At 46.7% G+C, this 71192-nt stretch overlaps 2 protein-coding genes across 2 annotated transcripts; both read left to right on the top strand.

Annotated features, from left to right (window-relative positions):
• Window positions 1-28536: 28536 nt before the first annotated feature.
• On the top strand, window positions 28537-41011 carry SPACA6 (sperm acrosome associated 6). Its single transcript, XM_060275267.1, has 6 exons — window positions 28537-28747; window positions 31226-31276; window positions 33287-33364; window positions 34472-34575; window positions 37638-37794; window positions 40697-41011. The coding sequence occupies exons 1-6, from the start codon at window positions 28537-28539 to the stop codon at window positions 40945-40947; spliced, it is 852 nt and encodes a 283-aa protein (XP_060131250.1). The 3' UTR covers window positions 40948-41011.
• Window positions 41012-51014: 10003 nt separating this feature from the next.
• Window positions 51015-70761, top strand: LOC118087767 (protein BTG3). Its single transcript, XM_035120729.2, has 5 exons — window positions 51015-51103; window positions 61005-61201; window positions 64208-64345; window positions 65018-65258; window positions 65697-70761. The coding sequence occupies exons 2-5, from the start codon at window positions 61029-61031 to the stop codon at window positions 65865-65867; spliced, it is 723 nt and encodes a 240-aa protein (XP_034976620.1). The 5' UTR covers window positions 51015-51103; window positions 61005-61028; the 3' UTR covers window positions 65868-70761.
• The last annotated feature ends 431 nt before the right edge of the window (window positions 70762-71192 follow it).

Here is a 71192-nt window from a genome sequence, read left to right as displayed (position 1 = left end):
CACTCAGCTTTGCTTTATTCGGTTTGTACAGTCTCCTTAAACAAAGAGAAAAACTTTTCCCTCTTTTTTTCTAGACTAAGAACCAGAGAACCCATTTCTGAGCCCCACTGAAGAGAAATGGGGGAAGACAGCCCCTAGAGGTAAGACTGTTAAATGAACATTATTTCCCCTCATCAGTAAACATCATTTCACATTTAAAACAACAACAAAAAGAATTGTTCTGCTGTTCTGATCTTGTTCGGTCTCACCTCAACTTTGCTGCTGATGTTCCCATTTTGCAGATTGGGAGCTATAACTTCCCTGAGACGGCCCAGTGAGTTCATTGCTGCCAGAGATATGAACTTAGATTTTTCAGATCCTGTGCATTGTTAGTCGTTTGCCCTGGCTTTCTTCTCTGCCACCAGACAGTTGCCTCTATACATCTTCCTTATCTTGACTCTCCTGGAAGGCCCCAGCCTTTAGCATCTTTATCAGGGCTGCTTCAGTAATTGCAAGGAAGCATCAAGAGCGAAGCACTTCCTCTCCCCACCAGTGGTGTCAAGAGAGGAATGATGTGCATGTCCCCTGTGTCAGGGGGTGAGGAACCCTTTTTCAGCCAGAGGGCCAAATTTCCTCCTGGACAGCCTTCCAAGAGCCACATTGGGCAGGGTCAGAGGCAAAAACAAGCAGAGAAACATAGGCAAATTTTACCTTTCTGCTGCAGGCTAGTTCCTACACAAACTTGCACACCCCATCCAGACAAGAAAGAGGCCTTGTCAGTCAGTCAGAAGTGTTTAGGGTGTGAAGCAGGCTTGGTGTTGGAGTATAGCCTGTTGAGAGGGTGAGGCACCAGGGGAGATTTCCAACAGTCAGGCAGATGTTGAGTGCCTGGGCCTTAGGTTCCCCATCTCTGCCCTTACATGAGTGTTCTCCCCTCTACTTTGGGCAGATGTACTTTGTCCTGCGTGAGGAATAAACGCCACCTCCTTTATTTATGGGGAGAGGAGGCATATGTGACTCGTGCTTCCTGTCTCTTACCACCCATTCGAAGAATCTAAACTAGCTGATGATCATACTCGTGGCCCTCGCAGACCCCCAAGCATGGTGATCCCTAGTGAGAGGCTGTCATTGCACCCTACCCTTCTTGCCTAACCCTCCCATTCCTTTTCCCACCTTTCACCCTACATTTTATTGTATTTTAATCTTTGCTGGAAGCCGCCCAGAGTGGCTGGGGAGACCCAGCCGGATGGGTGGGGTACAAATAAATTATTATTATTGTTGTTATTATTATTATTATTTTATTACAAAGGGCAGGATGGGTGTAAGGTTTAGTGCTGCTGGGGCACAGGAAGGAGGGGTGCTTAACATCAAAGGATTGGCCGCCCACCCCTCCCCAGGGTTCTTGCCTCTCTGAGCAGGAGAAACGCCCATTCATTTCAGCAAACCATGCACAGGAGAATTTCCTAGAGGACATTCTAATCAGGAGGAGGGATTTGCCTTTTGAATGTTCAGCCTCAGGCACCCAAATAACTTAGACCGACTCTTCCTTTTGTGAGCCACCCACTTCAGCACCTCTGTGACATGACTGGCACCGTCATTGTGAAGAGTCTTTGTACAGCAAAGCATGGCGATGAGCATAATCAGCCTTTCCTTCTGCTCTCCGAGGCCCTCCCTGCAAATCTGGGTTGAGTTACTTTCATATTTTGAGTTGATTCACGGTTTCCTCTTACACTCTGCAGTGAGTCAGCGCTCTTATTTCGAAAAATCGTTATTTTGTTCTGAAAAGAACCGGGTGAGGCTTCTATTCACAATTCCGCTGCAGAAAATTTATGTTTGGAGCAGCTGGAAGCAGCTTTGGCTGGAGAGAGGGGACCAGAATCCATAAAGTGGCTAAGAGGCTAGGGTACCCCACCCGTGTGCTAAGCACCTGTCTGTGCAGAGAGCGGCCGATTCAAAGTGTTTGATGCCCTCACCCAAGCTGCATGGGAGAGTCCGGTTTGCAGATCTATGCCATACATTTAAAGCACATGGCTTTACCCAAAGAATCCTGGGAACTGTAGTTTGTCAAGGGTGCTGGGATTTGTAAGTCTGCGGGGAGGGATACTACGCTTCCCATGATTATTTGGGGGAAGCCATGTGCTTTAAATCTATGGTGGGGATGTGACCTCAAAGCACATTTAAAGAACAGGATTCTTTTGGTGGGCGGGTGCTTTAAACTTATGGTGTGTACACACCCTCACTCCCTAGTCACCTTCCCCCTTCATTCTGCATATTCAGCAGTGCTGCATAGCAGTGCAGAAGGAGGACAATTTCCATTTGGAAGCCCTGTTGAGTCATTGTGGTGTCCACCAAGACCAGTAGATCCTATTCACATGTATTGATTGCTGGTAAGCCAGATGACCCCCCCCCCCAATCTTATATGTGTGCATCTGGTTCTTCCTGCCTAAGTGCAGAACCTTACATTTGTCCCTGTTGAAATTAGTTTTCTTAGCTTGGGCCCAGTTCTCCAATCAGTTAGGGTCGTTTTGAATTCTGATTCTGTCTTCTGCGGCTACCCCTCCCAGTTTGGTGTCATCAGCCGTTTTCATGAGCAATTCCTTCATCCAAGTCATCTACAAAGCTGTTGAACAATGGGCTCAGGACAGGACCCTGCGGCACCCCACTTGTCACTTCCCCCCCCAGAATGATAAGGAACCATTAGAGAGCGCTCTTTGGGTTGGTTCAGTCAACCATCTTGCAAATCTACCTAGCAGTTACCAGATTCTCCACAGGAATACCACGGGGGACTTTGTCAAAAGAACTCAAGATACACTATGGTACAGGGTACGTTCCTGTTTCCGTAACCTAACTTCCTGGTGCAAGTGAGCCACTGCGAGGAAGCCTCAAGCGATGCTGTTAAAGCTCCCAGTGCCAGTTTCTTCCTACCAGCCTGCAGTGTGAACCCTCTGGATTGTCCAGGCCAGGTTTCAATGGAATGGATGACTTGTACAGGGATGAACTAAGTTTAAATCCCCTTGCCCAGCCATGAATGTGCTGGGCACTTTGGGCAGGCCATGGTTTATTGAGCTCAGCTTCCTGTCTCTAGAATTGCATCCTACCTTTAGCACTCAAATGATCAAGGCCTGCTGTGTGTACTCCAGGCTGCGCACAGCTCAAGCTGTCACTCCAGCTCAGATTCATGGCTCTTCTGCCAGCAACAGGTAATCTGGTTTGGGGAGGGGCAGGGAAACCCAAACCAGCAGAGTCCTAGGTCCTTAAAGGATTCAGGATCCCAGGACCAGGACACATATTTTATCTTATTTTTGCAAAAATAAATAAATAAATGCTGATTTGGGAAATCCTGTTCTCAACTAGATATTCACATGCAAGCATGCAAGATGGAACTGAGCGCAACAGCCCTCTCCCCTCCTATAGTTTCCAGAAACCACTAATCAGGAATATACCACCTCTGACCAAGGAGGTAGGGAAATCCATTCTGTAAGCAAAGTGTCTGTGTGCAGGTTTTTTTAATGTTTAAAAGGGGGCAGTCGGAAGGTACAAAAGCCTCAGGCCCCCTTGGCCCACCCCCTAACAACACCCTTGTTGCCCATCTTGGGCTCACTTAACACTGATGAGTAAAATAAGTAAATAAAATTCCAGGAACTGCATTCCTTGTCCCGTCCCGTCCCCCCCAAAAAACCCCCAAGGTGATTGAAATGAAGTTTGTACAGATCAGCTTAATGTGTCTACTGCCAGAAGGTAGGCATTTTTTAGCTCAGACTGTGTGTGTGTGTGTGTGTGTGTGTGTGTGAAATGACATTCCGTTTGGGTTACACACATAAATATTAAGCCTAAACACTGCTCAACAACTACCTTTAGCATTACATTAGATTATTATTTTTTGATATATATCTTTTGGAAGCACAGTAAAGTGTCTGAGATAAAACATGTTACGTTATCATCTGGTTAAATTTACAATACCATAGCAGAATGCTGGTGGCGAAAGAGCTCCCCCTTGTGCATTTTCTCTGAAATTCCTCTCTTTAACCCACTGCTGCCATACTCTCGCATTTTGTCCTGTGACAGCCATCCTTTCTCTTTGTTGACAGCTTCTGCAGGACGGTCCATAGAACAGGCTCACCTGCCAGAAATAAACTAGCAGAAGCGGGGGGACACATACCCTCTTTGTTCAAAAGACAGTGTGGGCCGTTTGAAAAAGAATAAGGGAGAGAGAGAGACTGCTGTGCCCCTGGGAGACCTAAGAGCACAACCCAAGTCAGTTGTGCTTTCTCTTTGGTGGTCACTCATAGCCAAGGGTCTTCCATGAACACAGTCTTAACGGTGTGTCCGTAAGTGACTGGGGAGGCCAATTCTGGATCCACATGTCCTTCCACAGTGGGCACATAGGTCTTCAGGCGGGAGATGATCACAGTGAGGATTTGCCAAACGTGCCTTCCTCTTAGCTCATTTCTCCCTTTCATCCTGAATTTTTGCTTCTTCAAAGTCCACAACATCTTCAGTAGAGGCTATTCTCCAGTTTGTGCGCTTGCAGGCCAGTGTTTCTGAATTAACATTTTTTAGATTTGCCCTGAGAGCGTCTTTAAACCTCTCTTGTTGTCCACCAGCATTTTGCTTTCCATTCTTAAGTTGGGAATAGAGTACAGTCAAACTTCGGATCCTGAATGGCTCCGTTTTGGAACGTTTCGGCTCCCAAACGCCAAAAAACCCAAAGTAAATGCTCTGGTTTTCAAACCTTTTTCAGAAGCCAAACGTCCGACGCGGCTTCCGATTGAGTACTGGAAGCTCCTGCAGCCAATCGGAAGCCGCACCTTGGTTTTTGAACCGTTTCGGGAGTCTAATGGACTCCCGGAATGGATTAAGTTCAAGAACCAAGGTACCACTGTAGTTGCTTTGAAAGATGATAATCAGGCATCCGAACAACATGTCCATAGTTGTGCATCCACCACTATGAGAGCCAGTTCCAAGACTGCATGGTGGTGAATTCACAGCTGGCCTGGGATATGCTCTTAGTTCTCCCATGGGGATGGCAGGCAGGGGTGTAGCAAGGGGGTTGCGTTTGGGGTGGGGTGCCCCAGGTGCCACCCTGGAGGGGGGTGACACTTGGTGCCCCCCCCTGCGACGAGCCCCACTGCCCAGTAAAAAGCCTCGCTCGGCTGGCTTGCTCGCTCACCTGCTTGGCTGGTGTGCGCTATGCTTTGAGGGTGCGGCGTCCGTACAGGCTACCGCTCTCTCACGCGGCCTGTATGGAATGTCGCCCGTGCGGCAGCCGTGCAAGGCACAGCCTGTACGGCCATCGCACACAACCAGCAGCCCATATGGCCGCCGCGCAAGAGCGGCAGCCCATACAGACTGTGCATGCGCGGCACCCCGTACGGAGTGTGCACGCGCGGGATGCCACACATGCACAGTCTGTACAGGGTGCCGCCATGCACAAGCAGCAGCCTATACGGCCGCCGTGCATGAACGGCATCCCGTACAGAGTGCGCACGTGCGGGATGCTGCACATGCACAGTCCATATGGGGTGCTGCACAGGCGCCGCACCGGGTACCATCTGGGCATGCTACGCCACTGATTGCAGGTTCTTAGCAAAGTGTTGCCTGGTGGCCTGCCCTTTCAAACACTCTTAATGGTGATCAGCCCTGGTGGCCTTATCTGGCAGTGGCAGACAATACCGGTAGCTATTGTACAGATGCTCTGATCAGCACCTTGGCAGTGGGACTTTTCCAGTGGATCATCTTATTACAATAGCCAGCCTTCCTTTCACGGAACTCATGGCAACAGACATGAGGTTCCCAGTCGGAGCCTCCTGCCAGGTACAGACCAGACCCACACCTGCTTAGCTTCAGTACTGTTGCTGTGTTCTACAGGTATGCCTTCAGATAGGCTTACAAGAAACTAATTTAATTCTTCTTCTTTTTAAATCAGTTTTGTTAAAGGTTTCAACCTAATATACCATCAAATTCAAACTAAAGAGAATAATAAAAAAACAACTGGAAAAAACTGAAGGAAAAAAGAACATTAATAATAATCCTCATGATCTTCATAAAACACAAAATTATAAATAAATCTATGTAGTGCTCAGTCACCGTTTTATCTTAATCTTCACACATACAGAGAGTTGACTCTTCCCACCTCCCACCTGAGAGAGCTCCCCCTTCCTTAGTCTCCCCCCCCCCCGAGAAAAGCCACTCTGACCTGCCTCTCTTCCAGCCCCCTTCCTCTTCTGTCAGCCCCCTACGTGTCTTCATTCATCACAAATATAATTTTTTAGACGTTAAGACATACATCCAGTGATTACTACTAAGAGAGCCACCAGAAATCAAAGATCACACAAGAAACCCAATCCAAGAGAAAAGAAAAAAAGAGAAAGGGAAGAGAGAGAAGAGAAAAAGAAAGAGAAAGTAGAGAAAGGTTTATAAAAAAGAGAAATACTACCATTTCCCTATTTGCCAATTGTGAATATAACTGTTATTCATAGTATTTAACACATATACTCCAGAGCAATTCTAGCTATAAATAACATCTGGTTATTGTGTTGAAGAAACTCACTTTATTCTTCCTTCTCTCCTCTTTCCCTCTCTCCCACAAATCCCAGTGTTTTTCTTTTTCTCCCATAGCCTTGCAGGTTTTTCTGCCCTGCGCTGCAGGCCTCTTCAGCTCCTCCAGGCAATGGTCCACCCAGCTCCTGCCGTGGTTTTGCCGGTTGCCATAAACCCGTAGATCCGAACTTGCGGTACCTCTGCCTCACACAAGCTCGAGTCTGTGGGTATGTGTCGACCTTGGCCAGGACTTCCAGACATGCTGTTGCACCCGGACCTTCTCTCTAGTGTTGGGGCTTAGATACAGACTCCCCTGAAAGTTGACGAGAGCTGATATCCCTGAAGCGAAAGCAAGCAGTGTGACAACTTCCAGCTCCCCGTTCTCTGGAATCATTCAGCTGAAAGGGCAGAGGAGAGCACAGAATGTGGGAATTTAGCTTCCCAAGAACCTCAGCTTTTGTTTTTGTTTTGTTTTTTGTTTTAAAAAACCCAGCAAGATCCTAGTCCATATGCCTCTTTAAAAAACATGCCTGGAAGTCAAAACAAAAATTAAAAAATTCATTCTAGTAGAACCTTAGAGGCCAGCTAAGTTTGTTATTGGTATGAGCTTTCTTGTGCATGCACAGTTCTTCAGATACACAAGTGTGTGACAATGCCTGCTGAAATTTCAGAAGCCAGAGAGGTGGTTGTGTAAGATTTTAGTGAATGGGGGCAGACAGGCCTCCAAGTGCCCTACATAGCTCCATGCTGCTCCCTATGCTGAGCAAATCCAGATTCAGTGGTGCAAAATTTAATAACAATTATGATGATACTTTATAAATAGAATAAATTAAGCAGAAGAGAAACAGTGAACATTTGCCCTCCTGGCTAGTTTAAACAGGTTGCACCATTTGGACTGCCTGGGAGGATCTTTTTCTTTTTCTTTTCAGCAAGCAGTTGGCACAGCCCTGCCAGCCAGCCCCATGACCAGCACCAGCAGTTGGCAGGGCTGCCACTTGCCAAGCCCCAGAAGCTGCTGCAGACCCCCTCGCCAATCCTCCCTGCTAGGGAATTTGCGGTCTCCCAGGCATGCAAGTTGCTAGATCTTTGTTCTGATTTATAGGCACAGATTTTGTAAATGCTGCCTAGAAGCAACATCCTTTGCCCCGGAAGCCTCTTCCCCCTATCTCATATGATGCTTTGAGGCTACCTGTGATGATGCAGGGATAAGGGAAAGCCTGATTTTGGACCAGAAGGATCCCTAAGGGCCTCTTACCCCAAAGCCCATGAAAACCTGAAGCCAGGTCTTCTCTCTTTTGCATATGGCTGGCTGGAAGCCAAACGTATCTGAGAAGAAAAGCCATTCTATTTCCTCGAGGCAGTAGGTTTCCATGATCTTAGAGGGGGCGAAATTGGCCTCTTTCTCTTGAGTGGTAGAGCTGTGTGAAAACCTCTGTCTCCTGCAGCTGGACTTCTTTCCTAGCCAACAAATGACTGGTGTCTTCAATCTGCAGTGCAGCGTGTCTCCTCCTGCTGGGGGTCCTGCCACATTTCCAGATGAAACCTGGTTGGGAAGCTTTCTCTCCTCTTCCTCCAACTCCTGCTGCGTGGCCTCGTGTTGAGGTAGTAGGTTGTATGGTTTAGAATAACACCATCAGGAGATAACTGTACAGCCTCCTAGCTTTCCCTGGGGCAACGCCACCATCCGAGTTGGTCCACTTGGCAGCGGGTCGGCAGCCGCCATAAGGGTGAGTAGCAAGCAATGTGACTCCCTGTTGCTGGAAGCGATTTGGCTTAACCTCAGAACCTCCCTGCTGTAGTTTACGCACCTAAAGCTGTAGACGGGCTTCACAAGACCCGGAAATTGTTTGAGAGAGGTTCCTCTTTGTGTGGGGCGCAACACACGCACACACATTTATTTTGTCTACGCACCTATTTGGTCGGATGAGAAAGTTGCACACCAGCAGCGATCCCTCTTCGAAATGTCCTTCTTCTAAGGGGGCGGCTGTTTGTGCATTGCCGAAAAGGAGGGGACGGGTTTGCATAAAATGTGCACCTGCTAATTTATATGGATAGATGCAAATGTAGAAGTAAGCACTCCAATTTAAATGGAAGTTAAATGCATTTGACCCTACTGTGGCAGAGGGGGAGGAAGTGACCCGTGTGTCTTCTCAGTCCGCTTTCTGGGTGCTGTTACCTTGCTGGGGAACTGGAAGGGACCCTCCTGCCCGCCCTTAACTATGGTTTTTTGTCTCTAAACTATACTGGGTCCAAGCAGCCTTTCAAGCAGAGAACTGTTAGCTGTAAATTATTGTCATTGTTACTGTAATCAGCAAACAGATATACAGTTTAAAAACAAAAACCAAGCAAAAGACATTCAGAAGCATATTAAAATATTCTAAAATCAATTGCAATTAAAAACATACCTCCATCCAGTGATCTCGAGGTTTGCAGGTACAGCATTCTTCAGCCACCAAATCGCTGGATGGGTGAATGGGGATGTTTTAACACTCCTCCTGAAAGTTAATAATGAGGGAGGCAGGCACTCCTCACTAGGATACATGGCAAATCTTGGGGCCGGAGGCAGACATCTTTCTCCAGGTTCAGAAGCTGGAGAGGTTGCTGAATACAATTATCAGTGGTCAGGAACGAAGATTCAGTGCCTAGCAGAAACCGCACGATTAAAAAACTCAAGATTGCCGATTCTGCATAATGCGTTATGTAGAACAAATCTGCAGGTTTGCATGGCAGTTGCCTTTCTTTTGGTGCAGGCCATTGTTCGTGTAAATTACACAACCGTCCGAAACATGCTCAGTTGTCTTCTGGTGTGAGAGTGTGTTGCGTTCGTATGTATATAGTTTGGGTTTTTTTCCAATTGTGTTAAAATGTGTATTGTGCAGGAGGCTTAAAGACAAAGATTCCACAGGTGCTGACTGCAAGGCATGCCAGGCTTCTGGGGGTAAAAGGGTTGGAGAAATGGAGCTGACCTTGGAGAGGAAGTGGGGAAAGGTAGGCAAGGTGGATGTCTGGAGCAGCTGTAAGAAATGATGTTGAGCCTAGGAGAAAGACAGGGGAAGGCATGCAAGGGCTGGAGATATACTTGTTGCGTTTTTATCTTGCCCTTCGCCCAAGGTTGGCATGCAAGGCCTTTCCAGATGGGAAAGGATGGCAGACATCTCAAATGCCATGCACTGCACAAGCAACACAGATAGCTTTGTGAGTCACATTAGGGGAAATCAGAGGGCACCAAAGAAGCCCAGGATCACCTACGAGGAGGCAAGTTCATGCCTGGACTTAAGGGCATGTGAAGATGTCAGCTGCGCACATGCCCCTTATGCTAAGTTGTGGTGAGGCATGTCACCGTGTGATATGCAGGGTCTCTCCACGACCTTTCCGCTGCCCCTTGTGTTCACCTCTTGTGTTCACTCAACTGGGCAGAGAAGGATTTGAGTTAACGTTCCCTTGGCAGTGGAGAAGCAAAGTGGAAGAGATTCTGCATGCAGGACTTTGGTGTGTGTGTGTGTGTGTGTGTGTGTGTGTGTGTGTGTGTGTGAAGGGGATACTTACTGCAGATAAATTATTCTGGAATCTTATTTTTTTAAAAAAGCACGATCCTATGGGAGTGACCTTTTTGGTTCTGCACACATGGAGGGCAATACGCATTTACAAAACTGCAGGAATACGCAGATTGGGTTGTGTTTTGTAACCTTTGGGAAATAGTGTGTGGTCTGAAGCAGCTCTTTGTTTTACTGCGTGAATTGTCCTTGTTTGTGCTGTGAGCGACTGTCTGGCGTGGTGTGGAAGCTATATTGTGAGATGTAGCCTTTGTTAGCAACACAAAGCCCTTGCAAAAGCAATGCATGGAGTTGGGAAGACCTATTTTTTTAAGGGTTGTACCTGTGGACACAGGGCATGCACTTTTTGGGGCGGGGGCAGCTGCCTGCATGGGAGGGGCTGTTTCATTCGCAGACGGGCCATTTGCCTTGCTCCTCACGTGCTATTGTCTAGGTACATACACGCGTGTGGTGTATCTGTGCTTCATGCATACACTTAATGTGGAGAGCATGTGTATTTCAAACATGAACATGGGGGGCACGTCTCTCTGGGGCAGACCAAAGGTCCCTTGGCTCCAGCGTTTGGTGCTCAGCAATGATCAGGCATGATAGTGCGGGCCATGCCCATTTGCCCCATGTACTTTAAGATAGGCTGCCTCTGAAAATGGAGGCTCCATTCAGCTGGCATGGACGGTTCCCGCTTGTGCCTTGCGGCACTTTTTTGTCATTTTCACGGGAGGCAGCCATGGGTGGCTGGCATGCTCTTGACCTGTGGCGGGCCATGCAACATGGCATGCCTAGTTCTCGGTCCATGTGGTGTGGCTTGCATCTTTTGCCTTTCATTTGCTAGCCGCGTTGTCCCACACTTGCCGTGCTGCATGCTCTCGTCCGATGGGCGCAGAATGTGGCGTGGGTCTGTTTGGGCTCAGCCCCACCTGCCTAGCTCACCTGCCGCTTATTGTCTCGGTTTGCTGCCATTTGAATTTTTCCCAGCCAGCTCCCTCCCTCCTTCTCCGCCGCTCCCTCTTCTCCCCTCCTTCCCTCTCTCTCTCTCTCCCTCTCTCCCCGCCCTCCCTGCCGTCTGGATCCAGGCAAGTCTGATAAAGTTCCATTCCAGACAACAGCCGCATTGCGTTGCTACAGCATAGACAGCGGCCCAGGGAGAGAGAGAGAGACATACAGCCAGAGCTAAGCGATGATGGAGAAAGAGAGGAGAGCATCTGTCAATAGGCACAACCACCCGTGAACCAGAGCCAAAGCCAAGGATGGAGGATGGCAAGCAAGGAGGGCAGAAGGAGAAGAGGACCAGAACAGGTTAACCTTCCCTGCATGGGGAGTTCACCAGCCCTGACCTGTGGGGTGGGGGGGGTGGGAGGGAGAGGGAGGGAGGGAATTGGCAGGGGAATAAGGAGGACCAGGAAGGAGACTGGAGGAAAGGGGCTGGGTGGGTGAGTGCAAGAAACAGGCGATAAAGAATAAGGGGAGGGGAAGGGGCTGACACAGAGCAACAAGGAGGAGAGAGCCGATAAGGCAGAGGTGCTGGAGAGGGTGGGGGTGGGGACAGGTGGCATGTCAGGGGCAAGAGGGAGAAAGGGAGATGGATCAGCCTCTGCGCACAAAGCTTGGGTGGTGAAGGGGATTGGCAGGTAGGTTAATGACCTTAAGTTTGATGGTGAGGAAGGGGGAATGTGTGGGGTTTTTGTGTGGGAGGAGGCTACTCACCTTCCTTAGAAAGATGAGAAGCCCGATAGCTGTGGAATGCTAAATTTCCATCCTGCCTGCCCCCTCCAGGGGCAAGTGGAGGCAAAGATGAGAACAGAGAGAAGCACTCTTTCTCTGGGGTTCAACAGTTGCCACCTGGGGCATCTCTCTCTCTCTCTCTCTCTCTCTCTCTCTCTCTCTCTCTCTCTCTCACACACACACACACACACACACACACACACACACATGCCATGTGTGTGTTTCTCTCTCCAAGGAAGGCGAAATGCATGCGCAGTGTCCCCATCCCCCCCCCAGCCAAACCACCAGGGGTTTCTTAGAGAGGTCCCAGCTGTTACCACCCCTGTGGGCACTTCCTGACATAACGCACCCGTGGACCAGTGACCTCATTGAGGGATCCAATGCATGACCTCCCTCCCCCAAAAAAATCTTGCCTCCCCCCCCCACTCCAAAATACAAGATGGACACGCTGTATGTGCATTGGAACGATTCATGTGCGTGCACACACACCTCAGGGGCCACACCCACCCAAGGGATTCCCATCTTCAGACATGCACAAACCTCTTTCGAAAACACTATTGGGTTCTTTTCTTCTCTCAGGGGAAAAAAATCTCTCTCACACACAAACACACAGGAAGAGTCCTCCAGGACTGGCCAAGGAGGAAAAAAATCTGCATGTGAAGGAGCTGGGTGTGGGTGTGTGGGAACAGAAAGACTGAGAAAGCGGTTCTTAAGGTTATTTGTCACGGATTGCCTTCTGTTGTGTGCATGGATAACTACTGTGTGTGTGTGGTAGGGTGAACCACATTTGGCATGTTGAAAGCTATGGGAATTATGTGGCATAAGTTCCGTGTAACAGGGAGAGAGGGGTGTGTGTGCCATGCCACAGGCATGTGCCATGAATCAATCCATTGTGCACCACAGAGGCAGCGTGCTTGAAAGAGGGGCAGTTTGGCCGAGGTCTGTGAGTGCACGGAGAGAGGGTATTGTTTGCGAAGAGGATGGCGTGGTTTGTGGGCAGTGGTATCGATGTCAAGGTGAATGCATAAAAGAGATCTTTGGGGGGGGGGACATGTGTGAGCCTGTGTGAGCCCGGGGTGTGAGTGCGAAGGAGCGGGCAGGCGTGTTTGCTGTGCATGTTCAAATCCTTGGTATTCCTCTGGACAGAACATGCTCGCATAACACAGACCCCGAGCAAAAGTATCTCTTGGGGAGTTGGCCCCTGTCTCTGCCTGGAGCGTCTGTATCATAGCATGTTTGGAAGATGGCTTGTATCCAGCACAGTCTTGGGCTGCAGGAAGTTTGGTATGCCTGTGTGTGTGTGTGTGTGTGTGTGTGTGTGTGTGTGTGTGTACGTGGTTGCTGGCTTTGGGGGGGCTGGTGGAGATGTACTTTTTGGAAAATGCAAATGTGCCGGGGCAGGTGTCTCTCCTATTATATCACAGAGCCCTTCATGATGTGGCTTTTGGCTCACCTCACCCAGCGACAGCAACGAGAAACGCACCCTGACCAGGTGAGTTGGTGGGTGGGGAGAAACACCCTTTGTGTTTGAGGACTGGGCTCCAGCCCCTCCAGATCTCCCTCAGACTTGGCTGGTTATGCTTTCCCATGCAGCCCTGATCAGTGTCCTTCGCCTAACTCAGTGAGTCTCCGTGGCACTGATCCCCGTGGACTTCTCAAAGGCCACCGAGGACTGTTTCACGCGATGGCTGCAGTCAGGTGCCCACCGCTTCTTTCAGCTTGTGGGTCACCCGACATGCTCGCCCCGAGCAGACGCTGCCACTTTGTCACGTTGCCTCAGATCAACGCCTGTTGGCAGCAGACGAGGCAAACAGCTTGCCACAATCAGGGGCCTGCCATGGGCTGAAGCAGCAGCCACGAGAACCACAGTTGTGGAGACTCATCCCTGAGCGAGCTGCTGGTTTTCCGTGAGGAGAGCAGTCCGTGCCTTGGTGGGCGGGGGGGGGGGGACGGTCCTCTCACACAAGGACTGAGTTCAACAGGGCCCCAGAGCCTCTCTTGAACTTCCTGGGCCAGCACATTTCCCTGACTTGAAGCCTACCCAGAGATTGAGCCGGCCAGAGGAGTCAGCCCCCTGACTGCATTGAAATCCACTTCACCATTCGAAGCAGCAGGGGGACAGGCGCAGTTCCGTGTCCTCTGGCATTTGCTGGAACATTCCAGAAATGTAGGCCCATCCCTTATCTGGAGTGAAAGGGAGTCTCTCTGGAATCTTAGCAGGGACTAAGGTCCAAAATGCAGAAATGCCAAGAGCACAGCGGGTACAGGCTGAAGCTGCCCCACCTATAATATGCTCCCCAATATTGAGGTTGAAACATCCCCGTGGCTTCTCCTTGCCAACCCACTTTCCGCAAACTTCTCAACTGGCACTTATCGAAATGGAGGTCAGGCCCAGGCCTTTCTCCAAATGGGAAGCATCCTTTAGAAAACTTTCCAAAAATGTCTCCCTTCAGAACTTCCGAAATTCCCACAATCGTTCTTTTAATTAAATGTGTCTTGCCTATCCTGGTTTTGTTTTCATATTTGCTCAATGCTTTTAAAAAAAGAAACAGCTTATATCCTCCCAAACATCCTTCCCTCTTTTTTTTTTTAAAAAAACCCTTTTTTAAGATTCCACGTCTTATTTAGCCACTGGCTTTGATGCTCCCTTTCGCCATGACCTTCTTGAGTTCACATTACCTGTTCTCAGTGTGGTTCCCCCCACCACCACATTCTCTGCCCTTTTGTGATTGTATTTTCTTCGGGGCACACCCTTTTGGTTGCATGGTGAGGCTCAAGGCAACTACAATTTTTTGTAGTAAAACTGCCACCTTTTGGGGTTTTTTTTTTGCATTTTCCTAGGTCCATTTTCAGCAACTCTTGGCTGTAACACATTACAAGTAGGATGGGAAACCTGTGTCCCCCAGACATTGCCAGACTCCACCTACCACCAGTCCCCCAGCAGCCTGGCCAGAGATCAGGGGTGACAGGAGCTGTAGTCCAGTAGCATCTGGGAAACTACACATTCCCCCCCCCCACCATCCCTAGTACTCTAGCGATGCTCTGCCCTGGGTCCTCAAATGCTTGTTTGAGTTACAAGCGTGTCCTGGGTCTGAAAAGGTGGGAAGCTACTGCTGCAGAATATTAGGACAGGTGGGTGGCAGGAGGGAGGGAGGGGAGGCAGCGGGACATGCCTTCGCTGCATTTTGATCCTGATTGCTTGCATACCATCGGGGCAGGTAGCAGTGCTGCAAAGTGACAGTGGGCTCTAGCCAACGCTCATTCTTCTCAGAGCAGACCCACTGAAATTAATGGGCACGACTGATTTAGGTACATTAATTTCAGTGTTGTCCAAGTAGAAATCAGATGGACCCAGAAGGGTTGGCAGTTAAATAGATCTAGTTGTGGTGGGAGCTGGCAGAATAAAAAGCTTGGCTTCCACTGGACTGAGGGCTAAGTGGGAAGCTTGAGGAGGTGCCAGGCTTCAAGCTTCCCAGGATATTGTATTCTGGGCCTAGAAACTTTTTTTCCAGCTCTCAGATACTATGTGTCTGGGAGGACACTGTGCGTGTTCAGGATAATTTCTTGTTCATCTCACTTTCCATGTCCTAATATTTGGCATTGAGAATAATGATCCAGCCCTGGCAAAATTGGAATTGGGTAATGATGATGATGATTTACGCAGCCACCGAGAACTCCCTGGATGGCTTACAGCAATGATTAAAAAGTGCAATATACAATAATAATTACAAACCCACAATTAATAATAATATAAACCTTACTTGCACAAAGCAGCCTGAATTTAAAACAATTCAAAAGCCTGAGTGAATAAAAAGGTATTTTACCTGGCACTGAAAAGGCTACTAAGAAGATGCAAGGTGAGACAAATGGCATCAAAAAGACCCTGCTCTGAGTGCCAAGTGAGGTGAGCCGAGTGGCTCCAAAGGAGAGAGCCTTTTTGATAGTGGCACCATAGCCTGCCTTCAGTGGCGGTCAAATGCCTTCTTTATGGTATTTCTGGTGCCTTTTGATTCACTCAGATGTTTTAACTGTGTTTTAAACCCGACCCACAAACCGCCAGATAATTAGATAAAAGTTATGTCAGAAAAGCAACAGGGCATTTTGTTTTGTATTTTAATTTTCAGGGGAAGCTAAAAAAGAGAATCACGTTGAAAGAATTGACCCAGTTCTGCTTAACTTAAAGGGTGTCATTAAGGCTTCCTTGTATTTCCAAAGCGACTGCCATCCTTCTGCTTTGCTTCCTGACTTGGCGAAGTTTGGGGATAAGAACGAAACTAGAGAACGAGAGTCATCCAAGAGACTTTGAGGACCTGCCACAATTTGTGTCTAGCAGCAGTTGAGGAACGGAAGTTTGCTTGCTCTTTTTATTCCTGTCTTGCTAAACTTATGGTGCCTTGTCTCTCACCTGTTTTTCCCCCTTCCCAGGTTAAGGAGTCACATGGGGGAACGACCTCCTCCCCACCCCTGCCCGCCCCTTCCTGTTATAGTCCCATTACCCTTTCTCTGCCTTCCTGCTTCCTCGTTTCCCGGCACCCTCTCTGTCCCTGAGACCCTTAACCTGTGAGGAAGCCCAGAGGTCACAGGTGAGGTTCTTGGGAACTGAGCGGGTAGCCCACCCCCTGCGACCCCCAAACGTCAAGGTTCTTGCCTCGTTCCCCCAGGATGGAGCAAAGGGGCTCAGTAGCACAAACTGTGCATTGGGAAATACTGTGGCTGTCTAGGTCATCCAGAATGGTGAAGAGAACAACTGCTTGAGTGGATTATATCTTACACTGCGGGGGACACCCAAACTCACAGAAAAGCTAATAAGATGAATGGTTTGCACAGCATTGGCCTGATAGGGAGTGTGATCTTTGCGCTATATACCTCTGGTCTCACAGCTAGAACCCATACTGCTCCCGTCTAAAATGTCCCATGTCCAGCACGACCTCCTATCCTGAGTACCAGAACCACAAAGGCTTCGCCTGTGTCAGCAGTTTCACTAGTGAAGAACTGAACTTCCTCCAAACGGAAGTTGCCCTGCTTGAGCTGTTCTTGCCCAGTCTTTGGGGGGTTATTGGAGACAGCAGAATGTGGTGTTGTAAAATTTAAGCTGGTTCCTATGAACCCAGAGAAATGGATCCTGACCCAGGGAGAGCCCAAGGATCCAGGCAAGCAGACGAATTTAAGCGTCTCCTGCCCACCAAATAACAGAGACCAAACCAGGACGTACGAAGCAAGGCACTTTTATTTTTGCTGTTGCAACAGGGTCCTTCCTCTCACGCAGGAGAACAAGGAAGGAACCCCAAACAAAGGTGTCTTGCCCTTAAAAAGAAATTTGAAATTGGTTTCAGCCCACCCCCCAGAAGCATCATCCATATGTCACAGAAGGGGTGTAGCCCAAGACCGCCCTTCTAGGTACATCATGAAAGGGGAGGTCTGGTGGCAGTAATCTGAGCATCCTGGACCCTGCCCCCAAAACCTAATCAACAAAAAAGAGATATTTACATTTCCCTGTTTCCCAGCCAAGTTAATCACACCCTTTTGTCTGGCACCCAGGTATCAGGATGCCAGGGATTATCACTTTAATTCCTGAGACAATGAGAAGGTTCCCCCCCCCCCGCCTTCTTCCTTGCAGAGGAACGCCAGGTCTGAGAGAGTCAAAATGGTGTCAGTCAGTCCTGTCTTCCTGTGCTGCTTCAGACATGTTTCTGTACATTCATGTACATGTTTTATGAACAATATATATATATATATATATATATATATATATATATATATATATATATATGACCTCAAAATTCTTATAACAGTGGAAACAAATTGGCCTGAGCCAGCTTGGGAATGTGCATCCTCATTCTAGTTAGGGCTCGCTTTCGCAAAGAACCCCCGGGAACTGTAGTTTTGTGAAGGCACCCCCAAGTCTCTCTCTAAGGGTCCCTGGGTTTCTTGTTCCCTGCTGCAGCTCCTACAGTTCCCAGGATCCCTTGGGGGAAGAGACAGCAACATTTACACTACTAAACATCAGTAAAGTAAGAGATGCTCCCCTTGTGAATTGGCAGTGGCAGTGGTGCATGTGGTACTTCCTCCCTTGAGTCGATGAGTTTTCAGTACTTTAACCGACGTTGGGAGAGCCTTTCTCATTGCTGGGTTTGCATGAGCCACAGATATCACTCAGCTGCTCCTGTGCAGACCAATAAAGGCCTCCACAGAGGCACAGCCGTGAAGCTTGAAAGGTGCTGTTGACCCACAGCCCAAAGTTATCTCTGGCTGCTTGGAAGTGCCATCCATCCCCCACCAACCCAGCATGAACTGTGGCTGATTTCTAGTTACTGCATCAAAACCTATTCTAAGCAAGCTGGTAATTTCTGGATTTTCCTGATTGGACCATTTTGCATAAATCAAGGGAGCCGTAACTCTGCCTGACCTGCAGTAGAATTTTTTAAAGCACCACTGAGAAGCATCTAAAGATAACTGGATGTGCTCAAAGATGTTCCTTTATTACATGTGGTATAATACCAAGAAGGACAAAGTACTCGTGGTTGGGTACATGGACTAATCCTTTGACACATATGTGGGCAACCCAAAGGCAGTCATCAGAGGCCCCAAGTGTGACCCACTCAGGTGTTCAAGTTGCCCCCAGCTGCCAAACCTGTGCATGCAAAAGGCCTCCCTGCCCTTCTCAGTACCGCTCCATCCCTGTTTTACTCAGATCTCTGCCGTTGTTTAAAACCACCATTTTGCTCTCAGTGTTGCCCTACTACCACTTTCCACAAACTTCTACCATTATTTAAAACAGCTACATTTTCTTCTTTCCAGTGTAGCTCCCTATCACTGTACTCCCAACTTTTCCCTGTTCCGTTCCATAGCTGCCTCTTGTGGGATAGACCAAGCATGTGTAGCCCTCAAATATTCCATAGTACTTACTCAAACCTCTGCTCCTGTTCCTGTTCGAAAGTGCCACTTCCTCTCATTTTTCTCCATCCCAGCTTTAGTCAAACTTAACCCTGTTGTTTTAAAGCACCACTTTCCCCTGCTCAGTGTCCTCCCAACCTTGCCATGGCTAGCTACTGCTCTTGTGCAACCTGCCTTCAATATTGCTCCGCGATCCTGCCCCCGACTTCATGCAAATCCAAGATTGTGATGAGGTACAACATCCTTACATTTTTATTATAGAGGGAGATATGACTCTTTACTTCAAGCTAAACTGCAGGAGGCTGGTTTCTTTTTACACCTTCCCCACCCAAGGGAACAGGTTTGACAGGTGTCTCTGTGCCTTTAAGGCTCCTCAGAGGGAGACACCATCAAATGACTGATCCCCTCTATCTCAGCAACATCGGGGTTCTGCCATCCCACCTCAAGAAGAAACTGAACAGGACGACAGTAGGGTCACTTTAGCAAAACCTGATGTTGTGTGTTTTTCTGTGACATTAAAGAACATGCTACCCAGCGCTCTGTTTTTCATATAGCCTGCCACATCCCAAGGACTCTGTGTAAGTAACAGGGGTAAGTTTGAAAAGAAATGGGAATATGCAACCAACAGTGCTAGTGAGCTCTTGTCATGCTCCATTTTAATGTTACATGGCAAAGGTGAATGATTTGCCAGTGGTATGGAGTCCTTCACTCAAGTATGAGGTCTGTTAATCGCATAGACAAGACGTGGTCTGCTTTCAGAGAGTGCAGCACAGCCTACAGCTAGCTGGCTGCACGTTCTGCTGTTGCAATTCAGGTAACATATCAAAGCCATGAACGGTCATTTTTCCTAAACAGGAGGATGGATGGTAAAGCTCATACCTGCTGCCTGTCTTCTGCAGGTTGCCCTTCTCGGTTATCCTGGAGAAGTGGTATAGGTGAGGCAGCACAGGTAGGGCAACCCTATTTCCAGTGGGTGGTTCTAGGTGATTGCCTAGGGCAGCACTTTTGCTACAGCAGCAGCAGGCTGGAAGACCCTTTCCCACTGGTAAAAAAGTAAAGGGACTCCTGACCGTTAGGTCCAGTCGTGGACGACTCTGGGGTTGCAGTGCTCATCTCGCTTTACTGGCTGAGGGAGCCGATGTACAGCTTCCGGGTCATGTGGCCAGCATGACTAAGCCGCTTCTGGCGAAATCAGAGCAGCACACGGAAATGCCATTTATCTTCCCGCCGGAGCGGTACCTATTTATCTACTTGCACTTTGATGTGCTTTCTGACTGCTAGGTTGGCAGAAGCAGACACACACACACACACACACCCCATTGCGGGGATTCGAACCGCTGACCTTCTGATCAACAAGCCCTAGGCTCTGGTTTAGACCACAGCGCCACCTGTGTCCCTTTCCCACTGGTACCTCTCTACATATGCTTTTACAGTCTGAGACCAGCAGAGGGCAACATCCGAATGGAGTAGCATCCAAGGAAATATCATCCAAGCAATATCTCAAAGAGCTGTAATGTTAAGTGAGGAATCCTTGGGACCCAAAGTCTGGTCTGATGCTGTTGTTTTTAAGCAGCGTTCAAGCAGTCCTTTGCTATATTTCTATCCCAGCTTTTAATGCAAATCTTCCCGAGATGAACAGCTCGAAAGCAAAGCAGTAATGAAAGTGGGCTTTCAGGACGAGGAGCAGCATATAGAAAGAGGAGATCAACATGTCCCAGGGGATATAATGGACACTATTCATAAGGTGCTACGCGGGCAGCCACAAATTGTACAGCGCACTCTATTGAAATGAGCTGGGGTTTTCCTGCTACACAATGTGGGAGCTCATTGATGGGGTGAGTGCCATTTGCCCACACGAGAGAAGTGCCAATTTCAGGTGTGGGGCATTGAAGACATGTTTCTGCAACTATTAAGGGGGGGCACATTATGCTTGTGGGAAGTATTGGCCCATCAGGGCTACCATTCATTCTCCAGCTTTCTTCAGCCTGGAGCCCTCCAGAATGTTTGGACTTTCTGGGTGGGGTTGATGGGGGCTGTATACCAAAACAGCTGGGGGGGCACCAGGTTGTGAATGCTTTTTCCCTGACACTGAGTGAAGGCGAATGGAAGATAACCACACTTGAAAAGGTGCTTGATTTCTGCTGATAAGAATCAAGTTCAATTTCAGAATTGAATAATTATACACTCCCTAAAAATGGCCTCTTTAAATCTTGGTTTATTGCCTCTAGTGCCCCCAAAAATAAAACAACTTTTCAGAAACATTTCTATGCAAGTTGCCTCTGGGCATGTTTGAAGCACCTTTGTAAAAATGGTGCTTCCTTGCCTGTCTTGAGTAAGGTGTGGAATCTGGTTTTTATGCTAAAGCCTACCTGCCCAAGCATGGGAGTGCCCTCCCCCCCAACTCTCTTATCTGAAAGAGCATTTTGTATACAGTCACTGCATGCTGGGGTTTTTTTTGGGGGGGGGGCACTAATCCTTTGTGATTACTAGTTGCACAGGTGCACACAGCGACAGCAAACACATGCACTGACAACTACCAACCTTTCTCTTCTGCCTTTGCAGCCTCTTAATTCAGACAGCTGACCAAAACTGATATAATTCTGGCTTGGACCCCCCCCCCCAATTTTCCACGGGTTGCAAAACCAGCCCCTAGAATTACTTTTATCCATCCCTAGGCTCAACTCGATGCTCTCCAGCTGTTGGATTACAACTCCCTGCAGAACCAATGACCAGAAATGATGGGAGTTGTAGTCCAGCAACATCTGGAAGGCACCACATTGGGAAAGACTACATTAGGGTAGCACTGAGCTGGCACTATAAGGGGGGAAACCTTTCCTCCTATAGCAGCAGCGAGGAACCTGTCATTCCCAAGGGCAACATATCCCTTCTGAGCAACCTTTCAGAGTCTGAGGACAGATTTTAGCTAGGCAAAAACACTCTGTGTGAGGAGGAGTGGGCGTAGGGAGAGGGGGGCTGGCATTGGGCCTCTAGTGGAGGAGCCCCGACCCTCCTGAGGGGTCCAAGCAGCCCTTGCTGAAGCAGACCCGAAAGACCCAGTTGCAGAAACATACCACCACCAAGTTTAAGAAATGGGCCATTAAAGCATCTTGCAAAAAGCAAATTGCCACTGGATTTTTATGGCTGGGTTTTTAACACACATAGAAAGGAAGTTAAAAATGTCTCTGATGAGGGTGCGTTGAAGGAGCTGGCATTTAGACCAAGTGCAAAACCAGCTGCAGAAATGGAGGCAGGGCGGAAGGTCATGCAGATTGGGAACTGAGTCTTGAGGGTCCAAGGCTGAGCTTGCCTTGCAGATCAGTGTTCTCATTCGTTCTCTTATTGATTTAGCTGTCATGGGCAAGAGCACCTTCTGCCATCTCCGCTTCTCCCTCCCTCTCTCTCCTCCCTGTTTAAAGGACATATTCTCAGCTTCAAGCTGAGCTGTCTGGTTTCCATGGAGACAGAGGTCTGAGGCCTACAGGTCCCTCCTCTCTCCCATTACGGCTTTCCACTCTTCCACATTCTCCCTCTCTGCCTCCCCCCTTTTCCACCTGTCACGATGCCAAGAAAAGCAATAACTGTATAGACGGAAGGTGCCAACAATGCAGCACCTTCCGTCTTGCCAGGGAGAGTCGTCGTTATTCTTTGTTTCAGCAAATCGTGCTGGTGCTTTTACCAGCGTGCTTAAGACAGGGGGTCCTGTCCTTCTGTTGGCCACAATGAACAGGTACCTGTGGGGAACAGGTGTGTGGACAATAAAACCATTGTCCAGCCCATCCCATCCAATTCTGGGTCCCCATGGTGTCTTAACGGCAATTTTTAAAAAATATGTGCAAAATCACCTAAAAGTGTGAAAAGTTAGGGATGGTTTCCAACTAACACGTCCTGTCAGAACAAGGATTTATGCTTGTACAGCAGGACCTATCCCCTGTGCCCCCCTAAATCTCTTCTATGGGTCTCCCCAACCCTCTGGATGAGATTGGGGAGGATAGGGAAAGGGGGAATGTTCCATTGCATAAGAGTAAATCCTTGACCTTTTTCTCCAAAAGACGGATTCCACAGACCCAAAGCACCCAAACAGGGCTAGTCTGTAGGGCAGCACCTGTTTCCCCCAAACAAATGCCAGGCCCTCGAGGTTTCCCTAAGCCAGTGGTTCCCAACAGGTGGTCCGGGGACCCCCAGGGGTCCGCGAGCTATGCCAGAGGGGTCCTCAAGATCCTATTAGAATAAAAAATATATTAAATATATTTCGTATGATAACAGATTTTTTGTTTTGGCCGCTTCCTGCATGAGCAGAGTCTAGCGCAAAACTAGAATTGGATAGAGGCAGTAGTTCTGCTGTATGCCGCAAGGACTACAAGAAACTTGGAGATAAGGCAATGAAAAAAGATCCTTCCATTTGCAACCACATATCAGTGTGAGCAAGCATTTTCTTCCATGTGTTTCATGAAAAACAAATATAGGAATCGGCTCAACATGTGGTCGGATTTCAGAGTGAAAGTTTCAAGTTTGGAACCTAATATTTCAGAAATAATGGACTCAAAGGACACATTTAACTCATCTCATTAAGAACTGAAAATTAAAACTAACTGTATACTGATGGAGTACTCTGTTGTAACTGTAAAAAACGTATAAATATAAAATATAAAAAGGCTCTTAATTTGGCTCTCACTTTTTAATTTTAGGATTAGGAATTAATGGGGGTCCTTGTCACAATAGCGGCTCGATGAGGGGTCCTCGAGAAAATTTTCTTGGGAACCCCTGCCCTAAGCTTAAGACATCCGTCACCTTCGCTGGCTCAGTTGTTTCTCTTCGGCCCTCTTTCAAGCATATCAGATGTGCACGGTAGCTAGGAGCCACCAGCCACTGATAGTCATGAAAGAAATGTCTCTGGCTATAGGAAAGCCAAGAGAAAGCAAGATTTTGCTTATCCGAAAAGAACGAATGCAACAGGTTATAGAAATGTGAAGCCAAACCGCAAGGCTACATATACATTATGTTTTTATATAGAAAGAAGTAGTCCTCTCCGTTTGATGTTTTTGTTTGTTTGTTTACAACAGGGCTGCTAGGGCTAATGTATGAAATGGGTGGTATCCAAATTCTCAGGCTTTTGTCTTGCTTGGCAGAGAGTGTGTGAGGGGAGACTGTTAAGCCCAAGGAATCTTGAGAAGGAATTTGAGAGAGATAACATGAAGAGATTACCTGTGGAGAAGGAAGTTTCAGATGCAGGGGAGGAGAACAAAGATGCACATTGTTTTAAGAGCATGAGATATGTAGGGAAGGTTTTTAAAAATGTTTTATTGTGTTTTTATATATGTTGGAAGCTTCCCAGAGTGGCTGGGGGCAACCCAGTAAGATGTGTGGGGTATAAATAGTAAAATTATCATTATGGAAGGGGACGTCCCTATTTTCATCGGAGAAATGTTGGAGGGTATGGGTGGAACATAACCATGGTGGTTATCAGGTCTCATAGGAATCTAGGAAGCCATCACGTACCATACCAACTCAGACCAGTGGTCTAGCTGGCTTGATATTGTCTGCACTGACTGGCAGAAGCTCTCTGGGGTTTCTGTTGGGCTGTCTCCAGCCCTGCCTGAAGAGAGCAGAGGTTAAACCTGGGACCTTCTGCATGCCAAGCAGATGTTCTGCCCTTGAGCTATGGCCTCTCCTGTTGTCTTTCTTCTAAAACGTCCCACATTTTACCTTTCTTCACCCCCTTAATAATTCTGGATGCCCTCTGCTGAACCGGCTTCAGCTCTGTGATGCCATTTTAGTAGTGAGGGATCTTTGTTATTGACAACCTGATCCTTAACCCCCCGCCCCCGCCTCTCTCTGCTTAATGTGTGGATGTGCTGAAGCAAAAATGACACATGGGCCTAGCCAGAATTTTTTATTTTTTTAGTAAATCAAAGAAGCTGTTGAGCATTTCTTCGGAAATCACAGGTACAAATACCCCGTATACAGGACACTGTGGTGGGGAAGGCTTCTGCTGGAGGGTGGGGCAGAACCTCAGATAAATGAGTACCGTACTTTCAATACTTTTCAATAATATTTGTGGATCTAGGGAAGGCAGCTGCACCCCCCTGGCTATGCCCATGAAAGTTAAACTGTTCCAGAAGCTCTTCAAATGCCATCTTGGCAGTCAAAATAACCCCACAATTAGTTGGTATTTGTTTGTAACCATGAGCTCATATATGTTTATATTCACTTGTTTTGAAAAAAGGCTAATTGGCTTTGCTTTGATCCTATCCTTATCTGTGGGCTTGGAGTGCTGAGCTTTGAGCCCAGAAAGTGAAACTATCTGTAACACTTGGGTATTTGCCATCTAAGGCCTCATCTGGTCAGGTGGAGTGATGGGAAGTCCTGGCCAAAGTGTTGTTTGCTGCTTTGTGTTTATAAAATTATAGAGTTGGAAGGGGAGACGAGGGTCATCTAGTCTGACCACCTGCAATGCAAGAATCTTTCACTCAACATGGGGCTCGAACACACGAGCCTGGGATTCATGCCCTACTTCTTTCGGCCCTACTTTGGGCCCAATCTTATTCAACATCTTTATCAATGACTTGGATGATGGGCTTGAGGGCATCCTGAGCAAGTTTGCAGATGACACCAAATTGGGAGGGGTGGCTAATACCCCAGAGGACAGGATCACACTTCAAAATGACCTTAACAGATTAGACAACTGGGCCAAAGCAAACGATGAATTTTAACAAGGAGAAATGTAAAGTACTACACTTGGGCAAAAAAAATATATGAAAGGCATGAATACAGGATGGGTGACACCTGGCTTGAGAGCAGTACATGTGAAAAGGATCTAGGAGTCTTGGTAGACCACAAACTTGACATGAGTCAACAGTGTGATGCAGCAGCTAAAAAAGCCAATGCAATTCTAGGCTGCATCAATAGGAGTATAGCATCTAGATCTAGGGAAGTAATAGTACCATTGTATTCTGCTCTGGTCAGACCTCACCTGGAGTACTGTGTCCAGCTCTGGGCACCACAGTTCAGGAAGGATACTGACAAGCTGGAACGTGTCCAGAAGAGGGCAACCAAAATGGTCAAAGGCCTGGAAACAATGCCTTATGAGGAACGGCTTAGGGAGCTGGGTATGGTTAGCCTGGAGAAGAGAAGGTTAAGGGGTGATATGATAGCCATGTTCAAATATATAAAAGGATGTCATATAGAGAAGGGAGAAAGGTTGTTTTCTGCTGCTCCAGAGAAGCGGACACGGAGCAATGGATTCAAACTACAAGAAAGAAGATTCCACCTGATCATTAGGAAGAACTTCCTGACAGTAAGAGCTGTTCGGCAGTGGAATTTGCTACCAAGGAGTGTGGTGGAGTCTCCTTCTTTGGAGGTCTTTAAGCAGAGGCTTGACAGGCATATGTCAAGAATGCTTTGATGGTGTTTCCTGCTTGGCAGGGGGTTGGACTGGATGGCCCTTGTGGTCTCTTCCAACTCTACGATTCTATGATTCTATGTATATCTGCACCCAGCCACTTCCATGAACCTCCCTTTGGACCTGTGGTTCAGAACAGTTGATGGGAAGTTGAACAACCAACCTGAGTTTGCACTTCTCCAAAGTTTGTCATTCAGCTTTAAAGTTTAAACACATCAAAATATGCACTTTGAGAGAGAAAAATATTAATAATAATAGTAATAATTTATTATTTATACCCCACCCATCTGGCTGGGTTTTCCCAGCCACTCTGGGCAGCTCGCAAAAGAATATTAAAAACACGATAAATTTACAAATACATACTCAATCACACATTTAAATACAGAGTTGCATTTAAATTCAGGCTGTTTTTTTAAACAACAAGAAGCATACAGCGAAGCCATTGGTTCGGGTCCACCTCCACAGCAGGAGAAAACAAGCTTGCTCTATCTTCCATGTGACAGCCCTTTAAATATTTCATCTTTGAAAATCTTCTTTTCCAGGCTAAACATACCCAACTCCCACAACCTCATAACCCTTGATTCCTTCCAAACCCTTGATCATCTTGGTCGCCCTCTGCACACGTCCAAGCTTGTCGATATCCATCTTAAATTGTGGCATCCAGAACTGGACATGGTTGGATGGCCACCTGCCTTGTATGGTTTAGTTGAGATTCCTGCATTGCAGGGGTTTGGACCAGAAGACCCTCGAGACCCCTTCCAACTCTACAATGCTAGGATTCTGTGAAGAGGAAGTCTAGTCAGACGGTGAAAAGAAGCAAAAAGCCAGTGCAGCAATTTAAAAGAGGAATGTATTCTATGGCCTGAATGCAGAGAAATGCTATTTTCAAACACAAGTCATTGTGGGCAAAACTGTAAGATGGACTAATGGTCTGATTCAGCATAAGGAACCTTCTGAGGCGCCTGCATTTGTTTTGTTTTTACTTCAGAGTCGTTTATTTATTTTATATTATCTCCTCTCATTTATGAATCACTTCCCATGAAACACCCTGAAGCAATTTAACAGCGATATCGTCAACAAGAAAAAACATGTAGAAAACAATTTCAGATCCAATACATGAATGGACAGGGATTTTTAAAAAGATCTTTAGCAGGTGATGGATGCTTTAGCTGAGATCCCTGCATGGCAGGGGGTTGGTCTAGATGACCCTCGGGGTCCCTTCCAACTCTACAATTCTATGATTCTATGATTCCAAAGGGTAGATGCCACCACACTAAAAGCCTACTGCCTACATTATACATGCTGGTGAGATGACATTGGCAGGAAGCCTTCTGCAGAGCACAGTGGTTGGTTGGGTACATATGAATGGGCGATGCAATATTTTAGGTGCGAAGACCTTTCGTGGTTGCCTCTTGGAGCTACCCTTCTGCATGCGAGCCATGAAATCACAACCAACTCTGTGGACCTCCCTTATGACATCACTGGAGAGTTCTTTTCTTGGGCATGGTTCTTCTCCAGCGGCTTCCTATCCCCACTCAGAAGGCTGGGCATAATGCCTACGGTACATTTCCTGCTCCTCTGGCTAGCTCTTCCTGCACAGGCAACAGCTTGCCTCCTCTGCTTCTCCACCCAACGAAAACGTCTCCGTGTGTGCCAACACTTCTTTGGCCACCGGGTTTCCCAGCATGGGAACTGCCAACCGATTATGGAAAGGGCCTTTGCACGTTTTGCCAAAACCCAGGTAGGTGAGTGGTTTCCAATTGAGCACTGAACCAAAACGGAGGCGGTCGCACATACCACCTGCCCCGATGTGTAATGTTCAGTGTGCATGCTTATGGGTGCTTATAGGATTCCCTGATCTCAGTTGTTTCACTTGAAGTTCCAGGGGTTCAGCTATTTTCGCTGAAGGTCTGCAACCAGAAGTATGTTAAGCTGATCTTAACAGACAGGGCCATAGCTTGTCAGTTATCCCAGTACTGCCAGTCAGTGTCAGCGATACTGAGCTAAATGGAACGATGGTCTGGCTCGATATAAGGTAGCTGCCTAAGTTCCTTGGATAGCTATCTGAAAGCATAGGCTTGGCCAACTTGGCCAAGCAACTGGGCTATTGTAGATGATGCCAGGCAAAGGAATCTAGGGAGGAAATGCCACAACTGAGATGCTACCACAGAGAAGGCCCTTTCTCTGGTGCCTACCAGCTTCACCTCCAAAGGTGGGCTGACCTGGAGAAAAGCTTTCAGGTGAAGATCTGAATAGATTGGCAGGTTCATAAGGGAACAGGTAGCCCTGTTAGTATTTTTCTGCTTAGTTCTCGCTTGTGTTCGGCTCCCTGACCTAGCAGATGCCATTCACCACCACCCCACTACGCTCTTGAGCTCTGCCCCTTTCCAGAATCATAGAATTTGTAGAGTAGGAAGGGTCCACAAGGGTCATCTAGTCCAACCCCTTGCAATGCAGACATATGTTGCCCAACGTAGGTCTCGAACCCATGACCCTGAGATTAAGAGTCTCATCCTCTACCAATGGAGCTACAGTGGGAAAGGGACCAGGCCCGTCAACAGCTTCCTATCGTCTTCTTTCCAAGATGCGTCCGAAATTGAGAAGCTGAAGGACATATTTGGCAGAATGATCTTTTTCCTGGAGGAGAAAAGCATGGCGAAGGGTGCGTATAGGCTCCTCCATCTTCTGCACAGAACTCTGCATATTTAATTGGATTTATCATCCACACTATCCCAAGGTCAGGGACGCGGGTGGCGCTGTGGGTTAAATCACAGAGCCTAGGGCTTGCCGATCAGAAGGTCACCAGTTCGAGTCCCTGTGACAGGGTGAGCTCCCGTTGCTCGGTCCCAGCTCCTGCCAACCTAGCAGTTCGAAAGCACGTCAAAGTGCAAGTAGATAAATAGGTACCGCCCTGGTGGTAAGGTAAACGGCGTTACCGTGTGCTGCTCTGGTTCGCCAGAAACGTCTTTGTCATGCTGGCCACATGACCTGGAAGCTGTACGCCAGCTCCCTTGGCCAATAACACGAGATGAGCGCCGCAACCCCAGAGTCGGTCACGACTGGACCTAATGGTCAGGGGTCCCTTTACCTTTACCTTTACCCCAAGGTCTCACGGTTGCTAGCGGGAATGTTCTATTTTTTTAAAGAAATATAGGGACAGAACAGGAGCTCACCCTGTCTCAGGGATTCGAACCGCCGACCTTCTGATTGGCAAGCCCAAGAAGCTCAGTGGTTTAGACCACAGTGCCACCCGCGTCCAGGGGTCCTTTACCTTTTTTTTTCCTTTAGAAGAGTAGCCATGCAACGGCACCCACAGCACATAGAACATAGAATTCAACCGTGCCCTACATCCGCACCATAGCTCCCCCCAAACAATAATCCTGGGAACTGTAGTTCATCCTCTCACAGCACTACCATTCTCAGCATCCATAGCAAACTATTGTTACCAGGATTGGGGTAGAGGCTATCGGGAGGCAGAAGCCTCCTTGAATTAGAGCCTATTTTCTCTTTGTGTGACCAGTGAATTAGTTTTAGTGCAGGACTGGATAACCTGTGGGCCTTTGTTGGACCACAGGTCCCATCACTCCTGACCCGTTGGCCACACTGTCTAGGCCTGATGGGATTTATAGTCCCACAGCATCCCCATCTCTGCACAGAATCCAGCATTTTCCCATCTGATGGCTCTTGGACTACCACTCCCATCAGCCCCAGCCCAACCGAGCAATACCAAAAAGCAGAACAAAGCAGACCCCATAACAGCCACAGGAAGGTTTGTTGTGGTGCACTAGTAACAAAACAACCCCATCTTAGTCTATCAAAAGCCAGCTGGGGGTGGGGAGGGGAGATAAGCCCTTCCTTAGCGCCCAAAATATGTCAACAGTGGCAATGCTGCAACCCTAACAAAAGAAAAGAAAATCCATTTTTTAAAAAACCCCACCTGCCCCATGTATGGATAACAAAAAATTATTCTGAATATTTAAGATAGGAAAGGTGATTAGACATTGAAATCATAAAATTATATAATTGTAAAGCTGGGAGGGACCCTAAAGGTTGTGGAGTCCAACCCCCTGCAATGCAGGAATCTCAGCTAAAGCATCCTTGACAGATGGCCATCCAACCTCTGCTTAAAAGCCTTCAAGGAAGGAGAGTCCACAACCTCCTGAGGGAGTCCGTTCCACCACTGAACAGCTCCTACCATCAGAAAGATTTTCCTGATGTTTAGTCGGAATCTCCTTTCTTGTAACTTGAAGCCATTGCTTGGAGACCTACCGTCCCTTCCAGAGCAGGAGGAAATAAGCTTGTTCCCTCTTCCATGGGACAGCCCTTGAGATGTTAGATGGTGGCTATCATATCTCCTCTCAGTCTCCTCTTTTCCAGGCTGGACATTCAGGGAAGGAAATATGTGATGGGGCTTAGGATAGATGCTTCCATGTACAGTAAGATTGGCCAGTTTATTGGCTCTAAGGGACTGAGAGAGTAGAATGGATCCTGCATTGGCCAAAGAGTGCTGCCCAACCTTCTCCAGTCCGGAGTTCTCCATAGGTTTTGGATTACGGCTCCCATTACACGTGCCGCCTGGGGCTGATGGGAGTTGTAGTTGTTCTGAACCGCAGGCCCAAAGTGCAAACTCAGGTTATCTGCTAAACGTCAGATAAACTGTTCTGAATCGCAGACCCAAAGTTGGGTTTGTGGGGGTGGTTGGGTACAGGGATGTCAGAAACATCAGAGCAATCAGTTCTAGTGCTTTATTAAAGAAGGTGCAGACTTACAGCAAATCAGCCTGCCAGGCATCCTGGCCTTTACAGACTGCGAAATGGACACTGCAGCAAGGCACCATAGGTCACTTGGGCCGGATGTTCCCATAAGGGCATAGGTGGCAAACAACCCGAATCTTACAGATAGTTCCCTTTCTGGGCTCAGAGCCTAGCATCCCAAGCCCACAGATAAGGATAGCATCAAAGCAAGCCAATTAGCCTATATCAAAGCAAGTGAATAGAGACATGTACAGTATGAGCTCACGATTACAACAACTACCCATTAATTGTGGGGTTATTTTGAGTGCCAAGATGGCCTTTTGCATCCAAAGGAATAACTTGACACCCTTCTCCATCTGCCCTCATAGTGCCTTATCCCCTGGCAGTTAAAGAAGCTGAGAAGCAGGTTGAAAAAGAGATGGCACAGCTGAAAGCAGGTAATGTAGAGATATAATGACGCAGGGCAAAGGTGCTGTCTTAAAGCTGTCTGTTCCCTCTTTTGAGTCCGCAAACATTGTTCCCTCCACCACACAGTCTCCTTTTCTATCTCCAACTTGAACACAGGTTTTGTCTGGCTGAGTGCATTATCATGTGGGTGGGAAAATGCAAGTGGATCTCCTCTTGTAAGTCCCACAATATTTTGCTGGTGTCTCAGCCTTTATTGTGGCTATTGGATGCAATAGCTAAATAAGCCTCGTAAACAAGCCCATAGAAGTTACTAGCCTGTGGAAATATTTACGAGAGGCTGGCCAGACAGCTCCACCAGCCTGTTGCGTTTCCATGCTAGGCATGGAGAAAGGTGCTGGAGTTGCTTTGCTATTACTTGGACAATCTTAAAAAGGGGATTCGATAAATTCATGGAGATTAAAGGCTATCAATGGCTCCCTCCACTGTTGGAGACAGTATATCAATACCAGTTGCTGGAAATCACAAGTGCAGATAGCGCTGTTGCACTCAGATCCTGCTTGCGAGCTTCCCATAGGCATCTGGTTGGGCAGAACAGGATGCTGGACTAGATGGGCCATTGGCCTGACCCAACAGTTTCCTTCTGGCAACCCATTTGGTTTTATACTGGACAAGAGGAAAAACAGAACGCTCCATTGCTTCTCCTCCTACGTCACCTTCTCACTCACTTGCATGGAATTCCTTCTTGCTTACCACTACCAGGCTAGTGCTTAATTACAAGGCTGAATAGAACCAGATGTTTCTGAGACCAATGGAATAACAATTGCTCTGGGGCAAACAACAGGAGAGGTTTTCATGTCCAGCTCATGGGCTTCACAGACGTATCTGGTTGATTCATAGCTGCCAAGTCTCCCATTTTCCCCGGGAAACCCCTGTTTTTAAAGCCGTTTCCCGCTGTCATTCTGAATGGTGAAATATCCCATAATTCCCCCTGATTTCTTCCGGTACCGCTCTGCCCATGTCTGGGCACCGGAAATCGGGCAGCGCTGGCACCAGAAGTTGCTTCTACGCATGTCTGGACATGCGTAGAAGCGACTTCTGGTGCTGGCGCTGCTGATCCCGTATTTTTCTAACCGGGACTTGGCAGCTATGGGTTGATTGCTGGGGTAGAAGTGGGGATGTGATTTGGGCTGATCCTGCCCTGCAGCAGAGTTGAAGCAAGCCAGAAGCAGTTTAGCCAGATAGATAAAAGCAGAAAGTGGTGCCTGAGTGATATACAAGACTTTTAAATGGGTTGACCCTTGAGGGGAGGGCATTCGGACTCGTCTTCATGTGGTAAATGTTTGAATAGAATCAAAGGCTAGATGGACCTTTGTTCTGACCCAGCAGGGTTGATAGGTTCTTCTATAAGAAGGCTGGCTTACCCACGGCCCTCCAGAAGTTGTTGGTCTCCAACTCCAAACAGCCCCAGTCAGCATGGAGGATGGGAATTTGTAGCCCAGCTATGTTTGGATGGCTACAGATTCTCCACCCCTACATTCATCCAATACAAAAGCTCAAGGCGGCTTGCAAAATTGCAATTAAAAAGAAAGAAAAGAGATGGGTAATAGAGAGCTGGTGTGGTGTGTTGAACTAGGACCTGGGAGATCAAATCTCCTACTCAGTCATGAAGTCCACGGGGCAACCATAGACCAGTCACTGTCTCAGGTTCAACTTACCTTACAGGTTGTTGTGAGAATAAAATGGGGGTGGGGAGAGAAGCATGTACGACACCTCATTTGAACTCCTTGGATGACAGGTGGGATTGTTATTAAATAATAATATTATTATTTTAAATGTAATATAAATGTAATAAACAAGCAAACAAATAATGTTATTTCCTCTCTTCCTGTACAGCTCCTGCCTGCATCCCACCATGTGGTGAGTGCCAAAACCTACTGCTTTCCTAGCCTATCCTAGCCTATCCTCATTGCTCCTCCATTCCAGATTCCCTCCCTGGCTTCTGCTTCTATTCCCATTGCACTCTTTCATCTTCCTCCCAGGGTTCCAGAAAGAGGCTCGCCAATACCGATGCTCATCTTGCACCATGGTGGACTGCTCGCTGCCCATCGATTGCCCAAGTACATCCCTCTTGGTTCTTCCTTGATTTGGGGGGTATTTGCTGGCCCAGGTGGTGGGAAGATTCTGTGCCAACCGTACCAAGAAGGATCTTGCACTGAGAGCCATGGAAACCACAGAGATGTGGGAGGGGAGAATCATAGAATCGTAGAATTGTAGAGTTGGAAGGATAAGGAAAGGCCATAGCTTTGTGGTAAGACACATGCATTGCATACCAAAAAATTTTGGTTTCAATCCCTGGCATTTACAGATACGGGTTGGGGGGGGACTCCTGTCTGAAACCCCTAAAGTACTACTGACTAAAGCTTTGATGCAGTATCAGGGGTGGGGGGCTTCCTATGTTCCACATTTCCCTGGTGAATGATGCGCATCAAATTGCACTCACAGCTTAATAGGAGATTTAGGTCCTATGCATTTCAGGGGTGTTGGACTAGACCGCAGGGGTGCCCAACTCCCAAGAGACTGCGATCTACTCACAGAGTGATCTACTCCCCTTTTGGGGTTCAGGTCAAAGTTGCTTTTGTTAGGAAGGAGGAAGGCCCATTTTTGGGGGGTTCGGGTCAAAGTTGTTGAGTTTTTTCAGGGAGGAGGTAAAATGTTGAGCTTTTTTTTAGGGGAGCCACAGTTGTTCAGCATCTTTGAGGGGAGCCAATGATCTACCAGTGATCTACCGCAGACGTCCAGTGATCTACCGGTAGATCACGATCTACCTGTTGGACATGCCTGGACTAGAGGACCCTTGGGGATCCCTTCCAACTCGGTGGTTCTATGATGACTCCATACCTGTGTGAAGTACATTTGAAGTATGTTCTTTCACTCAGAAGAATTCTGGACACTGTAGTTTGTGACTGCTGGGAACTGTAACTCCATGAGGAGCAAACTATCTATTATTGCTATATTAAACTGGTATACCGACCTTTGTCTGTAGATCTCAGGGCATGTTTTGAATGTGCTTTAAAGGGATAGCGCGTACAAGGCCACATGGTCTCTAAGCACCATCTAGGATGAGAAATGACTTCCCCAATCTGGCTTACTCTGCTAAAAATATATATATTAATTTGATTCTTTCTCCTCCCTGTTCCCCAATTCCTCACCTCCCAACCTCCCAGTTCAGGATGTGCATAAATCTGAAGGGGATGTAACACTTCTCAGCTGCGGAGTTAAGTTTGAGATTTCTGAAGAAGCAACCTTCCGATGGAAATTTGTCAAGGACGTAAGTGACTCCTGGGTGGTTGAAACGGAGGCTGCCTTCCTCGCTAAACCCCCGGCTTGTGAGGTAGCTCTATAGCAGAAGATTAAATGCTCCTCACGGTGTCCCTTGTTCAAAGGTGCTTTGAGCAAGGTTTTTGCTGCAAAACAACCACAAATCTTTGGCTCAGGTTTGGAGGGGACCCCAAATTTGGGGGTTCGCAGTCAACGAAGCCATTCTTAGGGCTTTCCTTGATTCCAAGTGTGTATCCACCAATTTGTGGTGTACTCCTGCAAATCTTCATTCAACGGCAATAACACAAAATCCAATGCAAGTCTAACGGTTTGGTGGGGCCCTCACTGCAAGGAGGACTATGTTCCTGAGGAGGGGTGAGAATGCTTTTGTGTATGTGTAAGTAGCCCAATAATATATATACTCACACAGCAGAATACCGGTAGCACTCAGTCTGCAAAGAGGATCATCCCCTGACAGCTGAAACTGACTGGTCTCAATATAGTCTTGAAAGTGACGCTGAAACTGACCAGTCTCCAGACAAGAAGTCTGGTATCATTTCATAGAACCAGTACCAGATTTACGTTCAGTATAAGCTAAACAAGCTATAGCTTAGGGCCCCACTCTCTTGGGGGCCCCCCAAAAAATTAAAGAAAAAATCCTGGATGTACATTTCCAAAATATAAGACAGAAAGCAAATAAAATAAAACCTACATACAGCAACAGTGTTTTGTGTTGTGTAGGCTCCTATTTGTTATGTGCAAATGGCTTTAGATACCTATTAGGTCCATAAATTACCATATGCCATATATTCAACACAAAAAACAGTGACAATTTGTTGTTGACAAAGGACAGCTGAAGCTGGACATATAAAGGGCCCCATTACCGTCAGTAGCTTAGGGCATGAGTAGGCAAACTTAGGTCCGGGGGCCAGATCCGGCCCAATCGCCTTCTAAATCCGGCCTGCAGACGGTCCAGGAATCAGCATGTTTTTACATGAGTAGAATGTGTCCTTTTATTTACAATGCATCTCTGGTTATTTGTGTTGCATAGGAATTCGTTCACCCACCCACCCCCCAAAAAAATAGTCCGGCCCCTCACAAGGTCTGAGGGACAGTGGACCAGCCCCCTGCTGAAAAAGTTTGCTGACCCCTGCCTTAGGGCCTCATCAAACCTAAACACGGCCCTGCATAGAACCACCATTTATTTCTAGAGGCACTGCATCTGTGATCCCTAGATGCAAGCAGCAACAATAAGCCATTGCTGTCAAGGTCGAGGGGCCCCTGTTTACTTGCAAAGACACCTGGCTTCCTGCTTGTTGGGAACAGGAACATTGGTGTTCTTTTGCTCTGACCTTGCAAGCCTGCGCAGATAGTCCTCGGATGTTCTGTAATCTGCGCAAGCGATCGCAAGCTCTCAAAATACAGTTTAGAGGCTACGGCAATGATGAGAAACCTTTTTTTCCCAGCTGGAGGGCCACATTCACTTCTGAGCAGGCTTCTGGAGGCCTGGTGGTGTCACTGGTCAGCGGGGACAGGGGAAAGTGGACAGAACGAGAAAGGCAAATTTTGTGTTTGTGCAGGAGGCTCGTTCCTACATATACCCTTCCCTTTCTTTAATCCAAGAAAGCAAAAGGCATTATCAGAGTTGAAGGACACATTCCAGCTGAGCAAAAAATGCTCAGGGAGGATGCAATGCAGGGAATAGCTGATGTGGCCTGGGGAGAGGGAGGGTGGAGAGGCCAGTTTTGGAAGCCAAACAGAGAATCTCAGAGGGTAGTATTTGACCCGCACAGCCCTAACCCTGGGCTTTGAGGTTCCCTGCTCCTGATCTAAGGGAAGGGGCAATGTTTGTGTGCCTGAAGGTGGAACTGCACACTTGAAAAGACACACACCCCAGGTTTTTCTCCTTGAGAAAATAATCTATACAGGTCCCCCTATATTCTATCACCCAGGGAGAAAGGCAGATTCGCTTAAGATGGAGTGGGGGGAGTGTTTGATTTTGAACAGAGAAATGGCTGCAAAGGAAAAGGTTCAGCCAGGGCCGGCCCTACGGCAAGGATGGGTGGCGCAGGGCGCCCACCAGACAGCCGTGCTGGGAAACGGGGTGGGGGGGTGGGCTGCCGGAGGGATCTTCGCACCAGGGCGCCAGATATGCTTAAGATGGCCCTGGGTTCAGCAGCCCCCACAGTAGACAATCTGCAGCCACCTACAACTAGTTTGCCTGGCAAAATAAATTCCTCAGGAGAGCTGAGTGTGGGTGCAGAATCGTGCAGCTACGCACTATGGGTTGCATTCGACTAACTTTTACTCAAAGTTGGACCCATTTGAATGAACGGGTCTCATTTGGTCGTGGCCATTACTTACAACGGGTCCTCTTGGAATAAAAGTTAGCTGAATGCAGTTCCTCCTGTGTGCAGTTCCTCCTTCATAAGAAGGTTCTCTACACCTGGGTGTAAAAAAGTGTTCAGAGGATCCGCCAGAATTCGCCTCCATCCAGGTAAGAATCTGAGGAAACACCTGATGGAGAAGAGTCGCAGCATGGCTGCTTTACGTCATTAAAAACAGTCATAATCATGACTGCATGAGAGGCACACCATATTCAGAGTCATTTTTCTCCTATCCTTTTATTGTTGTTACCATTGATTTATCATGAATCCTCTAAACTGCCGTCTGAAAGCAATTTACACTTAAGATAAATAAAAAGCAGTTACAAATATATTTAAAATGAGACCGAAATCCTAACAAGGGGAGACCCATTTAACCATCTGGGACAGGCTGTCAGAACAAAAATGCCCTTGATTGTTTCCAGAAAGTACTGATAGTGGATACCTGTCACATCTCAGCAGGGATGTTATTCCACAGCACAGGGGCAGCCACAGTGAAGGCCATGCTCTGAGTTACTGCTTAGGGCTGTATCTGAAGAAGTGTGCATGCACACGAAAGCTCATACCGAATGACAAACTTGGTTGGTCTCTAAGGTGCTACATGAAGGAATTTCTTTATTTTACTTAGGACTTGTAACACTACATTTCCCTTCTTCCCCCTCTTCTCTTTCCACTTCTCTACCTGCAGATCAGAACCAACAAAATTTTCCTCTTCCATGACCTGAACTTTGGATTCAATCCTTCCCTCCTTATCCGCCCCACCCTGGGATCCCACCATGGCACTTTCGCCTGCCAGATCGCCGATGAGGAAGGGATACTGGTCAGGAAGTTCTTTTACCTCAACGGTGAGGAGTTGGGGCTTGTGGCACAAATAGGCTCCTCAGAAAACTCCAGCTGTTTTTGGCTGGCAAGGCCTAGACTAGCTTGGGTCACATCAAAACCACACCATACATTTTAAGCCCGCTTATACCACTTTAACCAGCCATGGATTCCACCAAGGAATTTTGGGAACTGTAGCTTGCTCCTTGCCAAGCTACAATTCCCAGTACCACACCTCCCAAGTTCCCCCCAAATACGAGACATCCCATTTTCTCGTGTGAGATCTCGGCAGTCGTTTTGGGTGCCGTGCTCTCCACTCTTTGGGGGTGGGAGCAAGGTACAGGTCACATGACTCACCCAGAATTGCATCCCAGTTTAGGGCTTTTTTTTAATGGCCTTTTGGACTACTCTTCAGTTTCTACATCTACAGTTTCTTCTTGGGAAGCAATGGCTGTGAAAGTAGCACAAGAGTAGTTCAAGGTGCACCTTTTTGCCCTGGCTGTTGACACTTGGGAGCTATATATATTTGGGGGACCCACCTTATTTCTGCGACTACAAGTTGCTTAAAATTCTTTTAAATATTGTGCTTTAACTTGCCCTGGGACCTCAAGATGAAGGGCGAATTAACAAACAAACAAGCAATGCATGGCGTGGCTGTGACCTTTGCTTATACAGTGAGACCTCGGGTTAAGAACTTAATTCATTCTGGAGGTCCGTTCTTAACCTGAAACTGTTCTTAACCTGAGGTACTACTTTAGCTAATGGAGACTCCTGCTGCCGCCGCTGCACAAATTCTGTTCTCATCCTGAGGTAAAGTTCTTAACCCGAGGTACTACTTCCATGTTAGCGGAGTCTGTGACCCGAAGTGTTTGTAATGTGAGGTACCACTGTACCTGGATTGAGCCAGGAGACAAATGTGGAGGAGCCTGGTCACATGATGTTGCAGCAATAATACATACAAAGGTAAAGCTTTCCCCATCACTGTATACTTGGGATTTTTGATTATTTCCTGCACATTTGTAACCCGCCCTTCCTCCAAAGGTTTCAGGATGTGTGTATCATGGTTAGTCCTGCCCTGTCTTTTATCTGAAATGGATAAGGCTGAAAGGCAATGGGTCGTCCAAGGTCATCTGGCAAGAGTTTCATGCCTGAATGGGGTTTTTTTTTAGCCTGACTCTCCCCTTTCCTTTTTGTGTAGGTGGGTGATTTCAACCAGAATTGCTCATCAAAAAAACCTTTTACAGATATTTAGCTCTCCCCATTCTTGATCTAATGCCCTAAGCACTGCACCATGATGCTGCTAGGGGCAGAAAGCCAGACATACATACATATACAGTATATACATAATAAAATAAAATTGGTTGCATTTTTGCCTGTTGCTCAACTATCAAATAGACAGGAGTTTCTTCCCCTAAAAACCTGGCAACCACGGACTAAACAGCAACATGTTGAATTTGCCATGTTAAATTGGTACAAAAAGCCCTTAAGAGAACTGGCCTTTTGACAATTGCCACGTAAAGTTCATTCCACGCTTGCAAGAAACTGATCCTTCAGTATAATTTATATTAGGCAGGTGTTATTGCAGTCCTCTTTTCAGTTCCTGCTAAAAAACTTTTGTGTTTAAGCAAGTCTACCCAGATGGTGACAGCAGTCATGAAATTAAAAGACGCCTGCTTCTTGGGAGAAAAACAATGACAAACCTAGACAACATCTTAAAAAGCAGAGACATCACCTTGCCGACAAAGGTCCGTATAGTTAAAGCTATGGTTTTCCCAGTAGTGGTGTATGAAAGTGAGAGCTGGACCATAAAGAAGGCTGATAGCCGAAGAATGGATGCTTTTGAATTATGGTGCTGGAGGAGACTCTTGAGAGTCCCATGGACTGCAAGAAGATCAAACCTATCCATTCTGAAGGAAATCAGCCCTGAGTGCTCACTGAAAGGACAGATCCTGAAGCTGAGGCTCCAATACTTTGGCCACCTCATGAGAAGAGAAGACTCCCTGGAAAAGACCCTGATGTTGGGAAAGATGGAGGGCACTAGGAGAAGAGGGGACGACAGAGGACGAGATGGTTGGACAGTGTTCTTGAAGCTACAAACATGAGTCTGACCAAACTGCGGGAGGCAGTGGAAGACAGGAGTGCCTGGCGTGCTCTGGTCTATGGCGTCACGAAGAGTCGGACACGACTAAATGACCAAACAACAACAACCCAGACATATAAATCTGGCACGTGTGTGTTTTATACTGTTTGTTTGTTTGTTTGTTTGTTGTTTGTTTTTAACTCCTGCTTTTCTTTTCATAGAATCATAGAATTCTAGGAAAGGGACCCTAAGGGTCATCTAGTCCAACCCCCTGCAATACAGGAGTCTCAGTACACGAATCGCAATACAGGAATTTTCAATGACAGAACCATTGAGCCATTTAAGGCCAACGTTTTCCCTAACACATTATTTTATTGGTAACTGAATGTGTATTTCCTGGTTTGCGTAAAGAGGTTTTAACGACTAAGCGGTAAACCCAGCACATTGTTAACCCGTGGAACTCCCTGCCACAGGAGTCAGGGATGGCCACCGACTCGGATGGCTTTAAAAGAGGGTTGGACAAAATTGTGGAGGGAGAAGCCCATCAATGGTTACCAGCCGCCATGTCAACGTTCTGCCTTCATGGACTGAGGCAATAATGCTTCTGAAATGCTACCGGTAGCTGCTGTGAATCACAAGTAGGGTGAGAACTGTTGCGCTTAGGTTCTACTTTGGGGGCTTCCTATAGGCACCTGGTTGTCCATTGTAAGGGCAGGATGCTGGCCCAGATGGGCCACTCACCTGATCAGCAAAGTCCCCCCTATGTTCTCAAATTAAATAAGATATAGCAAGGTTGGTCTTTCAGTGATGGTTTGGCTAAGTGGCTTGGGCTTTTCCCTCTCCTGCAGTGACGGAGAAGAGACTTCATCTAGAGAAAGAGTTGCAGGAGATGTTCAAAGCCGTCTTGAACCCCCCGCCAATGGTAGGGGGTGCAGGTGAAACATGGGGAGAGGAGGTGCAGAGCAACCTAACCGACTCAGAGATGCCGTCCTTGGAAGAGATTCTCTCTGGGCCAGACTTCCTCCACAAGAAGGTTGTTGTCTTCCTCATCGTGGGGATAGCCATGATCTCAGCGCTCGCCACTATGATAACAATGTGAGTTTCGTTACAGTTCTTCCTGCACCGAGGGCTGGGATTCCAAAATAAAGCGACTTGCTTTATTTTACCCCATTCTGTTCACCTCATTTTGCAAATAAAAACGAAAAGCACCGCGGCACCGGTTTCCTTGCCTGGAACAACCTCAGCTCAGGGCTAGATTTGTTTTGCACATAGAGTTGTCCAAGCTTCAGTCTTTTGGGGAGCCAGTTCTATAAAAGTAGAAAATACTGAAAACAAGATGGACAATGAATGTAAGAAGATTGCTGGCAGGGCCAGCTCAGTGGCCAATCTCACAGTGGCTTGTCAATTGATTAAAGCTAGTATCTGTCTAATAATCTGCCTTTTAAACCAACTAACTGATTAAATCTAAGGCTGTCACTAAATAAATCCAGGGTTGCAAAACTACACCCAGTTACCAGGGAGTTAGCCCCACAGAGTAAACCTGCATAGGAATGCCATAGATCAATGAACTGATTAAATCTGCTCAAATATGCATATGTGAAACACCCATTTTAAAGGGGGAGAAAAGATCATTCATGATATTTTCCAGATAAGATTGGCATACCCAAAGAAGATGTATTTACCTCCCTCCTCACACACAAGTGGGAAAATGGTGCTCACCATCTCAAGTGTGTTGTAAATAAGTTATATTAAACAGTGATTTTTTATCCCTGGGGGTAGGCACGTACCCCTAAAACGTTTTGCTTAAGTTTGGCCTCATTGAGGGGCAGTATTTCAATATGAGTAGAAAAATGAGAGTACCCCTAAACATTTTTAGGGGGGGGGAAGCACTGGTATTAAAAATTATGATGGAAAAATAAACAAATAAATTCTTAAGACCACATATTTAGTGCCAGGGGTGTGTGTGTGTGTGTGTGTGTGTGTGTGTGTGTGTGTGATATGTTGTTGTTGTTTAGTCGTTTAGTTGGGTCTGACTCTTCGTGACCCCATGGACCAGAGCACACCAGGCACTTCTGTCTTCCACTGCCTTCTGCAGTTTGTTTATATATATATATATATATATATATATATATATATATATATATATATATATGAGAGATAGTTCCAGCTGGCTAATAAACAAAACAGCTGCTTTTATTGCATATTACTGCAATAAACAACTCAATAGTAGCCAATTTGTTCAGCATCAGCTACACTTCCTTTGTCATTCAATAAAAAGAATTTTGCTCCCCTGATTTTCAGGTCAGTGGAATCAAAGATCTGAAGCAAATAAATAAATAAATGTTTTTCAGACGGATCCATCCATTCATAGTTTTAACCTATTTGAAACCTTACATGCTTAAAACTAAGAATGGGCTTAGGGATGAACACAGGTAGAGACTCAACCATTCCACCAACCCTGGTCACATTATATTTGAAACCTTGCATTTTAGAGCAATTTTTTTCACCCAACAGATTTTTATTTTAAAAAAGCCTTTTGTACAGCTTTCCACCAGAACCAGCACTCTTATTGCTGATCCTCCCCCATCAAAGTCAACAATGCCATCATTTTATTCCTAAATTTTGGCATTTGAAAGCCTCAGGTTACTTTTCTCATCTCTCAAAAAGAGCTGGGTTTTAAAAAATAGTTTGATCTATTAAAACCTGGAAGTTTAACTACCCCAATTCCCATTGTTAGAGGGAAAAGTTGTCCTTTCAAAATATTTTCCCCATCTTCAATAGCTCCCCCCCCCAAAAAAATTGTGCTCTGTTATGATGTGGCTCTGCTGGTTAAATTTGGCTGGCTAAAGAGCAACACATTTTTTTGTTCTGAGATGTAAAGGTCCCTTTGAGATCAAGAGCACTTACTCCCACATGAACTGTGGATAAGAATGCAGCCTTGATTAATCTTATCTCTTAAGCAGCTGTTAAGAGATGGTAGTTTTAAGTAAGCTGTTAAGAGATGGTAGTTTTAAGCTGTTAAGAGATGGTAGTTTTAAGTATTTGGAGCAGCCATTGAACTAAGCATCAACTCTGTTTGCTCCTTAGGACAATTTATCGCTGGGCTACAGACATCAAACTGTGAATTGGGAGGAACTTCACAGAACATTCCCCCCTTCCCTTCTACCCACCCCTTCTTTTTCCTGTGCCTTGGTAAGGACTGTACAACGATGACATCACCCTTACGACACAATTAAAAGAATAATAATTATAATAAAAATCCAGGTCACACACTGGAGCTTCTAAGGGCAAGTTATGTGTTTTGCAATTTGTACTCAAGATGATCTCTCTTCCATTTAATGACGGGATGGGTGGACTGGTGACTAGCTAAACTCCAAAGCATGCATCTGTCTGTTTTCATTGTTGCTGTTGTTTGTTTGTTTGTTTTTTTTTTTGAGCCTGTCTGAGCCTGTTACAAAAAAAGGAAATACCCTGTTTCCCCTTTTTTAATACGTAGTCAGAAAGTAAGCCATGGCAGGGTTTTTAAGCATTTGAGAAATATAAGACATACCCCCAAAATAAGCCATACTTCCGCTCCGCGGAAACCAACCCCCACAGGCACCTCCACTCACAGAGTCACTCCATGCAGCTGGCACTGCAGGAGCGCGATCAGCTCTGAAGTAGCGCTCCAAGAGCTCCGCTTAACAGCTGATCGCGCTCCCGCCTTGCTGGCTGCATCCCCGCGCTCCGCCTTCTCGTCCATCGCCGCCCTGCCGCTTCTGTGCTTGTCGCCACCGCTGGGCTCACTGCTTCTTCCTTGCCTGGCCTGGCCAAGGAGCTTGGAGCGCCCTGCAGCGGCAGGCAGAGCGCCTGAGCCAGCGGCCTCTGCCTGGCCCGGCCTAGGATGCCTGCTGCCCCGCCACCCGGAACCAGTGGCTGCTGCAGCGCCGAGCACTCAAGAGAACTGAGCAGCGCCCTGAGCCAGCGCCCTGAGCTGTAAAAACTGTACCGATAATAAAAAAATAAGACATCCCACCGAAAGTAAGCCACCCTGTGTTTTTTTGAGGAAAAAAAGTTATAAGACGGTGTCTTAAAAAAGGGGAAAGACGGTAAGCACATTGGGTCCTCTCTGGGCTGTTTTAGGGGGAAAGAGGAGAGCGCAAAATATGGTCTGAAGCTCAACATAAAAAAAACTAAGATCATGGCCACTAGTCCCATCACAAATAGAAGGGGAAGAAATGGAGGCAGTGAGAGATTTTACTTTATTGGGCTCCATGATCACTGCAGATGGTGACAGCAGTAACAAAATAAAAAGACGCCTGCTTCTTGGGAGAAAAGCAATTAAGAAAACATCTTAAAAAGCAGAGACATCACCTTGCCAACAAAGGTCCGTATAGTTAAAGCTATGGTTTTCTCAGTTAGTGAGCTATGGAAGTGAGAGCTGGACCATAAAGAAGCCTGATCGCTGAAGAATTGATGCTTTGGAATTATGGTGCTGGAGGAGACTCTTGAGAGTCCCATGGACTGCAAGAAGATCAAACGTATCCATTCTGAAGGAAATCAGCCCTGAGTGCTCACTGGAAGGACAGATCCTGAAGCTGAGGCGCCAATACTTTGGCCACCTCATGAGAAGAGAAGACTCCCTGGAAAAGACCCTGATGTTGGGAAACATGGAGGGCACAAGGAGAAGGGGACAACGGAGGACGAGATGGTTGGACAGTGTTCTCGAAGCTACAAACATGAGTCTGACCAAACTGCGGGAGGCAGTGGAAGACAGGAGTGCCTGGCGTGCTCTGGTCCATGGCGTCACAAAGAGTCAGACACGACTAAACAACTAAAACAACAACAACAACCCCCGACCCATCCCCATTAAGAGGTTTCAAGCCTACTGATATCTCCTTCCTGCTAAGCGAGCAAGGCACTCAAATCTGAAAATGGAGTTATTAGAAGATATAAAATCTACAAGGACAGAGCTGTGTTACAGTGTAGCTCAGTGGGAGGGCATCTGCTTTGCATGTGGAAGGTCCCAAGTTCAAATCCTGGCAAGGTCTGAAAACCTGGAGAGTTGCTGCCACCCAGTGTGGACAATACCAAGCTAGATGGGTCCACATTCTGACTCTGTGTGAGGCAGGTTCTGTGCAAGGCTAACCCTGCCTACTCAGAAATAGGTCCTACTGAGTTCAGTGGGACTTACTCCCGGGTATGTAGGGTTAGGGTTGCAGCTGTACCTGCCTGCTGCAGCGAAACCAAAAGAAGTTATCTGAATGGAAAGGAAGCCAAGGATTATGAGCAGGTCCTACAACAAAATGTTGCCGCGTGGCGTGTTCCATACCCTCAACACCCAGGTTCCACCCCATCCCCGCAAAAGTCTGTCTGTATTCCATGTCATGGGAGTTAGTCACGTAAGAAACTAATAGTGCAAAGTAGGAATTTATTAGCACAGGAATTAACACATTCCTCTAAGACAGGGTTCACCAAACTTGGGTCTCCAGTTGTTTTTGGACTACAGCTTCCATCATCCCTAGGTAGCAGGACCAGTGGTCAGGGATGATGGGAATTGTAGTCCCTAAACAGTTGGAGAGACCCAGGTTTGGGAAAGTCCGCTCTAGGAATTACTAGAAGGGTGGAAAACCTGTGTATCGAATCCAACTCCCATCAATTTCAGCCCGCATGGTAGAGATGATGGGAGTTGTAGTCTGGCAATGAATGGACACGTTAATTCCCACTGAACTGGCTACTTGCCTCAAGAAGGATATTTTGGAATGTTTAGAAAAGGGCAGACAAAATGATTGAGGGGATGGAATGGCTTGCCCAATGAGGAAAGGTTGCAGCATTTGGGAGTTTTTAGTTTACAGAAAAAGCAGGTAAGAGATGGCATGATATATAAGTTTATGCTAGGCATGGAGGGAACAGAGTCAGAGAGAGAGAGAGAGAGAGAAGTCTTCCTCTCTCATACATAACACTGGAACTCGGGGACATCCAAGCAACAGATAAAAGAAAGTGTTCTTCTTCATGCAGTTAAACTTTGGAACTCACTGCCACAGGAGTCAGTGATGGCCACCAACTTGGGGGCTTTAAAAGAGAATTGGGCAAATTCGTGGTGGGCAAGGCTATGCATGGTAACTAGCTGCAACGGCTATGCTGTGCTTTTACAGCTGGAGACAGCAAAGTGTTGAATATCATTTTCTGGAAACCACAGGAAGGAAGGGAGCACTTGGGCTTGGTCCTGCTTGCAAGTTTCCTAAAGGCACCTGGTTGGCTGCTGTGAGAACAGGATGCTGGACTAGAGAGGGGCTACTGGCCTGATCCCGCAGGCTCCTCTTACATTCTCCTGACTAGAGCAGGGCTGACGAATCTGTGGCCCTCCAGAAGTTGCTGAGCTCAATCTCTCATCAGTCCTGGCCAGTATTAGGTACCAGGAGGCAGGGATGATGGGAATTGTGGCTCAGCAACATCTTTATCATGGCAAGTTCCCCATCCTTGCTTCGCAAAAGGCAGAAAAGGTCATGTTTCCCTGGTGGGTTGGTGCAGTTATAGGAAAGGATTTAAATTCACTCCAAACTACAGTACTCAGAACTATCACCCTGCCCTGTTTCTTTGTTGCGTCTAAAAACAGACTAGTTACAGGTAGGTAGCCGTGTTGGTCTGAGTCGAAGCAAAATAAAAAAATTCCTTCAGTAGCACCTTAAACACCAACTAAGTTTATATTTTGGTATGAGCTTTCGTGTGCATGCACACTTCTTCAGAAGAAGTATCTGTATCTGAAGAAGTGTGCATGCACACGAAAGCTCATACCAAAATATAAACTTAGTTGGTCTTTAAGGTGCTACTGAAGGAATTTTTTTATTTTGCTAAAAACAGACTGTTACAGATGTTTGAAAGGGAGCTGCATGGAATTTTCAAGTGACAAGAAACATTTCTTCTTTCAACAAAGCTATTTCATTTAAAGAAAAGAAGTTTCCTTCTCTTGGTTAATATGGGCTGCTGAAATCAGCAGTATTCGAATCATCAATGGCATTGCACTTGGGTGATTTTAGATTCTGAATTGAACACTGTAAGCTTAAAGTGTGGGCCCTGGGGGCACAATTAACAACTCCACACTGAATAGAGCTCCAAGAGCTGAGTGGATCTTCACCTCTGCAGATTGAGTGGGGATAATCTGGCAGATCTGCCTGAGCTAATCAGACACTTGATTAGATTACTGAATGTTCTTCTTCCTGACCCCATTTGCCCCCAAGGGTAATTGGCCCCTTCCTAGACTTACTTCCTCACTCTTCAATGGGTCTTGGGGCGGGGGGGGGGGGGGAGAGGTCCTTGCTGTCTCCATATTTCCAAAACAGCAAAAGGTCTTCTGGTTATACCTTAAAAACCCCAAAACCTAATATATATTACAAGTACGTAATGCAAAAACCCTGGTGTGGTTTCTCTTAATTGTGGAAGTTAACATAAAGCATGTGTTTGGGTAGGGGTCAAATTGAAAAGAAGAACACGATAACTTCTAATTTCTCAGAGCTTTATGTGCACATGTGTGGTGTTAATATAGCATCCAAACAGTTTTGGCCAGGTATGGAATCCATTTGATGCTCCTTAAATAAGATGGGAGACTGCAGAGCGTTTCTTGGACTAGGCAACACTTGTAAGAACCTGTGTAATGACAAAAAGGAAGAGCTGTATTGATCGGTGGATACATTACTTTGTCAACTGCAAAAAAATTGTTGTGCTCCCATTTCTAATTTTCTTCCCAGAAAAACTGAAGACAAAGATTTTTCAGAATAAAAAAACAAATAAATGAGGCATAAGCTTTCATGTACTACAGATTCATGAAGCATTATTCTGAATTATAGGTATTTTTATACATGGGTTGGTGGGGGTGGTAAATAGCGAGAACTTTAAAGTGCCACAGGACGCTTTGCAGCCCTTTGCTGCGAAAAGACTAACACAGAAACTCCTGGAAATGCATTTTAAGTGCCTGTTGTGCCATTCGAGTAACATGGTAAACATAAAGGTGAGCCTGGACTGCGAGGAACATGTATTTGCAAACACAGGTATTAGGTAAGAGACAAAGGAGGAGTCCAAGGGTACCTCAATAAACTAAGGCTGCAGCCCTAACTCAATTTACCTGGATGTAAGCCCCCATTGAATTCAGTACAGTTTACTTCTGAGTAGACACAGGATTGTGCTGTAATGCATTTACTTTTCACAGAAACTGTTTGCTATTTTCTTCTTCTGCACAGGCTGGGTACACACTCCTGTTTACTCTGCATCCAGTGTGTTCCCACTGCTGGTTTGGGAAGCAGAGTACGCATGGCATTGGACACAAACCCATGCCCATCCTGTCAAAATATTCCATCTTGATCTATCTTCTCCCCCAAAATCAGTTTCAATCCAAATTGAGAAAATAATAATAATAATAATAATAATAATAATAATAATAATAATAATACCCTGCCCATCTGGCTAGGTTTCCCCAGCCACTCTGGGCGGCTCCCAACAGAATTAAAAGCACAATAAAACATCAGACGTTAAAAACTTCCCTAAACAGGGCTGCCTTCAGATGCCTTCTAAAAGTCAGATAGTTGTTTATTTCCTTGACATCTGATGGGGGGGCGTTCCACAGGGCGGCTGCCACTACCAAGAAGGCCCTCTGCCTGGTTCCCTGTAACCTCACTTCTTGCAGCGAGGGAACCGCCAGAAGGCCCTCGGAGCTGGACCTCAATGTCCGGGCTGAACAATGGGGGTGGAGACGCTCCTTCAGGTATACTGGGCCGAGGCCGTTTAGAAAAGTCATGGCCTAGCTGTGTTTCGAGTAAGGTGTGCCTCCTCTGGATATTAGCAAGAGGAAATCAGGACTGGCCGCAGATGCACTGGTGGTTGTTGTCAGTCCATACATCTTAAGTGAAACATATAAGACAGGGTCTCCAAACTAAGTCCCGGGGGCCGTATGCAGCCCTATCGCCTTCTAAATCCGGCCTGGGATTCAGTATGTTTTTACATGAGTAGAATGTGTCCTTTTATTTAAAATGCATCTCTGGGTTATTTGTGGGGCATAGGAATTCGTTCATAATTTTTTTCAAAATATAGTCCGGCCCCCCACAAGGTCTGAGGGACAGTGGACCGGCCCCCTGCTAAAAAAGTTTGCTGACCTCTGATATAAGAGAATATAAGCCCTTATAAGATAGGTACTGACGTAAAACGAAATGAAGTGTGTTCAAGTGTGTTGTAGCCAGAACTGTGCGATCCTCAGACCATTGCATATTGAGCAGTGGGGGTTTCTCCTCCGTGGTCCAGGTATAAAATCTCTTTTGCAACCATAAGGGCTTGCAGTGTCCACTTTTGTTGCCCTACCATCCATCCCCATCCTACAGGAATATCAATGTAAAAGCACATGGTCATCTGCAAACAGGAAAGATTTTCACCGATACCAAATTGATGCAGGCAACAACTTTGGACCAAAAAGAATCTGACAAAGCCAAACCACATGCCTCAATTGACATCTGTACGAATGCCCTTCTATACAAACATTGTCGAGTCCAATATACTTGGAATGCTACTTTTTGCCAGATCAATCTCAATTTCACATCCAAGGAAACATTCCATATGGATTCTAAAGCAATTTGTTTATAACAACTTCCAGTTCCCTATTCCACACGTCTCCACGACACCTTCCCAAGTTGGTCTAGATGGGCCACTGGCCTAATCCTGCACCTTCTTTTTCATTTCATTCTTAAATCAGCCTGCCTAAACAGGCTCAATCTGGACACACTATTTGATTTCACCTGCTTCTAAATCTGTTCTCTAAGTTTATTGTTTTAAAATCATTTTTAGAGGCTTCCCCATGTTTTAAAATACGCTTCCCTTCTTTTTCAGCTGTATTATTGTATCACAGATATGTTTGCGGCCCTGGGATCCTCTGGGAGGGAAGAGCAATGTTTAAATAAATGTAATAAATGAAACAAGGTAACTAAACAAAATGTACCTGTTCCTACTAAAGCTCATTTCCAAGTACAGCAACGTTTGTTCTAGGAGCCTGAAGCCTTGACAGTCACACCTCGATCCTTATCTATAATACAGTGGTACCTCGGTTTAAGAACAGTCCGATTTAAGAACGATTTGGTTTACAAGCGTCGCAAAACCGGAAATAGTGTCTTGGTTTGAGAATTTTACTTTGGTTTAAGAACGGAATCCGAACGATGGAAGAGCAGCGGCTGGAGACCTCATTAGAGAAAGCGTGCCTCGGTTTAAGAATGGTTTTCATTTAAGAATGGACTTCCAGAACGGATTAAGTTCATAAACCGAGGTACCACTGTACTAGTAGTCCTGAGACAGCTGGATACCAATCAAATTGTTATCTAATATAATAACATTATTTTTATAAATACATCGGTTAACTACAATAACCTATTATTTTCAATGTACTGTATACAAGTTTTCCCCCTCCCGGTTCTGTTTTGTTTTTCTGCATGGGTGCTATTCTTTTTCTTCTTCTTTGCATCTTATCTTACTCTGTGCACTTGAAATTATGTACTTTTTATATTTCAATAAATAATATTACATACATACAGTGCTTTTTTCTAAAAAAATGTTTAGGAGTACTCTCATTTTGACTCAAGAAAATCACCATTTTATAGTTCAAATGGGGAAAAATAAATGCAGTAAATGGACAAAAGTACAAAGATTCACAAAACGTTTAGAGGTATGCGTTCCCCTGCGTCTCCCCAGAAAAAAAGCACTGTATACATATAAACTGCAATGGGGAGGTGTTATTGCTTTGCCTGTTACTATGCCATACATTTTTGTGCTTTTCTTTTGCAAACTGCCCTGTGATCCTCAGATAAGATAAGGGGTGTGTAGAAATTAAATAGATTAAATTAGAAAGAATCCCTTTCTTCTCCCACCCGCCCTTTCCTCCTATTGTCATGTTGATCTCTTTGTCCAGAGATCTGTACAGCGCCTAGCAAATTGAAGCACCCCCCGCAGCACTGCCGGTCACGCCCCCTGTGACGTCTCCCTCCCGCCCTTCCCAAACCTTCTACCCCTCGCCCTGCACGCTGGAAGGTCCCACGTGGCCAGGATCTCCTTTTATGGTCGCTGACGCGGCGGCCGCGCAGGGAACCCCCGCCTCTTCCCCCCCCCGCTCTTTGGTCCCGCCTCTCATAAGTCAGAGGATCCAGGAAGAGGCGCGCACAAACCCAAGAGACCGAAACAAGGCAGCCGCGTGGTCGGGCAGAGCGGAGAGGACCAGAGATCGAGAGAGAGCGCGCACGCTGCATTGTCGGGTAAGGCTGATGCGGGGGCGAAGCGGGGCGCTTCGATGCGGGGTTCTTTACTCCGGGTACCTCTTTTTTTCCCCTCGAGAGCTGGAGTTTTTTCCTTCCGTCTCCTTCCAGGGGAGTGTTTGGCGGTTGCGATGGGGAAACTATTCCTGGAATTCTGGGTTTCTTCAAGGGATTGAGGCACACCTCCGCTAGACCCTCGTTCTTCCTAAAACGTTTCCCATAGAGCTTCCTCTTTCCACTGAATTAAGGGGGCCGATCCGGTTGGTTTTCTGTTTGGTATGGATCGGGCTTTCCCCCTGGATTTCTCATTCCCCCCCCCGCTTCCCCACTCCCCGATCGTCTTACCTTTCTCTCCCCGATAGTCCCTCCCCGCTCCCCAAACAAAATTTCATTTCTGCCTGTCCGACTCTCCCGACCTCCAGATCGGCCCCAAACGTTCCTGGCATCGCATCGACGACCCCCTCCCCCCGGGCGAAGAATTATTGCTTAGCTGTCCGGTTTTCTTTTTAAATTACTTTTTATTTACCTCGAACGCTCTCGATCCCCGTCATTGCCGAAACATTTCCTCCTGGATTTGACCCACCCGCTGTAATATCTCCGTCCCTAAAAATAGACATCGGATCCTGGATTGGGGGAGAGGTCGTGTAGGATTTTTTATTTCGACGCCCTCCCTTCTCCAGTCCCCAACCCACTTTAAATTCCCCATCGCTGGTATTTTCTATTGCTGGCATTGCTATCTGTGCCTGTGCCGTTCTCTCTCCCCCCCGCCCGCACAGTTTCATCCTCCAGATCTGACTCAACCCTGTTTCATCTTATCGTCCCCCCCGGAGCCATCCCGGCACTACACCGGCGACCACCTCCACTCCATGCGCATTCCCAGCCCTAATTCCCGGGCGGCGTTATAACATGCGTCCGGTCTTTAACAATCGCACACCTCAAATCTACCTGAACTTTGCGTTCAAATCTACCTGAACCCTGTTTCATCTTATCGTCCCCCCCGGAGCCATCCCGGCACTACACCGGCGACCACCTCCACTCCATGCGCATTCCCAGCCCTAATTCCCGGGCGGCGTTATAACATGCGTCCGGTCTTTAACAATCGCACACCTCAAATCTACCTGAACTTTGCGTCTCTCTCTCTCTCCCCCCCACATTGCTTTGTCTGGTTCCCAAATCCTCCTTTCCTCTTCGTGTCTATTCCTTCCCCCGTTCCCCTTTCACATAGGGGGTGAAAAAGTGGCTCGTGGCGCCTTAAAGGTTATTGCACGACCCTCCCCGTGCCCATCGGAAGGACACGCAGAGTTCAGTGGGTCGCCATCCTCCCAGGGACGTGCGTAAAGGATTTGCAGCCTTGGGGTGCGAAAGGCCTTGAGGTGCTCCAAAGACTCCCGTATGTTTAGACTACCGGCTCTTTCGGCCGTGACCTTCATCCTAGCCCGATCTCGACACCCCATATTTTCCCCCTTTCCCGACCTCGGTACCCACTTCCCCCAGGTTACCGATTGCCAACCCACTCTGTGCGTATTTCCTCCTCTGACGCTCTTTATTGCCTTCCTGCTCCTTTCTGAAAGCTGATGAAACTGTCCTGTAGTTTGTTTTGCAACTTTCATTTAGATCAGTGCCTGGAGTGAGACGGGAGAACGGCCTTTGCCTCCCCCCTTCCTCGCTCCGCTGGGAACTTTATTGTTAAACAAATTGTTAAACACATTCCTATGCTCCCTCCTGTGTGATTTGGTCGGTGTGTTGTGTGGGGATCTATTGAGCTGTTTGTTTTGATGTCGCGCAGGAATCTCAGGTGGGGAGAGCGGTCTTGCACCTGGGTCCTGCTTGGTGTCTTCTCTGGGCATCTGGGGTTGGTCAGATCCACCTGCAGTTTTCAGTTGCCGAATCCTTGTTTTGCATCCTCTGTGTGCTAACAGAGGAGGGTTCTCTGTTGTTGAGGGAAGTTTGGGGAGGTGTACTGCCCCGTGGAAACGGTGTTCCCCTTGAAAGACACATTCTCGGAGAATAGGTCCAAGGGAATGTGTCTCTCAATGGAGCTCCATTTTCAGGGAGAGCTTACCCCCCCCCAGCAAGTATATAAATGCTAAGCAGATTTTAAGATGTTTTTAGGACAGAACCCAAGGGTGTAATGGTACTGCAAATCCATTTCTACATTTGCTGAGGAATTGGGGGTTGTCTTTAGCTACCGTACCTGCTGAGTCCAGATTTCCCATTATGCAGTGTGGATTTGTGCCTGCCTGCCGGCAATGCAATCAATATGGCTTGTTTATATACCCTCTTAAATAGTTACATTTTGGGGGCATGGTTTTTGGGATTCTCTCTTGGTGAATGTGTTTTGTTTTGTTTTAAATAATTTTTATTGTAAACATTTTAAATCCATACCAATTATCAACATTACAATCAAATACCTTCCCCCCATTTCTCCCCCTCCCCCTCCCCCCCCCCGGAACTTCCCCCAGCTCCCATAAATGACCCTCCAGGTCAGGCATCCCCAAACTTCGGCCCTCCAGATGTTTTGGCCTACAACTCCCATGATGCCTAGCTAACAGGACCAGTGGTCAGGGATGATGGGAATTGTAGTCCAAAACATCTGGAGGGCCGAAGTTTGGGGATGTTTTACCATTGTAAATGATATTTTTATAATGTTCAAGTTCATATTCTACTTAAAAAATTGTGTATGTTTATTCAAATCCTGCCAGTGGTTCTAAGTCTCTTTGTTGTTTATTCAGATAACTTGTAAAAAGTTCCCATTCTTCCTTAAAGTCCTGATTGTCCATTTCGCATAGCTCGTCAATTTTTCTTGCCATTGTTCCTTCATTGGTATTTCTTCTTCCTTCCATCCTTGTGCTAGGTAAATTCTTGCTGCAGTTGTAGCATACATACATAAATTCTTAGTCTTCTTTGGCATTCTTTGATGAATGTGTTTGAGGCAGGTGGTAGCTGGGGTTTTTGGTGACTTACACAAGACTGGAACAAAGAGTTTGTTGCAGAGGTGAGATCTAAATATTAGGCTTTTTAGGGCTGGTGTGTACAGTACATTGTTGTTAGGTCCTTGTGAGCTGTTCTGCCCATTCCTGGCTGCACACTCACTTTGCATGTGTGTGCATCTAGGATGTCAGGTGGAGAGATGCTATTGAGGCTCATTCATGGATGTCCTGGCAAGTGGTCAAATCAAGTGCAGTATACGGTAAATAACTGCATATAGGGAAGTTTTTAAGTATAGGGAAGTTTTTAATGGTTTATGTTTTTCCGTGGTTGTATATGTGTTGCAGGTTGCCCAGAGTGGCTGGGGAAATCCAGCCAGATGGATGGGACATATATATTAAAAATATTATTATTGTTATTATTATTAATATTATCTTCAAGTGTCTCAATCCTCACAGGGATGAGGAAGCTGCGGCCCTCCAGATGTGGTTGAATCCAATTCCCACCAGCCCTAGGCAGCATGACCAAAGGCCTGGGGATGATGGAAGTTGTAGTCTAGCAACAGTCTGAGTGCCCACAGTTTCCCCATCCTTTCCCTAATACAAGTCCCATTTTCTTAAGGAGGGAAAGAATTCCTAGTGGGTTACATCAGTTTGAGATTTTGTGATTTGTTGCATTTTGGTGTCTCTGTTTGAAAGCATTTATTTTTTTCATCAACCTTAAGCCAATGGTCTTGCTACCTTTTGATGCAAATATGCATTTGGGGACCATTCTGCATGTACTTTGCATGGCAACAGTCCTGCTATTGCAACCCCCCCCCCCGCCAGCAAGCTGTGACCCAGTAGGTAGTAGCTCTTCCCTGCCCACAAGATAAAGCTAAATGGTGCATTTGGGGAAGTGGTTGCCTAAAAGGGCTGGCAATGAACATCTCTTGCGGTGCATTTGTTCCTTCCAGGTGACATGAATTCCTGAATATCTGTTAAGGCCCCACCCCATTCCCTAAAAAGATAACTAAACAGAAAAGGTGCCCCTTTTGAATGCATTAAAAGCCTGCTAAATCCCCATGTATTCACCTAACGCAATCTGTATAAAATGCATGTTTCATTGTTGATGGGCTTAGATAAGGTGTCTGAAGGCTTTCTTTTTTATCTGCTGTGTGTCTCACCCTGGCCTCTCACCAGCATTTTTTATTTAAAAAATCAATTGTTTCTGAATGGCTCCTGTATTGCCCCAGGAGAGGGTGGATCTTGCTAAATTAGCATCTGTATCACAAGGTTTCTAAATGGCCATTGGACAGCTGCTGGGAGATCAAACAATTAATTTGTTTGCACTTTTGGGAGGGTTGAGGATGAATCCCCATGTCATTGCTTATCAAACTTGTGCTTTCCAGAGGTTTGGGGGGGGGAGAGAATTCCCATCAGTGTGCTGGCAAAGGCTAATGGGAATCGTAGTCCAACACATCTGGAGGGAGGCCCCAGGCTAAAGAAATCTGTTTTAAGTGTTGTGTTCAGTTGCTTGCTGTTTTATAGCTTCTGGATTAATGTTTTAGCCCAGGCATAGGCAAACTGGGCGCTCCAGTTGTTTTGGGACTACAACTCCCATCATCCCTGACCACTAGTCCTGTTAGCTAGGGCTGATGGGAGTTGTAGTCCCAAAACACCTGGAGCGCCCAGTTTGCCTATGCCTGTTTTAGCCTCTAGAACTGAGCTTCCCAAACTTGGGTCTCCAGCTGCTTTTGAACTTCAACTCCCATAATCCCTAGCTGGCTGGTCAGGGATGATGGGAATTGTGGTCCCAAACACAGCTGTAGACCCAAGTTTGGGGAAACCCTAATCTAGAAGCATGGTTATTGTTTGTAATGCCTGGGTTATAAATAGGATAACCTCCATATGTGCATAGCCACCAGAAGATCATAATAAAACCACACACACATTGACTATAAAATAGTACAGTTGGAAGGGACCCAAGGGTCATCTAGTCCAACCCCCTGCAATGCAGGAATCTCCACACACTGCCCTCCATCCAATTTTGAAACCAGACCCTGCTTTAGCTTTGCGATCAATGCTGGTGTTACTTAGTGTGCTTCCTAGGTGTAGAACATCTCGGTGCTACTTACCCTAACCTTGCAAGTAGGCCAGCATGATTTCCTCTTGTACAGTGGATTGTGCAAGGTGGGGAACACTGAAATGGAGAGGAATGGTGCCTTGCAAGAAACCATTCAGTAAGTTAGCTGGGATTGAAAAGAGGATGGAGGAGGAAAGATTTGCTTTTTGTTCCCCGTGAGGCAGAAAGCGAAAGAGGGAAGTGGGGAAAGCCCCACTGCCCAAAAATTCCTGTGGGGTGAGACAAGTGGGAAGTCATTTTCCAGAATCCCCTTTATTTGGGGAGGGCAGAGGAGAGCACAAAGGAATTCCCAGTTCACCTTTTCTCTTAGGTTGAGTGGGAAGTGACTGACAATCTCTCTCTCTCTCTCTCTCTCTCTCTCTCTCTCTCTCTCTCTCTCTCTCTCTCTCTCTCTATCTATCTATCTATCTCTCTATCTCTCTCTCTCTCTCTCTGTGTGTGTGTGTGTGTGTGTTTGTGTGCCTAGGAACAGGTGTCAGATTTGGCAGTTGAAAAACAGCAGTTGCTCAGGCAGCAACCATGACTGGTTTGGATATGCGTGCCTCTGCATTATAGTTGGGCCATCTGAGGTCCTAGGACAGGTGTGGGGGGACCCATGCCCCTCCAGATATTGTTGACCTGCCACTCCCATCACCCCTGGCAATTGCCTGTGCTTTCTGGGGCTGATGGGAGTCATAGTCTAGCAACATCTAAAAGACCAAGGACTCCCCCACACCCGAGTTACAACCTGGTTCCAAAATTTGATATTTGCGGAGCTGAAAAGAACCCCCAAAGTGGAACTGATCACATTTTAAGTGATCCAAAAAAAATCTGGATATTTTTAAAAAGTGGTGTGTTTGTCAGGTTTTTAAAAATGTTTTTAGGGTGGATTTTCCGGCTTCCCTGGTGGGAAGATTTTTTTTATTTCTGGTTTTGGTGATCCTGTAAGTTATGTGCATATATGTTTTGCCAGGAATTGAAGCTTCCTTTCCCAGCCCAGTATTAGCTTCCACTTCCAAAGTAGTTTGTGGGACCCCAGTGCCCTGTTTCTGTGCTCTGCAATGTTTACCATTTCCAGGAAGCTGCTTTGTGTCATTGTTTTGGCTCACTCTCCCTATGATATCATTTGATTTTTTTCAATGTGACTCCAGAGTCGGTGATAAACGCAGGTGAGCTGATAGACGCTGCAGATAGCTTGCTGAGCTAATGATACTTGGCAGGTTTTGTGGCTTGGAGGGGTGAGGTGGGTGAACACTTAAAAACAGATGCCTCTCCTTACAACCTTGGGACCTGCGTAATGGCTTGCCTTTCTGGCAAATAATGCCGTGCTTTATTCTTATCTGTCCAGCAGGTGCCTTGCTCAGGTGGTGTGTGTGTGTGTGTGTGTGTGTGTGTGTGTGTGTGTGTGTGTGTGTCCTCCTGGCCGTGTTTGCTGGAGATGGTGGTCGTTGTGGTTAACCACCACCTGTTCCTCACACCTGGCCTTGCTGCTTTCTCCTTTGTTATCCTCAAGGCTAGCCTGTAAGGTACTATAATCCAGGCTTCTCTTTGATGGCTGTCTGTAGGCAGTTCACAAAGCGTGTGTACTGCATCAGTCAAGACCAGCCCTGTCATTAGACAGGCAAAGTGGCCTGCTTTGGGAGTCTGACCTTTGCACTCTTTCAAAAGAGATGCAGATGGTGAGTGAAACGATTGCTGGTTATTTCCCACCCCCCCACCCACCCCCCCGTGTGTGCATGCGAGTATACTTACACACGTATAAGTGTGCCAGCCACGTGGACTTTGCCTTAAGTCCCACATTGCCTTGGGCTACCTCTGCTGCTGCTAGAGCACCAGAACAGGCCTGTTGTATACTGGGTGCAGTTCAAGATGCCGTGCTTCTAAGGCCTGCACTGGTGGGCTGGGGGACAAATGACCCTCCAGATCAGGCATCCCCAAACTTTGGCCCTCCAAATATTTTGGCCTACAACTCCCACGATCCCTAGCTAACAGGACCAGTGGTCAGGGATGATGGGAATTGTAGTCCAAAACATCTGGAGGGCTGAAGTCTGGGGATGCCTGCTCCAGATCATGTTGGGTTCCAACCCATATCAACCCTGGCTCTGGGGGTGATAGGAACTGTAGACCAGCAGCAACTAGAGGCAGTGTTTGAAACTTACTGGCCACATTTTGCACCGGGCTATCGGCCACTTGTGGTGCGTGATGTCTCCACTATCTGGAGGTGCATGCTTGGGGACCTTAGGATCTTGCCTGTTTCCACACACTAATACCACATCCTGTAGATTTTTTTTTGATATTTTCTCTTCGCAGTCAGAACAAATTTCAGGTAGCATAAAGACTCACGAGCCATCGGGCCCCTAACTGGCCAGTAGACATTCCATTTTGGAAACTGTAACCTTGGTTTTAGGAGCCATTTGACACCTAGCTTATATATCTGGGTTTTTAACAGTGTGGCATCTAGACTAGCTTTCCAGGATCATAGGAAACTCCTGTCATGCACAATGGGCCGTAGCTTGCCTGCTTTGGATGCAGAAAGTGCCAGGTTTCAACTCCCAGCATTAGGCTGGGAGAAAGATCTCTGTCTGAAATCTTGAGAGCTACTGTCGGTCATTGTGGACAAAACTGTTACAGAGGGACCCAAGGTGTGACTCTGTTTAAGTCATGTTCAGTTCTGACTCTTGTGCTCCTATATAGATTCTGCCCACATTTCACTCAGCTGACGCTTCGGGGGCAGAACCTGCTTCCATGTGTTTTGGAAGCATAGGGCTGGGGTTATGATGGGCAACAACATTGACCATTATTTCCTGATTTGCAACATTCATTTGCCTCTCTCTCTAGCCAAGCTAAACACAGCTGGGTGCGAGGGAGCCTTCTTTCTTTCTGCATCATCAACAAACCATAAATCTCTTGCCTTGCCCCAACTGCCTTGTGCAAGAGATCGCAGCTTTGTACGGATGTGTGTGAACGCAAGCAGACTTACCCAGTCACGTGCCTGTGTTGATAGGAAGAGGTTTCCAGCCCACACATGGCCCTTTCTCTTTTTGTTTTGCTGCTTCGAGGCCCAGCCCCTCCTGTTGCAACCTTTTGCAACCAACTCAGTGTGTACTTCTGTGTCCCGTCAATGGCAGGTAATCTGCTTGCAACAAGCTGTTCCCGGAAACTGAGAGGGCCAGCCCAGTGGAGGGAAGAGCTTGTGCATACAAAATAGCATGGCTGAGGATCCAAGCGGTGGTTGTTCTTATCTGGAGTGTGTGTGTGTGTGTGTGTGCTGTTTGGGTGGGGGCTGGAGGGAGGGGGAAAACCACACACTCATGTGGTCCTGAGTGGTAATTGATCGGCGGGAGAAGTAAAATTCTTTGTACCATCGGTATCAATCGAGAGAACTGGCAGAATGTAGGGCAGGTAGCTTTGGCACCCTGAATGCTCCTGAACTGAAACTCCAATCAGTCCCCACCAGTGTGGTAAAAACTTGCAAGGCCAAAGTCTCTCCACACCTGAGAGCATTATAGAGTGTTAGAATCTCAAATATACTGTATATTGACAAATGGTACCTTAAAAACCTATGTTACAGTCACTAAAATGGAGTATCTTTTCTTGTTCTTCTTCATCAACATCATCATCATCATTTCTATACTGTTTTATATTTTAAAGGAAAACTCTCAAAGCAGTTTACAACCCGTTAAGCCATCAAATAAAACAATTCAGAACAAGACAAATTCAAACTTCAAGGAAAATATTTAAGATCCTTCTCTAAAGTGGCATTTTGCTTCCCTCATACTTCTTAACCTGCTTAATTTATAGTACCCTAGCAAGCCAATGTGGCATAATGGTTAGAGGGTTGCAATAGGACTTGCAAGGCCAGGGTTCAAATCCCTGGACTCTGCCATGAAGCTCACTTGGTTGCCCTTGGGCCAGTTACAGCCCCTTAACCTACCTCACAGGGTCGTTGTTGGGATTAATTGGGGAGGTGGGTGAACTGCTTGGAGAAAAGGGGCCAGCCAGATGGAGATGTCGGGCACCAACCTGGCATCCAGAGATCTCCACATGGTGCCATTTGGTGATTAGATTTTATACCTGAGTTTCTGACACTGGGTGGGCCTTGTGAACTTTGTTAAGAGCCTTCTCACCCACCTTCTTCATGGTTCTCCTTAACTAAGAAGGCTCTCCCCCTTTTAAAAAAAGATAAAGAGTTTTTGACCTCTTTCCTCTAGGGCACAGGGGAGTGCTATAGTTAAGAGACATGTTTGTTATTGATAAGTATGTTGACCCACAAGCATTCTCCCCCATCGCAAATGCCCTTTTGGCTGTGTTGTAATTCTCTTCCTCCTCCTTGACCCAAGGATGGATGGGTTGTGTGAATAATACCAAGCTAGAGAGTCCTAGATGGCCGCAAGCATCTTGTTCAAACGTTTTCCCCAAACTCGGAGCCAGTGTTTTGTCAAAAAGGTTGCCTACTCAGCTGAATTGGTATGAGAGTAACAGGGCAGACGGGGTTGGGCTATATGACCTCTGGGTGACCCCTGCAACAACCTTGCCTGTTTTCGTCTGTGTGCCTGGGCCATTGTTGTTACCCACTTGCAGGAGCCCTGATGTAACAGCCCTACAAGTTCTCCCTCGGTGACTCACTTCTGCTTCATAGGCCCGAGTCACTATTTTGTGGTCCTGGTGTTGCAAGCTTTTAGAACAAAGAGTTTCCTCGTGCTGTGCGGGAACACAGCTCTCTCGAATCTGTTCCTTGCAAATTGAAGGACCATTTCTTTCGGCACAAAGTGACTTTTTAGAGAGTTTCCCCACTCCCTACACTGGAGCCCTGTGCTGCATTATTTGTAGGGCTCAGTCGCTGAATGGGTTTTCTTCTTTTCTCCCCCAGGACGTACACAGCGAAGGGTCCAAGATGAAGGAGGAAGTGGAGAAAGCAGTCTGGTTCATCTCCCGCGTGATGGATCGCGACCGGAAGCTGGAGAAGGAAAAGTTGGAGCGTTTCAGGGAGAGCCTGACCACGATCCTGTGTGAGCGCTACAAGGACCATTGGTATCCAGAGAAACCCTGCAAAGGGCAGGCTTACAGGTAAACAAGGAAGTTGGTTTTTTTTATGAACTAAAATTGGAATACTGTCAACTGATGGAAGAGTTTTCAGCAAGCAGTCTTTCGGACGGTTAATTAAGTTGACATTCACATTGTTACCAAATATCGTGTTATTACAAAACCTCAACATTTGTGGGCTGCTGATTTTAACCCGATTTGGGATTCATTTGAATGGAGAGCAGCATAGAAATTCACTAAATCAGTTCCCTTTCTGAATGCCAACAGGCTTGTTCACACATTACATTGGGTGAAAGAGTACACTTCATACAGCTCGGTGGTTGCCACACCCAGGGCCGTCTTAATCTTATGTGGCGCAGGGATCCGCTGGGCGTCCCCCACCCCCACGGGGGTCCCCCCATCCTCTGTGCCTCTACGGCCATAGGATGCCTTTGCAGCCTGCCCACGTGGCTTGCTGGTGGGAGTGCGCAGCCCGGGCAGGTCCTTCTGAAAGGAGCGAGGTGCGCAGGCCGGCCTGGCGTTTGTGTCAGAGGGCTGCCTTAGGGGGTAGAGGGGTGGCTGCTTCCTGCTGGGAAGGTGGCGCTTGGTGCTCCACGCGGGTGGGCGAGCGACATGATGGCGCCCCCACGCCGGGGTCTGGATCTAGAGGCACTGCTGGCATGGAGCAGCGGCTGGGCGGGTGGCTACTTCCCAGAGGAGCGCTGGGTGCCTGAGTGTCTGGCGTGGCCTGCTGGCCCTGCTGGCCAGCACCGTCCCAGCTACATCCCCAGCACCCTTTCCCGCCTTCAAGGCAGCTTTGTTGGAGGCATGGTGATCTGCGCCCTGAGGATAATGGATAATGGGAGTTGCAGGCTAAGCAGTATCTAGAGGACCGCAAGCTCCTTATTAGTGCTGAAGGTTAGATTGTAAGCTCCTTGGGGCAGGGACTTTGTAAAGCACTCTGCACAGTGATGGTGCTATGTAAGTTAAATAAACAATACACAGCTGCTAGAGTAGACTAGCCCTTCCCATCTCCTTTCTCCTCTTTTTGTTCTAAATAGGAACCCATGCTGATCGTACTAGTGCTACCCAGCATAGGCTGAGGCATGTTCTATACGTGGACACCCTACTTATAGAGTAGTGGTCTTACAGGGTACTTTTTGCACTCCCTCCTGATTTTCATTGCCTTAAAGAAAGGGATAAAAAGAGCTCGTGCTTTTTGCCAATAACCATGAGGGCTAGCCACTTGGCTAAATACATTTCGCATTTAAAGGAGAGAAGGGAAGGAATAGACTGAGAGCAAGCGGTTGTGTTCCCTGCTTTGCCTCAAGATCCCAGACATTGTTAGTCACCCTCGACTCTTGTCTGTCTGTTTGTCGAGGATGAGGCAACGATCGGATGCCTCTTTATGGCGGCAGTTGTTTGCAGAGCTAGCTGCAAAATAACTGTATTGTACCTCTCAAGGCTATTTGTGTAGCTGATAGAGAACTGCGGTTTACAAACCAGTTGGCTGCTGCTACGCCTGTGTCACCAGCCTGCAGGTCAGCTGGAAGCTTTGTTTGCAAGGACTCTGTCTGGAGCTTGTTGTACTACAGATTATAACCTGGCAGTCCTTGTTTTATAATATTACAAATTGCTGTGGACACAGAGTACCCGAGTGGCAGAGCATGTTCATTTCAAGCAAATCCTGCTGAGCTTAGTGGCAATTATTTTCTGACTTTGTGTGCGCACGTCGAGAACAAATGTTCGAGTCAGCCAGCAAAAGTAGAAATGTTAGATTCACCCAGCAAAATTGATTTGGTCATAAGATTCTGGGCAGACAATTGCAAAGGGCACAACCTACAGATAAGGCTTTATAAGGGGGTGGAGCAAATTTGCAAGCATAGTCCTGCATCGGTTATGATAGTGAGTTTAACTGTTGCACTCAGTTTATATTGCCCTCCTCATAACACAAGCATTCTGGGCAGCTCACAAAAATAGAGGGGAAACGGTCTGTCAGGGAACCTGGTTCTAAGCTGTTCCGAACATCAGAGCATCTTAGGTTGGCCCTGGAAATGGAACTGGGAGGCAGCAGGGAGATGGAGTTGGATTTGCGTGTCGGATGTTGGCAACCAGCCACAGTAGAGAACTATATAGCCTTTCATGTCTTGCTTCCCAGAGACATCTAGTTTGCTGGAAACAGGACCTAGGAAACTTATTATATTGAGTCAGGCCACTGGTACATCATGCCCAATATTATTCACTCAGACAGGCAGCGACTCTAAAGGATTGCAGACAGGTTTGTTTGTTTGTTTGTTTCTTGGCCAGCTCCACCTGGATCTTGAACTTGGGATCTTCTGCATGCAGAGCACCTATTTATCTAAACCCCAGATGCTGTACTGAGCAGGGCAATTTTTATGCATTTGGGATTGCAGCCTCAGAATAGTTTAGGCATTTCGACGCTTGTGACGTGTGTTTCCAGGACATGCCCTATGCCCACAATGGCCCCTTTTAAAAACTGTTCTTAATTCTGAATTTTAAACTGTGACTTACTGGTGAAGGACGGGCAATAAAAACAGTAAGTCTAATGGTGATGATGATTTGTAAGATGCTATAGATAGGGGTATACTTGTTAAATAATTATGCATATTTTTATAGTTATAAAATATTTAGAATTGTAAGGTGAAAGGGATTATGGTCTATGTGTATTGCATAAGTTTTCGCGGGCTTTTGTGGATCTAGGTTCCCCCCCACACCCATTGTGTTTAAAAAAATGTGCATTCAAAATGCTGATTCAACAGCCCAGGAAATGATGTATTCAAAATGTGAAAACGGAAGTGCTGGCAACCTTGAATATGTATAAATAGTTGGTTTGCCTCTCTTGAGCAGACTAAAAAGGTCTCTTCAATTTCTGACAAAGCAGAATAAGAATAAGAGCAAATTATGCTAATCTTCTTTGGGATGTGCGGGTGTTTCTCCCCAGTATGGGAATGCAAGTTTACCTGCTGTGCCTGATCACCAAATCTTGTTCTAAATCTAAGCCCTTTCTGCATCGTCTCTGCTTCCTCGCAGGTGCATCCGAATAAACAGGCAGTATACCAAGGATGACGCCATCCTGAAAGCCTGTATGGAGAGTGATCTCGATTACTCGGCATTGACATTGAAAGGCGCAATTACAATCTGGATTGATCCTGGCGAGGTTTCCTGCAGGTGAGTGCATTCGACGGAACCGTCCCTTTAAAAAAGCAACAAGCCCGTAGGTGAGTCATAATAGAAAGCACCCTTCGAAAGAGGGATTCCCCTTCATGTTGTGTAAAGTACTTATGTTAAAAGTTGGATTTTTAATTGAGCACCAGTAATTCTTGTTCAAACTGAGGCTGATTTAGATCATTGTATTTTTCAAACTTGGGGCACCAGTTCTTAAAGTTATGTAGACGCGCATGTAACTGATCACCTGGAGCATAGATTTTCATTTCCTTCTTTATTTCCATACCCCCCCCAACCACATTACAAAAGTAAGATTGATTAAATGCAAATTAGCCCCCCCTCCCTGCTTGAACAGCATTTCAGGATTCAGATAACGTTTCTCTAAAGCACGGTATCTACAATAATTCTAACTTTTCCTTTACGGCATTTATTGTTTTCTATAATGTATGATTAAAACAAATTCCCCCATTCACTGGATCCACACTTGAGCTTTCTCGATTCAACTTGCATTTTCCATTAAAAAGACCAAGCCATCGTTGGAACTGTTCCCCGCCTGCAAAATAAAACATAAAAAACCTGCCTGTCTTCCTTCCAATGGAAGCTTGTGAGTGTAAATAGAGGGAAAGCGCTTCCTTCCAGTGTCTGACCCCTACCTTCCTTCTCCCCCCACCCCAGGCTTGGTGAGAACAACCGCCCCTTCACAGTGAAGGAGGATAAGGAAGAGGAGGAGGAGAGAAGAAAAAGCAGCAGCAGCGGCAAAGCAACGCCCGAGTCAGAGACGTCGGACTATCACTCCGAGTCTCCTTCGGAGTCGCCCTGCGAGTGCGCGTCCTCCTCGGAGGACGAGGGTCCCGGAAAGCGTTCTGCCGCGAAGACATCGCAGATTAAACCAGGGGGAGCAAATCTCCCCAAACAGGTAAGCTGATAGGAGAGAGGCTGGGAATCTGGTTCTGTACTGTGCGTTTGCTTCTAGGCAGAATGTAATTTTATGCAGTGTTTTGTACAACAACAACAACAACAACAACAACAACAACAATTAATAATAAGTGCCAGAAGGCCCTCGGACCTGGACCTCAGTGTCTGGGCTGTACAATGGGGGTGGAGACGCTCCTTCAGGTATACTGGGCCGAGGCCGTTTTGGGCTTGAAAGGTCAGCACCAACCCTTTGAATTGTGCTTGAGAGCCAATGTAGGTCTTTCGGGACTGGTGTTATATGGTCTCTGTTTGGCTTTGTAATGTAGTCATTTATTTTACAGGCGAATGGCCTATGGCCCAAGCATTAATAAACTACACCAATATTTTGCATATTTAAGAAGTCATATTCTGACCTCTCTTCCCCCTCTTCCCCTTCCAGGAGCCCCATCGCTACCGCACGCCGTCTCCGCTTTGGGTCCCGCACCCGCAAGGCCCGGTCTTCACCTACTTCCCTTTAACTTACTATTACGTCCAGCCAACGATGCCTGTTCCCCGGAGACCCAACCCCAACATGTTGAAACGGCTGACAAAGCGAGCATCCAAATCCTGAAGACTGGGCAGAGCCTGGGGTGGTTGTGGGGTTTTTTTTTGGGGGGGGGGAACCATAGTATTCCTTCGTGAAGGACACCAGGCTCCTAAGACTCCTCCTTGAGTCTGGAGAGGTTCCTTGAGAGGGGCTGGGCTGACCTTGTTTCTATGGTGTTAAACAACTGTAGCATTCCGATTTGTCTGATTAAGCACTTCCGGAAAGGAAGGGCTGTGTTTGCCAGTGGTTAGAGCAGGGTAAGGCGGGTGTCTGTGTTATATATATATATATATATATATATATATATATATATATATATGTGTGTGTGTGTGTGTGTGTGTGTGTGTGTGTGTGTGTGTGTAGTGTGAATCTCGGCGCATATATATATTCACTATATATATAGTGTGTGTGTGTGTAGTGTGTGTAGTGTGTGTAGTGTGAATCTCAGCGCATATATATTCACTATATGTGTGTGTGTGTGTGTGTGTGTGTGTGTGTGTAGTGTGAATCTCGGCGCATATATATATATTCACTATATATATAGTGTGTGTGTGTGTGTGTGTGTGTGTGTGTGTGTGTGTAGTGTGCGTAGTGTGAATCTCAGCGCATATATATATATTCACTATATGTAGTGTGTGTGTGTGTGTGTGTGTGTGTGTGTGTGTGTGTGTGTGTTTCAGCTCTTTATATAGAGAGAAATGTGAAGCAGTGGGGCAAAGGACCTGCGATCTCCTAATTCTCAGTGGCTTTTCTCAAATAGGTTTTCTGTAGGCGCTGTGTGTTTATCCTGCACTTTAGAACTAAACCAGGGGCCCCCAAACTATGGCCCCCGGGCCGGATGCGGCCCAATTGGCCTCCCAATCTGGCCCGCGACGACCCCCGCCGCCCGCTGCCGCCGCCCGCTCTTAATGGCGCGCGGCGCGGCGGCGATCTTCAAAATCAGCAAAAAATCGCCGAAAATCCTTTGTGCGCATGCGTATGGGCCTCTCCCGACCCAGAAGAGGTCATTTCCGATGCACTTCCGGGTCGGGGGAGGCCCATACGCATGCGCACAAGCGATTTTCGGCGATTTTCTCCCCGACCGTGTGCGTGTGCGCATGCACACTGGCGCGCACTCCCCCGCCCTCCGGCCCGAAGCCCGGTAAGTCTGGGGACCCCTGAACTAAACGCTGCTCCTGCTGACCCCTTTTGCACTTTTATGGGAAAACATGCCATTGAATGAAAATGCGCTCTGTCTGCAGCAACCACAAGGAAGGTCAAAAAGCATTAGAGCAGAGGTGTGTGGGGATCTGTGGTCCTACAGATGTTGCCAGACTCCAGCTCCATTCAGCCCCCACCCCCAGCCCTTGGGCTGCACATGCGGGGGGGGGGGGCTGATGTGACCCAGAGGGCTGCAGGGTCCTCCAACCCTCTGCTAAAGCCTCATTCCCTTGCTGTAGCTGCTCAGGTCTCCTTTTGCCACCACCCCCAGCTTCTGCAATGCACTCAGGCATCTCTCGCCTACATTTCAAGCTCTTCTGCAACTTAAGGAAAGGCTGGGGGAGCCTGTAGCCCTTCAGATGACCTTGTCTTTGGACTCCCAACTCCCAGCATGACCAGTGGGTGGGGGGAGGGAAGGTTGGAGTTGAGTCTGACATAAGGTCTAGAAATGGCTGGTGTTTTTTTTCCAAGCGCTGAGATTCATCCCAGCTGTAATCCTATGTGCATGTACTTGGGCAGTAAGTAAGTCCAGTTCACTCCAGCAGGCCTTACTTCTAAGTAGACATGCCTAGGATCGCAGTTTGAATGCATGCGCGCATATATATATATATGTATATGTATATATATATATATGTATATATATATATATATATCACATAAACATGCCGTACTGCCTTGCACCTTTTTTCCTGGAAATACACACAGCTGCAATAATAATACTTACCTACCTCAAGAGATGCTCTTATCAAGTTATTATTGTTATTAATATCAAGTTGTTGTTGTTATTGTTCTTACTATTATTAATATTGCTGAAGGATTGTTGGCGCTTGACTGGACCTACTTCTTGTTGGGGAAAGTATTGTTGTTGCTGATAAAATGACAGATAATATATATATTTAGATATATATTATGTATTCTGTGAATAACAATTGGGAGCTTTGTAATTTATGGAATGAAAATGATTTTGTAAATATGGTACCTGCAGCTTGTTTTTACGCACCATTGATACAATGAATTTTGCCTTTTTTTACAAAAAGCAAACCTCTTTTCATTTTTATACAGCTTTTTAAAACTAATAAAATAAATGATGCAAGTAAAGGAGGCTAATGCTGTGTTTGTGGTTTGTGGATGATGATGATGGAAGTGTGGCCATTGTACATGGGCACCCAAAAAAGGAACTTTCAAAACAAAGCAAAAAGGGAAGTGTTTCCGTTCTAAAACAGACAGCTTTTGTCCCTCCAGATCTTGCTGGGTTACATCACATGGCCTGGAGACAGGCAGGCAGGTTGTGCATCCGCAGCAGTGACCAGAGGAGGAATGACCTCTGGGAGGAGCTCGGAGAGAAGAAACGCCATGGCAATTCTGCAGCAGCAGAACTGGATGCCTCCCTCTGCCCCAGCTGCAACAAATCATGTCTCTCCTGTATCAGTCTCTGCAGCCACAGCAGGTGCTGTAACACTCCAGTGGTTTGCCTTTACCCCCCAATGGTGCACTTTAGACGGATCCCAACGCACACACTTTTACTCTAGCCAAGTTTGAACCAAGGGAGCACTTTATAGCCTTTTCATCTAGCAAAGCTTATCCGCTTCCCCGACATGTTCTACAGTCATACCTCTAGTTACATATGCTTCAGGTTGCATACGACACGGGATAGGTACGTGCCGAACCCGGAAGTAATGGAACGGGTTACTTCCGGGTTCGGCAATTCACGCATGCGCAGACACACTGAACGATCATGCGTGTGCACAGAGGCGCCAAATCGCACGGGGAGCATGCGCAGATTCTGTGTTTCAGGGTAAATACTGCTCTGGGTGCGTACGGGACTCCGGAACGGACCCCGTTTGTATCCAGAGGTACCACTGTACATATTTCCTAGCTCTGCAATGGCCTTTTTGAGTGACCAGAGCCATATCCCAGGGGGCGATGGGATCCCATGGCCCTCCGATCAGCCCCATCCAGGATTTACCCCTCAGGGGTGATGGAAGGAGCTGTTATTGTCCCATTGGATTTCTTAACTGGGGGGAGGGGGGGGTTGATGTGACCCAGAGGGCTGCAGGGTCCTCCAACCCTCTGCTAAAGCCTCATTCCCTTGCTGTTGCTGCTCAGGTCTCCTTTTGCCACCACTGAGATTCATCCCAGTTGTAATCCTATGTGCATGTACTTGGCAGTAAGTAAGTCCAGTTCAATCCAGCAGGCCTTACTTCTAAGTAGACGTGCCTAGAATCACAGAGGCGTGGTATGTACCTTTGTTAACTATGAAAATCCTTTAATAAAAAAACAGCTACTTAAAAATAATAATAGGGTGCATCTTAAAATAGTGGTTGTAGCCCATTAGCAGCTGTGGGGGGGAGGGGGAGGAGGCAACAGGCTCCATTCCACAATTGCTGGCCAAGCGAAGCTGACCACATACTCCTTATATAAACGAAGTGGAGGGAATGTCCTCTTCGGAATTTTTCTTCCCCATGCTAATAATTCCTTGCACTCTGTTTGCCCTCCCGCTAGAGAAGAAACCTCAGCTGAAGGTTTCAGTGTTGTATCTGCCACAGCGCGCACCAGCCTGGTGTTCCTCCAGTCCAGATTGTTTGGACTGCAACTCCCATGAGCCCTAGGAAGTATGTGTTGGCTGGGGATGATGGGAGGCTGTATGGGATAATTATTCCAGAAAATATTGTAATTTCGAGGAGATAAGTGAGCTGACATGGCCAGCTCTTCCTGTCTGGTTATCTCTTCCTTACTCTGGTCACCTATGTTTTATTGCTTTCTCTATCCCTTGGAAAAAAGGTCTTTGGTGTGGGACCCGGCTTTTTGTCTTTGATGTAGAGTAGCTGGGCCCTAACAGGGACCAGCATCTATAAAATACCTAGTTTTGAATATAGGAGCTGGGAGTTGCCACAGAGCTGTGCAAAATAAGGCTACCTGCGAGTCACTTCGCCACATCTGCAGGGCTTCCCCGTGGCAGAATGAAGTGCTGCTTGGTAACGTATACAGGTGAAACTCTGAAAATTAGAATATCGTCGAAAAGTGCATTTATTTCAGTAATGCAACTTAAAAGGTGAAACCAATATATGAGATAGATGCATGACATGCAAAGCAAGATAGGTCAAGCCTTTATTTGTTGTAATTATTTGTCATTAGGTGGGTCAATTATAAATGGAATGTAATTAATGAAATGTAATAGCAATGTTTATTTTTGTATTGTAACTATTTGTTTTATTACTGTGGAATTTCCAAAAGAAAGCATTTGTAAAAATTAAAAGGAAAATAAAAAATAACAAGTTGCATTACTGAAATAAAGGCACTTTTCGACGATATTCTAATTTTCCGAGTTTCACCTGCATTTTACTTGCTGTTCAGAATAAAATCTGAAATCTTCTCACCCACTTGCGTTTGTATTGCTTCTGTTATAGAAAATTTAAGGGATACTTGCCCTGATAAAAGGGGCCGATTCCGGGCGGAACCCTGACCTTGACAGGACGTTATTTGAAACCCCTGTCGGAATAGAAGTAACAGAGACCAGAGTTCTAGCGAAAAGCAACGCGGCTGCTAAGCCCGATCAGTTTATTATAAAATTGAAGACTTGGCAACAGGGTTCTTACTCACACGACATTACGATGGAGAAGAGCCCTGAACAAAAGGACTTCTGAACATTTATAGGCTACAGTTTTGACACAGCACAAGACAATAGAACAAATAGCGTTATCCGGGTGCGGTGAAGGGATTATAGCGGGTGAATAGGGCGGCGGAAGGGAGGGGGATTTTCCTGAGAGGGTATGACATTGTCATCAATGGATACAAAAGGTGTTTTTCCAGGTGGTGGTTCTTGGGAGTTCCGTTAACGATAGGTGATGTCTTTCCCCCTTTATCTACAGGGCATCACGGAACTGTCGGGACCCACCTGATAAGATTCTATGGATGGAACATCTGTATGTATATTTGTCCTTGTCCTATAGCTTTATTTGCCTAATAAAATCATTTTCCTAAATTCAGGTGTGTCTGTGAGTTCTTATGTAAACATGTTGGGAAGACCTGTGGAGGGGGGTATACAGAGAGTTAGAGGGGAAACGTTCACGCGTATCTTAGGATACAGAAGTTGCAAAGGTAAAATGAAGATATACATTTCAGAGATACAACATTCATGGATCAAGACAA

This window comes from Zootoca vivipara, chromosome 6, assembly GCF_963506605.1.
Source record: "Zootoca vivipara chromosome 6, rZooViv1.1, whole genome shotgun sequence".
Lineage (NCBI taxonomy): Eukaryota > Metazoa > Chordata > Lepidosauria > Squamata > Lacertidae > Zootoca > Zootoca vivipara.
This window is presented reverse-complemented; position numbering and strand designations above follow the sequence as displayed.

Excerpts from the sequence above, each read along its gene's own strand:
- SPACA6 (XM_060275267.1), top strand. The coding sequence starts at position 28,537 with ATGCAGACATATGTTGCCCAACGTAGGTCTCGAACCCATGACCCTGAG. Across the intron at positions 31,277-33,286 it reads GATGGCACAGCTGAAAGCAG|GGTTCCAGAAAGAGGCTCGC; the intron begins GTAATGTAGAGA and ends TCTTCCTCCCAG. Across the intron at positions 33,365-34,471 it reads GCTGCCCATCGATTGCCCAA|TTCAGGATGTGCATAAATCT; the intron begins GTACATCCCTCT and ends CCAACCTCCCAG.
- LOC118087767 (XM_035120729.2), top strand. The coding sequence starts at position 61,029 with ATGAAGGAGGAAGTGGAGAAAGCAGTCTGGTTCATCTCCCGCGTGATG. Across the intron at positions 61,202-64,207 it reads TGCAAAGGGCAGGCTTACAG|GTGCATCCGAATAAACAGGC; the intron begins GTAAACAAGGAA and ends GCTTCCTCGCAG. Across the intron at positions 64,346-65,017 it reads CCTGGCGAGGTTTCCTGCAG|GCTTGGTGAGAACAACCGCC; the intron begins GTGAGTGCATTC and ends CCCCCACCCCAG.